The 72,089-nt window shown below is 34.0% G+C and overlaps 1 protein-coding gene and 1 long non-coding RNA gene across 2 annotated transcripts; both read left to right on the top strand.

Moving 5' to 3' along the window:
- The first annotated feature begins 38,629 nt into the window (after positions 1–38,629).
- Positions 38,630–43,351, top strand: LOC128171343 (uncharacterized). The gene is made up of 4 exons (XR_008242065.1): positions 38,630–38,717; positions 39,074–39,212; positions 41,713–41,841; positions 43,242–43,351. It is a non-coding gene; the product is annotated as an uncharacterized LOC128171343 (long non-coding RNA).
- Positions 43,352–68,687: 25,336 nt separating this feature from the next.
- LOC128171336 (uncharacterized) lies at positions 68,688–71,417 on the top strand. Its single transcript, XM_052837106.1, has 3 exons — positions 68,688–69,945; positions 70,348–70,624; positions 70,790–71,417. The coding sequence occupies exons 1-3, from the start codon at positions 69,906–69,908 to the stop codon at positions 71,166–71,168; spliced, it is 696 nt and encodes a 231-aa protein (XP_052693066.1). The 5' UTR covers positions 68,688–69,905; the 3' UTR covers positions 71,169–71,417.
- The last annotated feature ends 672 nt before the right edge of the window (positions 71,418–72,089 follow it).

Here is a 72,089-nt window from a genome sequence, read left to right as displayed (position 1 = left end):
TGCATATCAAGTCTTAATATAGCATTTAAAAATTTCCTTAGGCATAGACACATATCAAATTAAGAGAGAGAGAGAGAGAAAGAGAGAGAGAGAGAGATTTAATTTGAATTACCGGTAAATAGTCTGTAGAACACAAGAAATATGCATGTGGGTAGAGGTGACAGGTTAACTTCAACAGCTGAAAAGAATCAACAGGCTAAAACCATGTAGCCACAAATAGCTGAAATAAAAAAAATAATCAATAAGCTGTGTTAACATACGTGTACTAATAATAGCTGTGTTTACAATAACATAAAAATAGTATTTTTGGAAAAAATACACTGACCATGCAGTGTAATTAGTATGACACATCCCGATACATGACATTAACATTTAGTCACTACAAAAACAAAAATGTGCATATCAAGTCTTAATATAGCATTTAAAAATTTTCTTAGGCATAGACACATATCAAATGAAGAGAGAGAAAGAGAGAGAGAGAGAGAGAGAGAGAGAGAGAGAGAGAGAGATTGTTTTTCTCATAGTGCAACAGTCAATATTTCAGTTGTAAACTACATGTACAAAGGAATACTGTAAATCTGGCAAATAATCACGATGGGTTCAATTTCACTATATTCGCTATTTAATATTTTCTTGCGAAATTAAACCCATCGTGAATACTATCATTAGTTTTAAAAAACATTTGAATGCTTATATTCTGATCAGTTGAATTTTTAAGCACATGAAATTAAAACCATTCCAATTGGTACTTTAGTAGAAACCGTGAAATTTTAACACTGTGGAATTAAAACGACTTACAGTATTTCATGAGAACAGCGTCAAAGTATAATTTTCTGCTATACCATTTCTTATTAAATGAATTCTACTGGGGGTTTTTTTGCAAATGAATTTAGCAAGTTTTTTTTTTCTCTTTTCTTATTAATTACATGTTTTAAAAACAATACTATGTTTAGTGTGCATAAAATTCCATGAACAATTTTACAAAGCTTTGGATTTTGGTTGCACGTTGAAAAATGAGGGATTGCGCGATAATACCTGCTCATTTTGAAATTCAAACCATTGTAGATATCTTTTACTAGAAAGAGATATGCACAAAATGATGTTGCTCTGTGAGGCTTTGCGAAGATTAAAAGCATGAGAGAGAGAGAGAGAGAGAGAGAGAGAGAGAGAGAGAGAGATCTAAGGCATGTGCAGTGAAAGTTATTACATACATTTGTCTTACTGTAAAAATTGTTTACAATGTAGATGTGTTATGCATGTAAAGTTTACCTAAAGTGAATCAATAAAATTCAATATATATAAAAGATAAACTAATCTCAAAAAAATTACAATGGTTCTGTAATCAAATCTTGAGAAGAATGTTTTATAGATATCAGGGAACATTAACCTAAAATCTGAACTTGAAGTTCTTTTTCTCTTGCACTCTGTTTTACATGTACATGCTCTTTCACATGTGATAACCATATATAACGGGGAGCCAGACGAAAGGTCAATTTTAATTAGATAGAATATTTACAATGTCAAATATATTTATCTAATTAAGCACAACCCTGTCTGAGTTTTTAAATTCATTAATTAAGTGAAGGCGATACGGTAAAGATATGCTATATTCAAATATTTAGGGTAAAGTTATCACCATACAAACATGCACTCTAATTACAATATCCTTATTTTGTGTACCTTAGGACCCCCACCCCTTTTAATTGCACTGTTTTACATGTGGTGTGTTGTTCAATACAAAATAAGACATACATATACATTATAATAAATAGAAATTCAAAAGAGTGGTGTGCAAAACATACACGTGAAAATACACTAGACAGACCCAATGACTCTAGCGCCCGCTTTTAAATTGTGACGTAAATCGTGAAAAGCGGAGGTTAAAGTCAGAGGAATCTCGGATTAGATTGAAAAGTGCAAATACTTTGAAAAAAAAGCCAATACGACATTTCCTGCATTGAAACATACCTTTTTAATCTGTCATACGTTAGTTGAGCTGAAATTTCCACTATCGACGTCTTGCAGGCCATGCTTCTTTTAAAAATGTTGACACACCGCTATCAGCTGTTGTTCGCAGTCAAAACATGGCGAGTTGACATGGGGAATCGTACGATAATTATTTCGATTAAAACTAATAAGACTAATAAAAACTAACAATGTAATTATCGATCGATTTAACGAAATCGTTTCGATGAACACTTTGATTAACATTTTAAAAAAAAGGAGTTTGGTTTTATGACCTGTACGAAATCTTTTCAGCAGGAGTTACTTTCAGTGTGAATTTTACACTATTTTTTAAACCAATAACGCGGAATCAAAATTTCCGGAAAAATCAATATTTAAACCCCGATATCTCTGCAATGCATCATCCGATTTTAAAACGGATTTCAGTTTTAAGTTAAGCTTAATAAAAGCTTCTTTGTTGCTTTCTGATTAATATCAAATCATTGGTCAGAAAAGAGTAATTATAAAAAGACTTAGTAGCCCTTCTGTCCCCTAATTTGAGGGGTCAGCCCCTTTTTCTTGATATCAAATAAAAGGTCTTGCTAATATAAACATATTTTGTTCTACAAGTGTTCAGAAATTGTTAACCGTTCTCCAGATATCTGTAGAAATGTGTTTTAGGGGCCGACCCTTAAACCCCCTACCGGGGCCACTAACAACAACACTTTTGGTATCATATTGTTAAGAACATTATTTTGAACAATTTTTGTTCTACATTGCTTTTCAAAAAAGTTCTCCTTTTTCAGATATTAATGATCAGAGTTTTGAACTTCTTGCCCCTTTTAACCCCTAATTACGTAATATATGACTTAGGTATGGTACTGTATAGTTGAACAGCTGTACATTGAACATTTTTGCTTCTATAATTAATGACAAAATATTGTTCAGTAAAGAGTTATTGTAAAAAAAACATAAGAGCCATCTCAGCCCCTAATTTGAGGGGTCAGCCCCTTTTTCTTCACATCAAATTAAATGTTTTATAAATATAAACATATTTTGTTTTACAAGTGTTCACAAAATGTTTACCGTTCTTGGGATATCAGTAAAAATGTGTTTTAGGGGCCGACCCTTTAACTCCTAAATGGGTTCATAAACAAAAACATTTAAGGTAGCATATTGTACAGAACAATATTTTGAACAACTTTTGTTCTACATTGCTTTTCAAAATATTTCTCCTTTTTCAGATACGAATGATCAAAGTTTTGAACTTCTGGCCCCTTGAAACCCCTAATTACGTAATATATGACTTAAGCATGGTACTGTATAGATAAACAGCTGTACAATGAACATTTTCTCTTCATATTTGATTACAAATTATTGTTCACTAAAAAGTTATTGCAAATAGACTTTAGAGCCCTTTTGGCCCCTAATTTCAGGGGTCAGCGCCTTTCTCTTGATATCAAATAAAAGCCCGTGCAAATTAAAACAACTATTGCATTACATGTTTTAACAAAATATTTATACGTCAAAAGATATTACAGAAAATAGGGGAAAATTTTCTGAACAAATTTGGTGCTAATTTTCAGGTTCAGGCGAGCTTCTAGGCCTTGCGCATTTTTCACAATTGGAAGCATGGAGGGAAATCTACGGACGTTCATCTACATTCCCTGCAAATTTCAAGCTTCTATCATGATTAGTTTCAGAGGAGATGCGTGGACAAAATGACCCTTAAAAATTTACAAAATCGTCTGTATTTGAAACCGGAAGTGACGTCACAATTTGAAATTTTAAAAATCTGTAGCGACATTGATTCTTTATAACTTTTGAAAATTTGGTGTAAATCGGTTGAATAGTTTCTGAGAAATAACGCTCCAAAAAAGTCAGAAAAAGAAAAAAACGTATAATAATAAAGAACTAGAGCAAAGCTCGTTGCAAAGCAACGAGTGGGTCTTCCGTTAATGTCGGAAGTAAAGCTGGAAGTTCCTGTAAGAAGCAGAGCTCTTAAACCAATAACAAGAGTAACTAAAATATAAAAGATGGAAAAAATGGAATTATTCCTGGTTCGACTTAACAAAATACGAATGATTTTAAGTACAACTTAACAAACACCTTTCCGATTTCAATAACGACTTCACAAAAAAAATCCGAATGTGTTTAAGTTTGACTTAACAATTATTTTTGGTACGAGTTAATTTTACTTTAAATATTACGCTTTTTTTTAAACCAAGGACGCGGAATCAAAATTTCCGGAAAAATAATTTTTAAACCCAGATATCTCTGTAATGCATCGTCCGATTTTAAAACGGGTTTCGGTTTTAAATTAATCTTAATAAAAGCGTTTTTGCTGCTTTATGATTAATATCAAATTATTGGTCAGAAAAGAGTTATTATGAAAAGACTTAGTAGCCCTTCTGGCCCCTAATTTGAGGGGTCAGCCCCTTTTTCTTGATATCAAATAAAAGGTCTTGCTAATATAAACATATTTTGTTCTACAAGTGTTCATGAATTGTAAACCGTTCTCGAGATATCTGTCCAAATGCGTTTTAGGGGCCGACCCTTTAAGCCCTTACCGGGGCCACTAACAACAAAATTTTTGGTATCATATTGTTAAGAACATTATTTTGAACAACTTTTGTTCTACATTACTTTTCAAAATATTTCTCCTTTTTCAGATATTAATGATCAAAGTTTTGAACTTCTGGCCCCTTGAAACCCCTAATTACGTAATATATGACTTAAGTATGGTATTGTATAGATAAACAGCTGTACACTGAACATTTTTGCTTCTATAATTGATAACAAATTATAGTTCACTAAAAAGTGATTGCAAATAGACTTTAGAGCCCTCTTGGCCCCTAATATGAGGGGCCAGTCCCTTTTTCTTGATATCAAATAAAAGCCCGTGCAAATTGAAAACTCTTTTGCATTACATGTTTGAACAAAATATTTATACGTCAAAAGATATTACGGAAAATGTGAGAAAATTTTGTGAAAAAATTTGGTGCTAATTTTCAGGTTCAGGCGAGCTTTTAGGCCTTGCGCATTTTTCGCAATTGGAAGCATGGAGGGAAATCTACAGACATTCATCTACAATCCCTGCAAATTTCAAGCTTTTATCATAATTAGTTTCAGAGGAGATGCGTGGACAAAATGACCCTTAAAAATTTACAAAATCGTCCATATCTGAAACCGGAAGTGACGTAATCATTTGAAATTTTTATAATCAGTAGCGACATTGATGCTTTATAACTCCTAAAAATTTGGTGTAAATCGGTTGAATAGTTTCTGAGAGATAACGCTCCAAAAAAGTCAGAAAAAGAAAAAAAAGTATAATAACTAGAGCAAAGCTCGTTGCAAAGCAACGAGTGGGTCTTCCGTAAATGTCAGAAGTAAAGCTGGAAGTTTCTGTAAGAAGCAGAGCTCATAAACCAATAACAAGAGTAAGTAAAATAAAAAGATAAAAAAAAATCGAATTATTCCTGGTACGACTTAACAAAATCCGAATGATTTAAAGTACGAATTAACAAAAACCTTTTTGATTTCAAGAACGACTTAACAAAAAAAATCGAATTATTCCTGGTACGACTTAACAATTATTTTTGGTACGAGTTAACTTTACTTTGAACATTATGCTATTTTTAAAACCAAGGACGCGGAATCAAAATTTCCGGGAAAATCAATTTTTAAACCCCGATATCTCTGTAATGCATCGTCCGATTTTAAAACAATTTTCAGTGTTAGATTCAGCTAAATAAGCTCTACAAAACAAATATTCATTTTTGATTTGATCAGAAACTTCATTTTTTCGAAAAATTTGTTTCACTTCCGGTTTCGACCGGAAGTGACAGATTTTCATTTCGAGCCTTATTACAGAGGTAAATCGACCAAATCATAACCATTGAAAATTTCAAGCCTCTATCTTAAAGCGTTTTTGAGAAACGCCGCGGACAAAATGACTTTTTGAAAATTTTAAAAATGACGTTACGTCAAAACGGAAGTGACGTTGTCAAGTAAACTTTAACATCTTTGAGCTATAATAGTTTCATATTATCTCTGAAAGTTTCATCAAAATCGGTTGGAAACTTTTTGAGTTATAAAGCCGAGAAGGAGTCAGAAAAAAAAAGAAAAAGTATAATAATAAAAAGAAACCGAAGAATAACAAGAGGGTCTTCCGTTGAAAACGGAAGACCCTAATAAAGAAAAAGAAACCGTAGAATAACAGAAGGGTTTTCCGTTGAAAACGGAAAACCCTAAAAAGAAACCGTAGAATAACAAGAGGGTCTTCCGTTGGAAACGGAAGACCCTAATAATAATAAGAATAGGGAAAAAGAAACCGAAGAATAACAAGAAGGTCTTCCGTTGGAAACGGAAGACCTTAATAATAATAATGATAGGGAAAAAGAAACCGAACGAAAACAATAAGGTCTTCCGTTTGAAACGGAAGACCTTAATAACAATAAGAAAAGTGAAAAAGAAACAATAGAATAATAGAAGGGTCTTCCGCTGAAGACGGAAGACCCTGATAATTAAAGAATGTTTTTGTCTAAATCTTAATGTACGAGTGTTTTTAAGTTGTTCTACAGTCCAACAACCCCTTTATGTTGAATATTTTAGGTAGAAAATAAAACACAAAAAAATGGAGAGAAAGAAATAGAGAGAAAGAAGAAATCTTGGCTCCGGCATAACAGTCATTTCAGCAAAGGTTCACGTCAAAACATGGCTGACGCGAAATACTTCCGGAATTTCTCTTTGAATTTGGGGCGTTTCCGCCCGGGAGAGGAGCTGAATTTTTGTATGAGATGAGGAACGATGTGTGAGATGTCTGACTACACAGGTTTGGTAATGAAACTTATTGAATTAATGACGAGGATGCAAACCCAGTTAGATAATTTGGAAAAACAGGTCCAAGATCAGAATTTTCGGAGGAGACGAACATTACAGTTGCCAGTCAGAAACACAAATGATGGGGTGACTTGCTATTACTGCAAGGAAAAGGGACACATTCGTAGAAATTGTGCGAAACTTAAAGATAAAGAAACAAACAGAAACAGTAATGCATCAGCGAAGAAAGGTGGCAATGCGCGGCGGATTCGTAGTGAGCGCAGGAGGAAGCAGCGCTATGCGCAAGGACATGTTGGTGGAAACACCATGATCAACGAATCTGGTATTTTTGTTGAAGCTGATAAACATGGAGTACGGTCAAAAATGTTGATTGATACAGGTGCATCATTGACGTTGATCTCAAAAAGGGTGCATGATATAATTTCAGCAGAAAACGCCCAGCACTAGAGGAGAGTGGACAGAAAGTTTTGAACGCAAGTGGAAACCCACTTTCTCTATATGGAAAAGCAGAATATCATATCAAAATTGGGAAGACTGAAGCATTTATCCCAGCGATGGTTACAGATGTTACGGTCGATGGAATCCTTGGTCTAGATTTTCTGAAGAAAGGCAAGAGTATTATAGATCTTAACTCTAATACAATACGACTTAACAATGAGGAATATCGCATTTCTTGTGAGGGGACCCTGGGTTGTTTTCGTGTTGATGCGGCCGACGATATTTGCATCCCTCCTAGGAGTGAAATGATTGTAGAGGCTAAAGTACATTTGGAGCCTCAGACTATATTGTCGAGCCAGAAGAGAGATTTCTTGAGAAGGGGCGTGCTTTCGTAGGTAGGACATTGGTTAAGGGCAGTGAAACGGTGCCTGTATGTCTGATGAATGTTACAGACGTTGCTCAGCAAATCTACAAGGGGACTTTGCTGGCAAAGATGACTGCTGCTGATGAAGAGAATCCGCAATAAACAGCGGTAGTAAATAGTTCAAAACTACGACCTGATTTGCGAGAATTGCTTGATCGATGTAAGGAAAATCTATCTAATGCACAAGCTATGCAAGCCGATAAATTCCTTCAAAGGTATCAGCACTTGTTTGCTTCTTCGAACTTTGATTTAGGTCGAACCTCAGTAGTTAAACACAAAATCAACACTGGGCCTATAGAGAAACCAATTAAACAAGGGGCACGAAGAATTCCTTTGCATCTAATGCAAGAAGTTGATAAACAGGTGAACGAAATGTTGGAGAAAGGGGTAATTGAACCCTCTAATAGCCCCTGGGCTTCACCTGTGGTTCTTGTGCGCAAGAAAGATGGGTCGATGCGCTTCTGCATAGATTATAGACGACTCAATGAAGTCACAGTTAAAGACGCGTATCCCCTTCCAAACATAGAAGAAGCATTTGATCATCTGTCAGGACATGCTTTATTCTCTACGCTTGACCTCAACAGCGGCTACTGGCAGGTTGCAATGGAAGAGGATGACAAGAGTAAAACAGCCTTTGTAACGCGCAAAGGTTTATTCCAGTTCAAGGTAATGCCTTTTGGTCTTACCTGTGCGCCTGCGACATTTGAACGCTTAATGGAGACGGTCCTTGCAGGTCTACAATGGGACAAATGTCTTGTATATCTCGATGATATTATAGTTATTGGTAAGTCATTCGACGATATGCTTTGCAACCTTGAAAGGGTATTTGATAGACTGCTGAGAGCGGGGCTTAAATTAAAAGCAAGAAAGTGCAATCTGTTTGCCACTAAAGTCTCGTATCTAGGGCATATCATTTCACAAGAGGGCATTGCAACAGACCCGGAAAAAATCAAAGCAGTTGCGGAATGGCCAGTTCCGTCTTCTGTGTCTGAGGTCCGCTCCTTTCTAGGATTGTGTAGCTACTATAGGCGATTTATCAGGGACTTTGCTTCAGAAGCAAAACCGTTTCACCGCTTGACAGAGATGAGAGAAACACATGATGCTTTTGAAACACTTCGAAACAGGCTGATTTCTGCACCAATATTATCACTGCCAGACATATCTAAACCATTTATACTTGACACAGACGCAAGCAATTGGTCTATAGGCGCAGTGCTTTCTCAAGAAATAAATGGAAAGGAGCGCGTGATAGCTTATGCAAGTCGCACACTGACAAAAGCCGAAAAACGATATTGTGTGACTCGAAAAGAGTTATTGGCTGTAGTGCACTTTATTAAACACTACCGCCATTATCTGTACGGCAGACGGTTCCTACTAAGAACAGACCATGGATCGCTTAGGTGGTTGCTTAAATTCAAGAATCCAGAGGGCCAGTTGGCAAGATGGCTCGAGGTCATTAGCACGTATGACATGACGATTGAGCACCGCCCAGGTAAGAAACATGGAAATGCGGACGCGCTTAGTAGGATACCCTGCAATCAATGTGGATATGTCCCTACTTTGGAAGATTCGCCTCTTCCATCAGTGAAAACTTTGCAAGCGTTTCCAAAACTCGATAAAGAGTACTCTGAAGCAGAAAATGGAAATCTACTGGAAGCGCAAGGAGGTAACAAAGATATTCAGCTAGTGCGCCAGTGGGTCGAAAATGGCAGACGACCAGCATTTTCTGATGTGACACAATATGGTTATGTAGTGAAGTCACTATGGAACCAATTTGAGAGACTGAGCATTCAAAATGGATTCTTAGTACGGCGATGGATTTTGCTTCCTTCAAACCGAGAGACATTTCAAGTCATAATACCTGACTCAGAGAGGAGGAATGTACTAAAGATGTGCCATGATAATAAAACATCAGGTCATCTTGGTGTTACGAAAACATTGGCCAGAATTAGACAGAGGTATTATTGGCCGGGATTACAACAGGACGTCCATCAGTACATAGCAGGCTGTGATGCTTGTAGTAGACGAAAGAATCCAATCCCTAAGCGTCGGGCACCAATGCAGATTCTAGCATCTGGTGTGCCAATGGAAAGATTGGCCTGTGATATTTTGTGCGAATTACCCGAAACAGACAGGGGGAATCGTCATATTCTCGTCGTCGCAGATTATTTCACGAAATGGACGGAGGCGTTTGCTCTACCGAATATGGAGGCAGAAACTATCGCCCGCACAATCATGGAGCAAGTGATAGTAAGGTTTGGCGTACCCACTGTTATCCATTCAGATCAGGGGCGCCAGTATGAAAGCAAGCTATTTATGGAGATGTGTCGGTTGTTGGGAATAACAAAAACCAGGACTACCCCATATCATCCTAAATCGGATGGGATGGTTGAGCGCTTCAACCGAACGCTGATATCAATGTTGAGCATTTATGTTCAAGAAAATCAAAAGGATTGGGACTTGCATCGTCCCTATATCCTTATGGCGTACCGCTCAACAGTACATGAGAGTACCAACTTTTCTCCAAATATGCTAATGCTTGAAAGAGAGGCAACAACACCTTTAGATTTAATGTTTGAAATGCCAACAGAGATGAAAGACATTCCAGCGCATCAATGGGTCTGGGTTTTGCGCGAGCGCTTAGAAAAAGCGCATGCAGTTGTGAGAGAACATATGCCAGGTGAGATGCTTCGACAGAAAAAGGATCATGATACTAAGGTGTCTTGGTCTTCATTCGAGACAGGAGATATGGTTTATGTATACTTTCCGGTAAGGAAGAGTGGATGCTCTCCAAAGTTAACATCTTTTTGGAGAGGGCCTTTCGAAGTACAGAATAAACTGTCTGATGTTCTTTACACGGTTGCATGCGGGTCTCGCGGGAAGAACACAGTAATACATTATGATAGAATGAGAAGATGTCAACCTCAGATCCTTCAGGGAGAAACTGAGAAAGGTCTGGTTGAGAAAGAGGAGGATCAGATTGTTGAAGAGCAATCTCAAGACAATGTTATTGTTGTTGAGGGACCTTGCGCATTAAAAGAAGAAATTGGCGCATGCGAAAATAGTAGACCGCGGCGTACTAAAAACTTACCTAAATGGCTGCAGGACTATGAAGTCGATTACAGCGCTTAGAGCTTTAAAATTTCATAGTAGATATGTGTAAATGCTGTGTTCATTTGAGTTTTTGAAATTAGAGTAATTGTAGCATGTTTGTTTTCTTTTCGTAATAGATAATGGTGAATACAAAAACAACACCCAGGATGGAAGGCCATCGATGTCCAATGTGTAATGTCAGGATTGCAAATGAGAGCGAGTGGGAAAAGCATGTGGTGGAATGTGGAAGAAAGCGAAGGCAGAAGAAATTTGAATGCGCGCGCCGATTGTGACTATGCCACGAATAAGAAAAGTGACATGGGGAGACATCGCCGCACTCGACATAATGAAATTGTTTCAGTTACGGCTGATAGCGGCACTGATGATTGGGAGCAACTGGACCCAGGGAATATGTCGGATGTAGTTGGAAGTACACCACAGCAGCCCCTGGTTGAAGAAGTTGTCCAAAGAAAGCCGACAAGACCGACTCCTGTTTGCGCGCCAGCAACAAAGTCGAAGGTTTCTCAGGATCTTCTGACGCCACGCGCTCCTTCCCCGTTTCGACACCCGATGACCACTCCAAGAAAACGCTCATCCATTAATGCAGATTTATCTCCAGTGCCTGTATTGTCGTCTCATGATGCAAATACACAGACACAGCATCAACTTGTCGATGCCAGTACCCAGACCAATGGGCAGTTTGAAGATGTGGGTACGCAGACTGAAGGACACAAACGGCGGAAACTGGATCGAGTGCAGGAGACGTATCAAAGAGACGGAAAAACAGTTTTTGAAATTCACGAGGACGAGAATTGGTTTTAAAGAAAGCGTTTTGGCAATTGTTGACTGAAATCTTTTGAAATCATAACATTTGTTTGTGATCATAAAACAGCGGCGCTTGCGCCATTTATAAATCACTGGCTGATTTGTATTATGGTGGTTTTCTTTTTATGACAATCACTCTTTTTGCTGATTTTATTTGTTCATACAGCATACTCTATTAATCATTTGTTGATTTATCAGAATAAGTGAAAGTCGTAAATTTAAGATTTTGTTCTTATTATTATTGTTTTCATGTCCCTTGCGTGATAGTTAGACCAGGTTGATGATTTAAATGCGAGACGCATTTCCTGGAGACGTGGGTAATGAAACAAATGTCGGAATCAAGATCATTTATCCCATTCTGTTTACTGGAGCTGAGTAATAAGCGCTTCCGGTTTATCACTCCCTTTCGATCCTCGTTGATCACGTGGGTTGTGATAGTATATAAGCGGCTACAACGGAGGTTGTAAGGCAGTTGCAGTCTGAAGCTGAAAGCGTTCACTTCGTAATAGGTGAGAACAAACCCTTGATATTAGGATAAGTCTTATGTGCCTGAATAAGGCTTTCGAGACTTGAGTTGTTATTATATTAGATTGTGATAGCTGTTAGGGTTAATAGAAAGCTCGCGCGCTCCATAATAGAGTGGGATATTGTAAATATTATTGATTAAAATATTTGATTGAGAAAGTTATAGTTTACTTACATATTTCTTAAATTGCTCAGGCAGAGCAGCCGAATACCTGAACCCAGAAACGTTACAGTAACAGTGCGATGTCATTTGAAATATTGATGCGTGTTTTTGTCTGGAAGGGGGTGAAAAGACACGAGCTTGATTTTCGTCGTAAATAAATCGAAAGTAGAATTTTGAGGTGTGGATCTCGGATTCAGTTAACGATAATTAGGGGAAGTAAAGTCCTAAAGCAATGACTGGTGCATTTTACACATGTATTTCAGTGTTGAGATTTTTTTTTCGTGTCATTTACTATTGTGTTTGTCTGTTTTATTTCAACAGGATTGATAAAATCATTATAAATGTAGAAATAACGAAATCAGTAACACGTAAATTTATTCGGTTAAAATTTGATGACAGTAATTTCCACAGTTTTAACATTAAAAAGTAGTTCACACGCTATCGTAGATACAGACTAAATGGAAAACAAGAAATATACATGCAACAGAAATATTACGCGGCTGCTTACATCCCTTGTACTGTGTAAATTTGAAGTCCCCGTACAGACTATAAACGCCGCTTGATCTCAGGAATTTCTTCTGAATTGTTCAATCCGCTGCATATTTGGCAGACAATAAGAATGGGGTCCGAGGTACATTTACACAAAATTTCATTAGGATTGATTGAAGGGCTCGGGAGTTATAATTTTTTTCTACAGTACATGTCAAGCACGCCAATCGAAACTCAAATGTCCAAAAATTAATAACTCTCTTAAAAGTTAACGAATTGGTCTGGTAATTAGTACAGTTATCTAGAATGGTACAAGGTTGAAAATAAAGATTCAAGATGAAAGATTCAGTAAAATCAGTCCAGAAAAACTTAATGATTTTGTGAATGGGGGGGGGGGGGTCGGTGCGTGTAGTGTGTAAATTTTATTTCCGCGTATAGGCTATAAGCGCCGTTTGATTATTCTTAATAGTTCAATCCGCTGCATATTTGACAGACAATAAGACTGGGGTCCGAGGTTTATTTTCACGAATTTTCATTAGAATTGAGTGAAGGGCTCGGGAGTTAGAATTTTTTTGTACAGTACATGTCAAACACGACGATTGAAACTCAAATGCCAAAAAGTTCATAACTCTGTTAATAATGAACGAATCAGTCTGGTAATTAGTACAGTAATCTAGAATGGTACTAGTTTGAAATTGAAGGTCCAAGATCAAAGATCGAGTAAAATCAGGCCAGAACAACTTAATGATTTGATGAATGGAAGGGGGGGGGGGCGGTCGGTCGGTGACTTCTATATTTAAAGGAGAATATTAAATTCTAAATATGACATATTACACAATTTCTAAATAATAGGTTAGAACAATGTATAAATGTTGTTTTAAAGAGTTAACTATTGATATTTTTCAATTTGTTAACTTTATTTCAGTATGAATACATAGCTATGGATCTCAATACGCAAATACGGGGAAAAGCGCTATTATTGTAACTTCTTTTACAAACTCAAAACGGAAAAGAACAGAATCCATCATTTTAAAGATAAAAAATCGGATCTGAACACAAAAGGAGGGGGAAAAAAATTCGGCACTCAGGGCTCGAACCCGGGTCGCCTGGGCCATGTCCACGACTTTATCGACTGAGCTACTCGGACTCTCGCTTCAGAACTTTGACGCTTAATTTCTCGAGAATGCCTTGATCGATTTTAAAACAAATTACATATTCTGAATCAGGAAAACGGTCACTATAAGGTGTAAAAATTAAAATATTAAAAAATAAAAGAGTCAAAAATTCAATTTTTTCAAATTTCCTTCCGGTGACGACCGGAAGTGACGGCGGACATTTCTCTTGACCGAGGTGCACCAGAAAAACGCTAGATCTATCATCTCTGAAAATTTCAGCTCAATATCTTTACTCGTTTTTGAGAAACCCGATAAACAAAATTGACTTTTTAAAATCGTAAACGGACGATAACTTCTGACCGGAAGTGTTTTTTCAAAAATGAAAAAAAATGTATCAGCTTTAGATAAAAACACGTTTATATTGAAAATTTGAGCGTAATCGACCCAGCCATCTCCGAGAAATCGTCTGCACAAAATCGGTAAGAAAAAAAAAGAATAATAATAACTAGATTCGATCTCGTTGCGAGCAACGAGTGGGTCTTCCGTCCGATTTTTGAATAGATAAGATTAAACTTATCAATTCAAAGATAAAATCGTAGATCTAAGCGAAAAAAAGAAAAAAAAATTTGCGGCACTTGAGGCTTGAACCCGGGTCGCCTGGGCCATGTCCACGACTATAACGACTGAGCTACTCGGACTCCGCTTCAGAACTTTGATGCTTAATTTCTCGAGAATGCCTTGATCGATTTTAAAACTAATTACATATTCTTAATCAGTAAAAGGGTCACTATAAGGTGTAAAAATTTCAAAAAAAAATATTAAAAAATAAAAAAGTCGAAAAATTCAATTTTTAAAATTTCCTTCCGGTGACGACCGGAAGTGACGGCAGACATTCTCTTGACCGAGATACATTAGAAAAACGGTAAATCTGTCATCTCTGAAATTTTCAGCCTTTTATCTTTACTCGTTTTTGAGAAACCCGACAGACAAAATTGAGTTTTTAAAATCGTAAACGGACGATAACTTCTGACCGGAAGTGTTTTTTCACAAATAAAAAAAAATGTATCAGCTTTAGATAAAAACACGTTTATATTGAAAATTTGAGCGAAATCGACCCAGCCATCTCCGAGAAATCGTCTGCACAAAATCGGTAAGAAAAAAAAAGAATAATAACTAGATTCGATCTCGTTGCGATCAACGAGTGGGTCTTCCTTCCGATTTTTGAATAGATAAGATTAAACTTATCAATTCAAAGATAAAATGGTAGATCTAAGCGAAAAAAAGAGAAAAAAATTTCGCGGCACTCGAGGCTTGAACCCGGGTCGCCTGGGCGATGTCCACGACTATAACGACTGAGCTACTCGGACTCCGCTTCAGAACTTTGACGCTTAATTTCTCGAGAATGCCTTGATCGATTTTAAAACATATTACATATTCTTAATCAGTAAAAGGGTCACTATAAGGTGTATAAATTTCAAAAAAAACTATTAAAAAATAAAAAAGTCGAAAAATTCAGTTTTTGAAATTTCCTTCCGGTGACGACCGGAAGTGACGGCGGACATTCTCTTGACCCAGGTACATTAGAAAAACGGTAGATCTATCATCTCTGAAATTTTCAGCCTTTTATCTTTACTCATTTTTGAGAAACTCGACAGATAAAATTGACTTTTTAAAATCGTAAACGGACGATTACTTCTGACCGGAAGTGTTTTTCCAAAAAATAAAAATTATATATCAGCTTTAGATAAAAACACGTTTATATTGAAAATTTATGCGTAATCGAGTCACAACTCTCCGAGAAATCGTCTGCACAAAATCGGTAAGAAAAAAAAGAATAATAAGAATAAGAAAAGTGAAAAAGAAACAATAGAATAATAGAAGGGTCTTCCGCTGAAGACGTAAGACCCTAATAACTAGATTCGATCTCGTTGCGAGCAACGAGTGGGTCTTCCGTGGGATTTTTGAGTAGAGAAGACGACTTTTAACACGAAATTGTTATTCTATCCAAAAAAATAGGAAAAAAAATTTTCGGCACTCGGGGCTTGAACCCGGGTCGCCTGGGCTATGTCCACGACTATATCAACTGATCTACTCGGGCTCTCGCTTTAGGACTTTGACGCTTAATTTCTCGAGAACGCGTTGATCGATTTTAAAACAAATTACATATTCTGAATCAGTAAGAGGGTAACTATGAACTATTAAAATATAAAAAAGAAATATTAAAAAAAAAAAAAAGTCGAAAAATTTAATTTTTTAAAATTTTTTCCTATGACAAAAAGAAGTGACGGCGGACACTTTCTTGAGTGTGTTGCGCCAGAAAAACAGTAGGTCTATCATCTCTGAAAATTTCAGCCTTATATCTTTACTCATTTTTGAAAAACCTGTGAGACAAAATTGACTTTTAAAAATCGTAAAATGACGATAACTTCCGAACGGAAGTGAATTTCTAAAAAATATTCCGGCGGTACAAACTTCAGACGGCAAAGCATCTTTAAAATGTGTAAGGAAAAAAAGAATAATAATAATAATAATAATAATAATAGAATTGAAAAAGAAACCGAAGAAATAACAATAAGAAAAGTGAAAAAGAAACAATAGAATAATAGAAGGGTCTTCCGCTGAAGACGGAAGACCCTAATAATAACAATCAGAAAAGTGAAAAAGAAACAATAGAATAATAGAAGGGTCTTCCGCTGAAGAAGAAAAAAAAAGGATAATAATAATAATAACAACTAGATACGATCTCGTTACGAGTAACGAGAAGGTCTTCGGTTCAATTTTTTAACGATACCATTAAACTGTCATTGAAATTTAAGAATTTCCTCTCAACTACTCCCTTTCAGATAATGTAAACGATTGTCGATATCCTTTAAAATGATTAACAAAGTGTTTTGCATTTTCACATACAGCACATTGAAGATTTAAGATTTAAGTCCCCTAAAATCCCAAATTGCGTCATCAATCGGTGTGGCAATGAGTTTTACAAACTGATATTGTTACGATCAATAACTTTGTTTCTATAATACATTACAAAATTTTGATCGCTTTTTAAGGTATGTGTAAAAGACTTTACGAGTGTCTTGGCCCCAAATTTAAGGGGCCAGCCCCTTTTTCTTGAGTTCATTCACAAGGTCTTACGAATTCAAACTTTTTTGTTCTTACACCCATCTAAAATTGTTGTTCATTTTTTAGATACAAGTGATTGAAGAATTTAGGGGCCAGCCCTCTAGATCCTTAATGGGGACTGTCATTGGTGTTTTGGTCAGTGGAATCGATTCGAATTATCAATACAGACATTTGCTGTTCTACAATGCTTCACAAAATATGTCCCCTTCTTTAGATATATTGCATCAAAGTTTAAGTACTTTGGCCCCTTAAAATCCCTAATTCCGTCATAAATGGGTGTAGAAATGATTTTACCTGATAAATATTGTTACGGTCAACAACTTTGCTTCTATAATGCATAACAAAATCTTTATTGTTTTTAAGTTATCTGTAATATAGTTTACGAGTGTCTTGGCCCCTAATTTAAGGGGCCAGCCCCTTTTTCTTGAGTTCAATCGAAAGGTCTAACGAATACAAACATTTTTTGTGCTTACACCCATCTTAAATTGTTGTTCATTTTTGAGATACAAATGAGTGAATATTTTATGGGGCCAGCCCTCTATATCCTTAATGGGGACAGACTTTAGAGTTTTGATTAGTGGAATCGATTAGAATCATCAATGCAAACATTTTCTTCTCTACATTGCCTAACAAAATATGTCTCCTTCTCTAGATATATTGCGTCAAAGTTTAAGTACTTTGGCCCCTTACAATCCCTAATTACGTCATAAATGGGTGTGAAAATGATTTTACCTGATAAATATTGCTACAATCAACAACTTTGCTTCTATATTGCATTACAAAATTTTGATCGTTTTTAAGTTATTTTTAATAGAGTTTACGAGTGTCTTGGCCCCTAATTTAAGGGGCCAGCCCCTTTTTCTTGATTTTGTTAGAAAGAACGTTTAATTATCTACTACTTTTGTTATATATGTCTTAACAAAATATCAGCTGATAAAAAGATACAGATCAAAACGTATGAAAATTTTGAATGAAAATTCGTACTCAATTTTCGTGCCCAGGCGAGTTCCAAGAAATGGCGCCACTGGCGTAAAACAACATAATAGTGAACAACTTCAAACTATAGACTACATATCCTGAAAATTTCATAGTCATATCTCTGATAGTTTCTGAGATCAGCTCTGCACAAAATAGGTCGTGAAAATGTGCAAAATGGCCGATAAATCGGTACCGGAAGTGACAACAGAAAAAATCTCAAAAATGTATGAAGTTTGCATCAAGTCCCATCTTCTGTGAAAAAATGATTGAAATCGGTCGAATAGTTTTCGAGAAATCTCGTGCACAAAATTTGTGGAAAAAATAAGAATAACTAGATACGATCTCATTACGAGTAACGAGTAGGTTTTCCGTTCAATTTTTTAAAGATACGATTAAAATATCATTGAAATTTCAGAATTTCCTCTCAACTACTCCCTTTCAGATAATGTATACGATTGTCAATATCCTTTAAAATGATTATCAAAGTGTTTTGCATTTTCACATACAGCACATTGAAGATTTAAGACTTAAGTCCCCTAAAATCCCTAATTGCGTCATCAATCGGTGTGGCAATGAGTTTTACAAACTGATATTGTTACGATCAATAACTTTGTTTCTTTAATACATTACAAAATTTTGATCGTTTTTAAGGTATGTGTAAAAGACTTTACGAGTGTCTTGGCCCCTAATTTAAGTGGCCAGCCCCCTTTTTTTAGAGTTCATTCACAAGGTCTTACGAATACAAATTTTATTGTTCTTACACCCATCTAAAATTGTTGTTCATTTTTTAGATACAAGTAATTGAAGAATTTAGGGGCCAGCCCTCTAGATCCTTAATGGGGACTGTCATTGGTGTGTTGGTCAGTGGAATCGATTAGAATTATCAATACAGACATTTGCTGTTTTACAATGCTTCACAAAATATGTCTCCTTCTTTAGATATATTGCATCAAAGTTTGAATACTTTGGCCCCTAAAAATCCCTTATTCCGTCATAAATGGGTGTGGAAATGATTTTACCTGATAAATATTGTTACGGTCAACAACTTTGCTTCTATAATGCATAACAAAATCTTTATTGTTTTTAAGTTATTTGTAATATAGTTTACGAGTATCTTGGCCCCTAATTTAAGGGGCCAGCCCCTTTTTCTTGAGTTCAATCGATAGGTCTCACGAATAGTAACATTTTTTGTTCTTACACCCATCTAAAATTGTTGTTCATTTTTTAGATACAAATGATTGAATATTTTAGGGGCCAGTCCTCTAGATCCTTAATGGGGACAGACTTTAGAGTTTTGATTAGTGGAATCGATTAGAATCATCAATGCAACCATTTTCTTTTCTACATTGCCTAACAAAATATGTCTCCTTCTCTAGATATATTGCGTCAAAGTTTCGGTACTTTGACCCCTTAAAATCCCTAATTACGTCATAAATGGATGTGAAAATGATTTTACCTGATAAATATTGCAAAAATCAACAACTTTGCTTCTATGTTGCATTACAAAATTTTGATCGTTTTTAAGGTATTTGTAATAGAGTTTACGAGTGTCTTGGCCCCTAATTTAAGGGGCCAGTCCCTTTTTCTTGATTTTGTTGGAAAGAACGTTCAATTATCAACTACTTTTGCTATATATGTTTTAACAAAATATCAACTGATAAAAAGATACAGATCAAAACGTATGAAAATTTTGAATGAAAATTCGTACCCAATTTTCGAGCCCAGGCGAGCTCCAAGAAATGGCGCCACTTGCGTAAAACAACATAATAGTGCACAACTTTAAACTATAGACTACATATCCTGAAAATTTCATAGTCATATCTCTGATAGTTTCTGAGATCAGCTCTGCACAAAATAGGTCGTGAAAATGTGCAAAATGGCCGATAAATCGGTACCGGAAGTGATGACAGAAAAAAATCTCAAAAATATATGAAGTTTACATCAAGTCCAATCTTCTGTGAAATAAAGATTGAAATCGGTCGAATAGTTTTCGAGAAATCTCGTGCACAAAATTTGTGGAAAAAAATAATAATAACTAGACACGATCTCGTTGCGAGCAACGAGGAGGTCTTCCGTCCGGTTTTTAGAAGGAAATTTAACATCATCGACTTTGATTTTCGAAAAAAAACATGATATGGAAAAAAGAGTGGAGAACTAATGCTGTATTGTATCACATTTTATAACTTATCTTATATTGCCTTTTTAAAGATTTGCATTTCTTCAAATTAAGGTAGAAAAGATTAAACTTGTTTACCTCTGGCTCCTAAAGAACCCTTAATACGAAACGCAAGAGAAAATTATGATATTGTTAGGATATATAAACGTATTATACCTAATTTAGCTTAAATAACTTTTCACAAAATAGCTCTTATTAAAGGGCTATAGATTAAAGAATTTAGAGCCCTTTGATCCCCTAATATAAGGGGCCAGCCCCTTTTTCTTGAAATCAAATGGAAGGTCATTTCATTCTGAACACATATTGTCAACAAATGTTTAGAAATTCGTTACCGTTCTTAAGATAAATGGGAAAGAAGGTATTAGGGGCCGATCCCTTATCTCCATAAAGGGACCGTTAACGAAATTTTGAAGGTTGCGTATTGTTAAAAACATCATTTTGAATAACTTTTCTTCTGTGCTGCATTTCAAAATATTTTTCCTTTCTGAGATATGGGTGATCAAATTTTGGACTTTTGACCCCTAAAACCCCTAATTACATAACACATGATAAAATTAATACATTTCTTAGATACACAACTATGAGATAAACATATTTGCTTCTATAACATTTTACAAAATATCCCTCAGTAAGAGGCTATAGATTAAAAACTTTAGAGCCCTTTGATCCCCTAATTTAAGGGGCCAGCCCCTTTTTCTTGATATCAAATAAAAGGTCACTTAATTCTAAACACATTTTGTTCTACAAGTGTTTAGCAATTTGTTACCTTTCTGGAGATATATAAGAAAAAGGGTTTTAGGGGCCGATCCCCTATCTCCTTATAGGGGTCGTTTAACGAAATTTTGAGGATTGCATATTGTTAAGAACATCAGTTTGAACAACTGTTCTTCTGTACTGCATTTCAATATATTTTTCCTTTCTGAGATATGGGTGATCAGAAATTTTGACTTTTGGCCCCTAAAAACCCCTAATTACATAACACATGATAGAATCATTACATTGCATAGATACATAACTGTGAGATAAACATATTTGCTTCTATAACATTTTACAAAATATCCCTCAGTAAGAGGCTATAGATTAAAGACTTTAGAGCCCTTTGTTCCCCTAATTAAAGGGGCCGGCCCCTTTTTCTTGATATCAAATAAAAGGTCACATAATTCTGAACACATTTTGTTCAACAAGTGTTTAGAAATTTGTTACCGTTCTGAAGATATATAAGAAAAAAGGTTTTAGGGGCCGATCCCTTATTTCCTTATAGGGGCCGTTTAACGAAATTTTGAGGGTTGCATATTGTTAAGAACATCGGTTTGAACAACTTTTCTTCTGTACTGCATTTCAAAATATTTTTCCTTTCTGAGATATGGGTGATCAAATTTTTTGACTTTTGGCCCCTAAAAACCCTTAATTACGTAACACATGATAGAATCATTACATTGCGTAGATACATAACTGTGAGATAAACATATTTGCTTCTATAACATTTCACAAAATATCGTTCAGTAAAGGGCTACAGATTAAAGACTTTAGAGCCCTTTGGTTCCCTAATTTGAGGGGCCAGCCCCTTTTTCTTGATTTTAAAAGGAAGGTCTTGTAAATAAAAACTATTTTTACATTACATGTCTTAACAAAATATTTTTCAGAAAAGAGATAAATAAAGAAAACCACAAAAAATTACGACTTTTTTTTATCCCAATTCTCGGGTCCATGCGAGCTTCGACACTTTTTGCGATCGAAATGATTTTAAACCTTCATGCACAATTTCAGTCTTCCGTCTACCATCGCTGAAAATTTCAAGTTTATATCTGCTATAGTTTAAGAGGAGTACTGCCGACAAATGTATTAATGTATTCGATTAGAATCATCAATGCAAACATTTTCTCTTCTACAATGCTTAACAAAATATGTCTCCTTTTCTAAATATATTGCGTCAAAGATTAAGTACTTTGGCCCCTAAAAATCCCTAATTACGTAATAAATGGTCGTGGCAATGATTTTACATGATAGATATTGTAACGATCAACAACTTTGCTTCTATAATGCATTACAAAATCTATATCGTTTTTAAGTTATCTGTAATAGGGTTTACGAGTGTCTTGGCCCCTTATAAAAGGGGCCAGCCCCTATTTCTTGATTTCTTTGAAAATGTCTTAAGAATTTTTTGTTCTTACACCCATCTAAAATTGTTGATCATTTTTGACATACAAATGATTGAATATCTTAGGGGCCAGCCCTCTAGATCCTTAATGGGGACATACATTGTTATTATGATTAATGGAATCGATTAGAATTATCAATGCAAACATTTTCTCTTCTACAATGTTTAACAAAATATGTCTACTTCTCTAGATATATTGCGTCAAAGTTTAAGTACTTTGGCCCCGAAAAATCCCTAATTACGTAGTAAATGGGCATGGCAAGAATTTTACCTGATAGATATTGTTACGATTAACAACTTTGCTTCTATAATACATTACAAAATCTTTATCGTTTTTAAGTTATCTGTAATAGAGTTTACGAGTGGCTTTGCCCCTAATTTAAGGGGCCAGCCCCATTTGTTTGATTTTGTTGGAAACCACTTTTGATTATCTACCACTTTTATTATATATGTTTTAATAAAATATCAACTCATAAAAAGATACAGATCAAAACGTATGAACATTTTGATTCGAAATTCGTACCCAATTTTCGAGCCTAGGCGAGCTCAAAGAATTGGCGCTACTGGCGTAAAAAAATTGCATTGTGCACAACTTCAAACTATGGTCTACCTATCCTGAAAATTTCATATTCATATCTCTGATAGTCTCTGAGTTTATGTCTACACAAAGTTGGTCGTGAAAACTTACAAAATCGGCCGTAAATCGGAACCGGAAGTGGCGATTTCAAAATTTCGAAAAACTTCTAGAATTATGACCACTGGCAATCATCTGTGAAAAAATGGTTGAAATCGGCCGAATAGTTTTTGAGAAATCGCGTGCACAAAATTTGTGGAAAAAAATAATAATAACTAGATACGATCTCGTTACGAGTAACGAGTAGGTCTTCCTTGCGATTTTTTTTGTAAACCATACCATGAATAATCGATATTATTTCAGAATTATCCCCCCCCCCCACACTTTCAGATAATGTATACAAATCCCTTATTACGTAATAAATGGCTGTGGCAATGAGTTTTCCAGATGAATATTGCTACAATCAACAACTTTGCTACTATAATGCATTACAAAATCTTAATCGTTTTTATGTAATTTGTAATAGACTTTACGAGTCTCTCCCCCCCCCCCCCCCAAAAAAAAAGGGCAAGTCCCTTTTTCTCGATATCTTTGAAATGGTCATAAGAATACTAACAATTTTTGTTCTTACACCCATCCAAAATTGTTGATGATTTTGAGATACAAATGTTTGAATATTTTAGGGGTCAGCCCTCTAGATCCTTAATGGGGACAGATATTCGTGTTTTGATAATAGGAATCGATTTAAATCATAAATTCAAATACTTTCTCTTCTAAGATGTCTAACAAAATATGTCTACTTCTCTAGTTATATTGCGTCAAAGTTTAAGTACTTTGGCCCTTAAAAATCCCTAATTACGTAAAAAATGGGCGTGGCAATAATTTTTTCTAATAGATATTGGTACGATCAACAACTTTGCTTCTATAATGCATTACAAAATTTTTATCGTTTTTAAGTTATTTGTAATAGAGTTAATGACTGCCTTGGCCCCTAATTTAAGGGGCCATCCCCTTTTTCTTGATTTCTTTGAAAAGGTCTTAAGAATACTTACATTTTTTGTTCTTACACCCATTCAAAATTGTTGATCATTTTTGAGATACAAATGTTTGAATATTTTAGGGGTCAGCCCTCTAGATCCTTAATTGGGACGGAAATTCGTGTTTTGATAAGTGGAATCGATTTAAATCATAAATTCAAACATTTTCTCTTCTATGATGTCTAACAAAATATTTCTACTTTTTTAGTTATATTGCGTCAAAGTTTAAGTACTCTGGCCCCTAAAAATCCCTAATTACGTAATAAATGGGCGTGGCAATAATTTTTTCTAATAGATATTGGTACGATCAACAACTTTGCTTCTATAATGCATTACAAAATTTTTATCGTTTTTAAGTTATTTGTAATAGAGTTTAAGAGTGCCTTGGCCCCTAATTTTTTGGGCCAGCCCCTTTTTCTTGATTTCGTTGGAAAGAACTTATGATTATCTACCACTTTTGTTATATATGTGTTTACAAAATATCAGCTGATAAAAAGATATAGTTCAAAACGTATGAAATTTTTGGATAAAAATTCGTACCCAATTTTCGTGCCTAGGCGAGCTCCAAGAAATGGCGCCACTGGAGTAAAACAAAATAATAGTGCACAACTTCAGACTTTAGACTATCTATCCTGAAAATTTCATAGTCATATCTCTGATACTTTCTGAGATCAGCTCTGCACAAAATAGGTCCTAAAAAACTACAAAATGGCCGATAAATCGATACCGGAAGTGACGACAACAAAAATTTCAAAAACATATAAAACTCTGATCATGACTCATAATCTGTGAAAAAATTGCTGAAATCGGCTGAATAGTTTTCGAGAAATCGCGTGCACAAAATTTGGAAAAAATAATAATAATAACTAGATACGACCTCGTTACGAGTAACGAGTAGGTCTTCCGTCCGATTTTTTTTTTTAGATAAAATGATACCATGAGATATCGATACAATTTCAAAATTATCCCCCCCCCCAAAAAAAAAAATTTGAATATAAAGAATAAATACCCTAATTACGTCAGACATGGGCCTGACGATGACTCTTTCAAACCGATAATGTAGAGATAAACAACTTTGATTTTTATAATGCATAACAAAATATTTATCGTTTTCAAGTTATTCATAATAGAATTTACGAGTCTCTTTGTCCCTAATTAAAGGGGCCAGCCCCTTTTTCTTGATTTTATTGGATAGAACTTTTGATTTTCTACTACTTTTGTTCTATATGTCTTGTCAAAATATCAACTGATAAAAAGATACTGATCAAAACATATGGAAATTTGGATTCGAAATCTGTACCCCATTTTTGTGCCTAAGCGAGCTCCAAGAATAGCGCCACTGGTGCAAAACAACTAAATAGTGCACAACTTCAAACCATGCTCTACCTATCCTGAAAATTTCAAAGTCATATCTCTTATAGTTTCTGAGATCAACTCTGCACAAAATTATTCGTAAAACATTACAAAATCGACCGTAAATCCGGACCGGAAGTGACGACGACAAAAAATTCAAAAACATATAAAATTCAGATAATTTCCCATCATCTGTGAAAAAATTGTTCAGATCGGTTGAGTAGTTTTCGAGAAATCGCGTGCACAAAATTTGGAAAAAAAAAATAATAATAAACAGTACGAAAACAATAAGGTCTTCCGTTGGAAACGGAAGACCTTAATAAGAAACAGTACGAAAACTATAAGGTCTTCCGTTTGAAACGGAAGACCTTAACTAGATACGATCTCGTTACGAGTAACGAGTAGGTCTTCCTTGCGATTTCTGTTTTTAATCATACCATGAATAATCGATATAAATTTAGAATTACCCCCCCCCCCCACACACACACACACACACTTTCAGATAATGTATACAAATCCCTAATTACGTAATAAATGGGTGTTGCAATGAGTTTTCCAGATAGATATTGCTACAATTAACAATTTTGCTTTTATAAAGCATTACGAAATTTTAATCGTTTTTAAGTTATTTGTAATAGATTTTACGAGTTTCTTGCCCCCCCCCCCCCCCAAAAAAAGGGGCAAGCCCCTTTTTCTTAATTTCTTTGAAAAGGTCTTAAGAATACTAACAATTTTTGTTCTTACACCCATGTAAAATTGTTGATCATTTTTGAGATACAAATGATTGAATATTTTAGGGGCCAGCCCTTTAGATCCTTAATGGGGACAGAAATTCGTATTTTGAAAAGTGGAATCAATTTAAATCATTTATTCAAACATTTTCTCTTCTATGATGTCTAACAAAATATGTATACTTCTCTAGTTATTTTTCGTCAAAGTTTAAGTACTTTGGCCCCTAAAAATCCCTAATTACGTAATAAATGGGCGTGGCAATAATTTTTTCTAATAGATATTGGTACGATCAACAACTTTGTTTCTATAATGCATTACAAAATCTTTATCGTTTTTAAGTTATTTGTAATAGAGTTTAAGAGTGCCTTGGCCCCTAATTTAAGGGGCCAGTCCCTTTTTCTTGATTTCTTTGAAAAGGTCATAAGAATACTTACATGTTTTGTTCTTACACCTATTTAAAATTGTTGATCATTTTTGAGAAACAAACGTTTTACTATTTTAGGGGCCAGCCCTCTAGATCCTTAATGGGGACGGAAATTCGTGTTTTGATAAATGGAATCGATTTAAATCAAAAATTCAAACATTTTCTCTTCTATGGTGTCTAACAAAATATTTCTACTTTTCTAGTTATATTGCGTCAAAGTTTAAGTACTCTGGCCCCTAAAAATCCCTAATTACGTAATAAATGGGTGTGGCAATAATTTTTTCTAGTAGATATTGGTACGATCAACAACTTTGCCTCTATAATGCATTACAAAATCTTTATCGTTTTTAAGGTATTTGTAATAGAGTTTAAGAGTGCCTTGGCCCCTAAATAAAAGGGCCAGCCCCTTTTTCTTGATTTTGTTGGAAAAATTTTTTGATTTTCTACCACTTTTGTTATATATGTTTTAACAAAATATCAACTGATAAAAAGATATAAATCAAAACGTGTGAAAATTTTGAATAAAAATTCGTACCCAATTTCCGTGCCCAGGCGAGCTCCAAGAAATGGCCCAACAGGCATTAAACAACTACATGCTGCACAACTCCAAGCTATGGTCTACCTATCCTGAAAATTTCATATTCATATCTCTTATGGTTTTCGAGTTCATAGCTGCACAAAAAGGGTCGTCAAAAATTACAAAATGGCCGACACTTCGGTACCGGAAGTGACTACGAAAAAATTAAGAAAAATGTATGAAGTTTATATCACACCCTAACATCTGTAAAAATATGGTTGAGATCGGTCGAATAGATTCTGAGAAATCTCGTGCACAAAATTTGGAAAAAATAATAATAACTAGATACGATCTCGTTACGAGTAACGAGGAGGTCTTCCGTTCAATTTTTCAAACGATACCATTAAAATATCAATGAAATTTCAGAATTTCCACTCACATTTCACATACAGCACATTAAAGATTTAATGTTTTAATCCCCTAAAAATTCCTAATTACGTCATCAATTGGTGTGGCTATGAGTTTTACAAACTGATATTGTTACGATCAACAACTTTGCTTCTATAATGCATTACAAAATCTTTATTGTTTTTAAGTTATTTTTAATAGAGTTTACGAGTGTCTTGGCCCCTTATTTAGGGGTCAGCCCCTTTGTCTTGATTTATTCGAATAGGTCTTAAGAATACTAACATTTATTGTTCTTACACCCATCTAAAATTGTTGATCATTTTGAGACACAAATGATTGAATATTTTAGGGGCCAGCCCTATAGATCCTTAATGGGGACAGAAATTCGTGTTTTGATATGTGGAATCGATTTAAATAATTTATTTAAACATTTTCTCTTCTATGATGTCTTACAAAATATTTCTACTTCTCTAGTTATATTGCGTCAAAGTTTAAGTTCTTTGGCCCTTAAAAATCCCTAATTACGTAATAAATGGGCGTGGCTATTTTTTTCTAATAGATATTGGTACGATCAACAACTTTGCTTCTATAATGCATTACAAAATCTTTATCGTTTTCAAGGTATTTGTAATAGAGTTTAAGAGTGCCCTGGCCCCTTATTTAAGGGGCCAGTCCCTTTTTCTTGATTTCTTTGTAAAGGTCTTAAGAATACTAACAATGTTTGTTCTTACACCTATGTAAAATTGTTGATCATTTTTGAGATACAAATGTTTGAATATTTTAGGGGCCAGCCCTCTAGATCCTTAATGGGGACAGAAATTCATGTTTTGATAAGTGGAATCGATTTAAATCATTAATTCAAAAATTTTCTATTCTATGATGTCTAAAAAATATTTCTACTTCTCTAGTTATATTGCGTCAAAGTTAAAGATCTTTGGCCCTTAAAAATCCCTAATTACGTAATAAATGGGTGTGGCAATATATTTTTCTAATAGATATTGGTACGATCAACAACTTTGCTTCTATAAAGCATTACAAAATCGTTATCGTTTTTAAGTTATTTGTAATAGAGTTTAAGAGTGCCTTGGCCCCTGATTAAAGGGGCCAGCCCCTTTTTCTTGATTTTTTTGAAAAGGTCTTAAGAATACTAACAATTTTTGTTCTCACACATATGTAAAATTGTTGATTATTTTTGAGATACAAATGTTTGAATATTTTAGGGGCCAACCCTCTAGATCCTTAATGGGGACAGAAATTCGTGTTTTGATAAGTGGAATCAATTCAAATTATTAATTCAAACATTTTTTCATCTATGATGTCTAACAAAATATTTCTACTTCCCTAGTTATATTGCGTCAAAGTTTAAGTATTTTGGCCCCTAAAAATCCCTAATTACGTAATAAATGGGCGTGATAATATTTTTTTCTATTAGATATTGGTACGATCAACAACTTTGCTTCTATAATACATTACAAAATCGTTATCGTTTTTAAGTTATTTGTAATAGAGTTTACGAGTGTTTTGGCCCCTAAAAAAAGGGGCCAGCCCCTTATTTTTGATTTTGTTGGAAAGAACTTTTGATTCTCTACCTCTTTTGTTATATATGTCTTAACAAAATATCAACTGATAAAAAGATATAAATCAAAACGTGTGAAAATTTTGAATGAAAATTCGTATCCAATTTTCGTGCCCAGGCGAGCTCCAAGAAATGGCCCAACAGGCAATAAACAACTACATGCTGCACAACTCCAAACTATCGTCTACCTATCCTGAAAATTTGATATTCATATCTCTTATGGTTTTCGAGTTTATAGCTGCACAAAATGGGTCGTCAAAAATAACAAAATGGCCGACAATTCGGTACCGGAAGTGACTACGAAAAAATTAAGAAAAATGTTTTAAGTTTAGATCACGCCCTAACATCTGTGAAAAAATGGTTGAGATCGGTCGAATAGATTCCGAGAAATCGCGTGGACAAAATTTGGAAAAAAATAATAATAATAACTAGATACGATCTCGTTACGAGTAACGAGTAGGTCTTCCGTTCAATTTTTAAATGATACGATTAAAATATCAATGAAATTTCCCCTCAACCACTCCCTTTCAAATAATGTAAACGATTGTCAATAGCCTTTAAAATGCTTAACAAAGTGTTCTGCTGTGGCAATGATGTTTTCAAACTGCTATTGTTACGATCAACAATTTTGTTTCTATAATGCATCACAAAATCTTGATCGTTTTTAAGATATGGTTAATGACTTTACGAGTGTCTTGTCCCCTAATTTCAGGGGCCAACCCTTTTTTCTTGAGTTCATTTGAAAAGTCTCACAAATACTAACATTTTGTGTTCTTACACCTATCTATACTTGTTGATCATTTTTGAGATACAAATGATTATATATTTTTTGGGCAAGCCCTCTAGATCCTTAATGGGGATAGACAGCGGTGTTTTGATAATACTAAGTAAGTGATCAGGTACTACACCTGATTTCAAAATTTACTTAAATTCCAGGATTTATAATTATTCCAAGTTCAAATAATTCCCTGTTTAAATAAAAGGGCCAGCCCCTTTTTCTTGAATTTGTTGGAAAGAACTTATGATTATCTACCACTTTTGTTTTATGTGTCTTAACAAAATATTAACTGATAAAAAGATACAAATCAAAACGTATGAAAATTTTGATTAATATTCGCATCCAATTTTCGAGCCCAGACGAGCTCCTAAACTTTGCGCCACTGGCATAAAAAACTGCATTGTGCACAACTTCAAACTATAGTCTACATATCCTGAAAATTTTATATTCATATCTCTGATAGTCTTTGAGTTTATGTCTGCACAAAATTTGTCGTAAAAAATTACAAAATCGGCCGTAAATCGGAACCGGAAGTGACGATTTAAAATTTAAAAAAAACTTATAGAATTATGACCACTGGCAATCATCTGTGAAAAAATTGTCAAAATCGGCCGAATAGTTATCGAGATATCGCGTGCACAAAATTTGTGGAAAAAAATAATAAGAAGAAGAAACAGTACGAAAACTATAAGGTCTTCCGTTGGAAACGGAAGGCCTTAATAAATAACTAGATACGATCTCGTTACGAGTAACGAGTAGGTCTTCCGTTCAATTTTTTAACGATACGATTAAAATATCATTGTAATTTCAGAATTTCCCCTCAACCACTCCCTTTCAGAAAATGTATACGATTGTCAATATCCTTTAAAATGATTAACAAAGTGTTTTGCATTTTCACATACAGCACATTGAAGATTTAAGATTTAAGTCCCCTAAAATCCCTAATTGCGTCATCAATCGGTGTGGCAATGAGTTTTACAAACTGATATTGTTACGATCAATAACTTTGTTTCTATGATACATTACAAAATTTTGATCGTTTTTAAGGTATGTGTAAAATACTTTACGAGTGTCTTGGCCCCTAATTTAAGGGGCAAGCCCCTTTTTCTTGAGTTCATTCACAAGGTCTTACGAATACAAACATTTTTTGTTCTTACACTCATCTAAAATTGTTGTTCATTTTTAGATACAAGTGATTGAAGAATTTAGGGGCCAGCCCTCTAGATTCCTTAATGGGGACTGGCATTGGTGTTTTGGTCAGTGGAATCGATTAGAATTATCAATACAGACATTTGCTGTTCACAATGTTTCACAAGATATGTCTCCTTCTTTAGATATATTGCATCAAAGTTTAAGTACTTTGGCCCCTTAAAATCCCTAATTCCGTCATAAATGGGCGTGGAAATGATTTTACCTGATAAATATTGTTACGGTCAACAACTTTGCTTCTATAATGCATAACAAAATCTTGATTGTTTTCAAGTTATCTGTAATATAGTTTACGAGTGTCCTAGCCCCTCATTGAAGGGGCCAGCCCCTTTTTCTTGAGTTTAATCGAAAGGTCTCACAAATACTATCATTTTTTGTTCTTACACCCATATAAAATTGTTGTTCATTTTTGAGATACAAATGATTGAATATTTAAGGGGCCAGCCCTCTAGATCCTTAATGGGGACAGACTTTAGAGTTTTAATTAGTGGAATCGATTAGAATCATCAATGCAGACATTTTCTTTTCTACATTGCCGAACAAAATATGTCTCCTTCTCTAGATATATTGCATCAAAGTTTAAGTACTTTGGCCCCTTAAAATCCCTAATTACGTCAAAAATGGGTGTGAAAATGATTTTACCTGATAAATATTGCTACAATCAACAACTTTGCTTCTATATTGCATTACAAAATTTTGATCGTTTTTAAGTTATTTGTAATAGAGTTTACGAGTGTCTTGGCCCCTAATTTAAGGGACCAGCCCCTGTTTCCTGATTTTGTTGGAAAGAACGTTCAATTATCTACTATTTTTGTTATATATGTCTTAACAAAATATCAACTGATAAAAAGATACAGATGAAAACGTATGAAAATTTTGAATGAAAATTCGTACTCAATTTTCGAGCTCAGGCGAGCTCCAAGAAATGGTGCCCCTGGCGTTAAACAACAAAATAGTGCACAACTTCAAACTATAGACTACCTATCCTGAAAATTTCATAGTCATATCTCTGATTGTTTCTGAGATCAACTCTGCACAAAATAGGTCGTGAAAATGTGCAAAATGGCCGATTAATCGGTACCGGAAGTGACGACAGAAAAAATCTCAAAAACGTATGAAGTTTTCATTAAGTCCCATCTTCTGTTAAAAAATGATTGAAATCGGTCGAATAGTTTTCGAGAAATCTCGTGCACAAAATTTGTGGAAAAAAATAATAATAATAACTAGATACGATCTCGTTACGAGTAACGAGGAGGTCTTCCGTTCAATTTTTCAAACAATAACATTAAAATATCAATGAAATTTCAGAATTTCCACTCACATTTCACATACAGCACATTAAAGATTTAATTTTCAAATCCCCTAAAAATTCCTTATTACGTCACCAATGGGTGTGGCTATGAATTTTACAAACTGATATTGGTACGATCAACAACTTTGCTTCTATAATGCATTACAAAATCTTTATCGTTTTTTAGGTATTTGTAATAGAGTTTAAGAGTGCCCTGGCCCCTAATTAAAGGGGCCAGTCCATTTTTCTTGATTTCTTTGAAAAGGTCTTAAGAATACTAACAATTTTTGTTCTTACACGTATTTAAAATTGTTGATCATTTTTGAGATACAAATGTTTGAATATTTTAGGGGCCAGCCCTCTAAATCCTTAATAGGGACAGAAATTCGTGTTTTGATAAGAGGAATCGATTTAAATCATTGATTCAAACATTTTTTTTCTATGGTGTCTAACAAAATATTTCTACTTCTCTAGTTATATTGCGTCAACGTTTAAGTGCTTTGGCCCTTAAAAATCCCTAATTATGTAATAAATGGGCGTGGCAATAGTTTTTTCTAATAGATATTGGTACGATCAACAACTTTGCTTATATAAAGCATTACAAAATCTTAATCGTTTTTAAGTTATTTGTGATAGAGTTTAAGAGTGCCCTGGCCCCTGATTGAAGGGGCCAGTCCCTTTTTCTTGATTTCTTTGAAAAGGTCTTAAGAATACTAACAGTTTTTGTTCTTACACCTATTTAAAATTGTTGATCATTTTTGAGATAAAAATGTTTGAATATTTTAGGGGCCAGCCCTCTAGATCCTTAATGGGGACAGAAATTCGTGTTTTGATAAGGGGAATCAATTTAAATCTTTAATTCAAACATTTTCTCTTCTATGATGTCTAACAAAATATTTCTACTTCTCTAGTTATATTGCGTCAAAGTTTAAGTACTTTGGCCCCTAAAAATCCCTAATTACGTAATAAATGGGCGTGGCAATAATTTTTTCTAATAGATATTGGTGTGATCAACAACTTTGCTTCTATAAAGCATTACAAAATCTTAATCGTTTTTAAGTTATTTGTAATAGAGTTTAAGAGTACCCTGGCCCCTGATTTAAGGGGCCAGCCCCTTTTTCTTGATATCTTTGAAAAGGTCTTAACAATACAAACCGTTTTTGTTCTCACACGTATTTAAAATTGTTCATCATTTTTGAGATACAAATGTTTGAATATTTTAGGGGCCAGCCCTCTAGATCCTTAATGGGGACAGAAATTCGTGTTTTGATAAGTGAAATCAATTTAAATCCTTTATTTAAACATTTTCTCTTCTATGATGTGTAACAAAATATTTCTACTTCTCTAGTTATATTGCGTCAAAGTTTAAGTACTTTGGCCCCTAAAAATCCCTAATTACGTAATAAATGGGCGTGGCAATAATTTTTTCTAATAGATATTGGTGTGATCAACAACTTTGCTTCTATAAAGCATTACAAAATCTTAATCGTTTTTAAGTTATTTGTAATAGAGTTTAAGAGTACCCTGGCCCCTGATTTAAGGGACCAGCCCCTTTTTCTTGATTTCTTTGAAAAGGTCTTAACAATACTAACCGTTTTTGTTCTCACACGTATTTAAAATTGTTCATCATTTTTGAGATACAAATGTTTGAATATTTTAGGGGCCAGCCCTCTAGATCCTTAATGGGGACAGAAGTTCGTGTTTTGATAAGTAAAATCAATTTAAATCCTTTATTTAAACATTTTCTCTTCTATGATGTCTAACAAAATATTTCTACTTCTCTAGTTATATTGCGTCAAAATTTAAGTACTTTGGCCCCTAAAAATCCCTAATTACGTAATAAATGGGCGTTGCAATAATTTTTTCTAATAGATATTGGTATGATCAACAACTTTGCTTCTTTAATGCATTACAAAATCTTTATCGTTTTTAAGTTATTTGTAATAGATTTTACGAGTGTTTTGGCCCCTAAATAAAGCCCCTTTTTATTGATTTTGTTGGAAAGAACTTTTGATTCTCTACCACTTTTGTTATATATGTCTAAACAAAATATCAACTGATAAAAAGATATAAATCAAAACGTGTGCAAATTTTGAATGAAAATTCGTACCCAATTTTCGTGCCCAGGCGAGCTCCAAGAAATGGCGCAACAGGCATTAAACAACTACATACTGCATAACTCTAAACTATCGTCTACCTATCCTGAAAATTTGATATTCATATCTCTTATGGTTTCCGAGTTTATAGCTGCACAAAATGGGTCGTCAAAAATTACAAAATGGCCGACAATTCGGTACCGGAAGTGACTACGAAAAAATTAAGAAAAATGTATGAAGTTTAGATCACTCCCTAACATCTGTGAAAAAATGGTTGATATCGGTCGAATAGATATCGAGAAATCGCGTGCACAAAATTTGGAAAATAATAATAATAACTAGAGCAAAGCTCGTTGCAAAGCAACAAGTGGGTCTTCCGTTAATGCCAAAAGTAAAGCTGGAAGTTCCTGTAAGAAGCAGAGCTCTTAAACCAATAACAAGAGTAACTAAAATAAAAAGATGAAAAAATCGAATATTCTTGGTACGACTTAACAAAATCCGAATGATTTTAAGTACGACTTAACAAAAACCTTTCCGATTTCAAGAACGACTTAACAAAAAATGTCCGAATGTGTTCAAGTACGACTTAGCAATTATTTTTGGTACGAGTTAATTTTACTTTGAATATTACGCTATTTTTTAAACCAAGGACGCAGAAGCAAAATTTCCGGAAAAATCAATTTTTAAACCCCGATATCTCTGTAATGCATCGTCCGATTTTCAAACGGATTTCAGTGTTAGATTCAGCTTAATAAGCTATACAAAACACATTTTCATTATTGATTCGATCAGAAAATTTATTTTTTCGAAAAATTTGTTTCACTTCCGGTTTCGACCGGAAGTGACAAAATACATTTTTTTTGTCAAATGCCATAAGTTAATCCGCATATTTACAATCACAGAAAATTTCAAGTCTTTATAAACAACCGTTTACGAGAAAAGTCATGGACAAAATCACTTTTTGAAAATTTTTAAAATGACGTAACTAGAAAACGGAAGTGAATAATGACTGAAACTTCCGAAGCTTCAAGGGACAAGAATTTAACATAATCCCTGAAAATTTCTTGCAAATCGGTTGAATAGTTTTTGAGATATAAAGCAAAAAAGAAGTCAGAAGGAAAAACAAGAATAATAATAATAATAAAAAAAAACAATAGAATAACAAGAGGGTCTTCCGTTGAAAACGGAAGACCCTAATAACTAGATCTCAATACGAGTAACGATTAGGTCTTCCGCCCGATTTTGTTTTTATATGATACGATGAAATATCGATATTCTCTGCCAAATCTGCGATCTTGGTGAATCTAGGTTTTTTGTCTCGAGACCAAAAACGAACGAACAAAAGAGGTTTATGAAAATAAAAGCTAGGTTTTTTTATACATTTGTTTAGTGTACACCACTGTTAATCATGGAAGATGAAACACCAAAGATAATCAGTTAAACTTGTGAAAAAAATAAATTGTTTGAACTCTTCTGGTGAGTACCGGAAGTGACGGTTGACAAAAGAAAACCCGTTAAATATATCTTCAATCGATTGTCTATCATTTATAAAAGTTTGTGTCTCAATCACTTACAGTGACTAAAATCTCGCTGGTATCAATTTTGTAAAAATGCTAGGTACCAAAGATATTTGAAATCTTGATTGTTTTCAAGTTATCTGTATTACAGTTTACGAGTGTCTTGGCCCCTCATTTAAGGGGCCAGTCCCTTTTTCTTGAGTTCAATCGAAAGGTCTCACGAATACTAACATTTTTTGTTCTTACACCCATCTAAAATTGTTGTTCATTTTTGAGATACAAATGATTGAATATTTAAGGGGCCAGCCCTCTAGATCCTTAATGGGGACAGACTTTAGAGTTTTGATTAGTGGAATCGATTAGAATCATCAATGCAAACATTTTCTTTTCTACATTGCCTAACAAAATATGTCTCCTTCTCAAGATATATTGCATCAAAGTTTAAGTACTTTGGTCCCTTAAAATCCCTAATTACGTCATAAATGGGTGTGAACATGATTTTACCTGATAAATATTGCTACAATCAACAACTTTGCTTCTATCTTGCAAAATTTTGATCGTTTTTAAGTTATTTGTAATAGAGTTTACGAGTGTCTTGGCCCCTAATTCAAGGGGCCAGCCCCTTTTTCTTGATTTTGTTGGAAAGAACGTTTAATTATCTACTACTTTTGTTATATATGTCTTAACAAAATATCAACTGATAAAAAGATACAGATGAAAACGTATGAAAATTTTGAATGAAAATTCGTACTCAATTTTCGAGCCCAGGCGAGCTCCAAGAAATGGCGCCACTGGCGTAAAACAACATAATAATGCACAACTTCAAACTATAGACTACCTATCCTGAAAATTTCATAGTCATATCTCTGATAGTTTCTGAGATCAGCTCTGCACAAAATAGGTCGTGAAAATGTGCAAAATGGCCGATAAATCGGTACCGGAAGTGACGACAGAAAAAATCTCAAAAATGTATGAAGTTTACATCAAGTCCCATCTTCTGTGAAAAAATGATTGAAATCGGTCGAATAGTTTTCGAGAAATCGCGTGCACAAAATTTGTGGAAAAAAATAATAATAAGAAGAAATCGTACGAAAACTATAAGGTCTTCCGTTGGAAACGGAAGACCTTTACTAGATACGATCTCGTTACGAGTAACGAGTAGGTCTTCCTTGCGATTTCTGTTTTAAATCATACCATGAATAATCGATACAATTTTATAATTATTCCCCACCCCCACTTTTAGATAATGTATACAAATCCATTATTACGTAATAAATGGGTGTGGCAATGAGTTTTCCAGATAGATATTGCTACAATTAACAACTTTGCTTTTATAATGCATTACGAAATCTTAATCGTTTTTATATAATTTGTAATAGACTTCACGAGTTTCTTGCCCCCCCCCCCCCAAAAAAAAAATAGGGGCCAGCCCCTTTTTCTTGATTTCTTTGAAAAGGTCTTAAGAATACTAACAATTTTTGTTCTTACACCCATCTAAAATTGTTGATCATTTTTTAGATACAGATGTATGAATATTTTAGGGGCCAGCCCTCTAGATCCTAAATGGGGACAGAAATTCGTGTTTTGATAAATGGAATCGATTTAAATCATAACTTCAAACATTTTCTCTTCTATGATGTCTAACAAAATATGTCTACTTCTCTAGTTATATTGCGTCAAAGTTTAAGTACTTTGGCCCCTAAAAATCCCTTATTACGTAATAAATGGGCGTGGCAATAATTTTTTCTAATAGATATTGCTACGATCAACAACTTTGCTTCTATATTGCATTACAAAATCCTTATCGTTTTTAAGTTATTTGTAATGGAGTTTAAGAGTGCCTTGGCCCCTTAATAAAGGGGCCAGCCCCTTTTTATTGATTTTGTTGGAAAGAACTTTTAATTCTCTACCACTTTTGTTATATATGTCTAAACAAAATATCAACTGATAAAAAGATATAAATCAAAACGTGTGAAAATTTTGAATGAAAATTCGTGCCCAATTTTCGTGCCCAGGCGAGCTCCAAGAAATGGCGCAACAGGCATTAAACAACTACATGCTGCACAACTTCAAACTATAGTCTACCTATCCTGAAAATTTCATATTCATATCTCTTATGGTTTTCGAGTTTATAGCTGCACAAAATGGGTCGTCAAAAATTACAAAATGGCCGACAATTCGGTACCGGAAGTGACTACGAAAAAATTAAGAAAAATGTATGAAGTTTTGATCACGCTCAACCATCTGTGAAAAAATGGTTGAGATCGGTCGAATAGATTTCGAGAAATCTCGTGCACAAAATTTGGAAAAAAAAAATAATAATAAGAAACAGTACGAAAACAATAAGGTCTTCCGCTGGGAACGGAAGACCTTAATAAGAAATCGTACGAAAACTATAAGGTCTTCCGTTGGAAACGGAAGACCTTAATAATAATAAGAAACAGTACGAAAACAATAAGGTCTTCCGTTGGAAACGGAAGACCTTAATAATAATAATAAGAAACAGTACGAAAACAATAAGGTCTTCTGTTGGAAACGGAAGACCTTAATAATAAAAAATCGTACGAAAACTATTAGGTCTTCCGTTGGAAACGGAAGACCTTAATAAGAAACAGTACGAAAACTATAAGGTCTTCCGTTTGAAACGGAAGACCTTAATAATAAGAATAAGAAAAGTGAAAAAGAAACAATAGAATAATAGAAGGGTCTTCCGCTGAAGACGGAAGACCCTAATAAGCATAAATTGCATTTAACTCTGATTCAATGGGAACAATGCTTCATGTCAAAAGATTGTAAATGATTATTGACCTTAACTACTTTTCACTGGGAACAATGCATCATGTCTAGATTCAGTGAAGGAGCCAGATCTCAAATACTGTAATGACTATTCCCAAGTCTGCAAACAAGGGGTAAGTTGTTATTACAAAGACATTCTCTTGACTGCCAACAAGAGGTAAGTTTGTTATTACAATGATTTCTCTGGTCTGCCAACAAGGGGTAAGTTTGTTATTGAAATGACATTCTCTGGTCTGCCAACAAAGGGTAAGTTTGTTATTACAATTATTTCTCTGGTCTGCCAACAAGGGGTAAGTCTGTTATTGCAATGATTTCTCCAACAGCAAGTTTCGAAGTACAATTTTACAGAATTTGTGTGTAAAATCACAACAAGCAATCATCAAGGCTGTTATTTTTCAGAAGTCGTTAGCTGTAAGTTATTGCAGTCAAATAAAAGGAAGCTGCAATAATATGAATGGTTTCTTTTCAGTTTTGCACAGGCTCCTTGTGTCTAAAGGTTGGAACACCAGAAAATGGGACATCTCCAGGTGTTTGGGAGGAATGCTTTGTTACACTGCCTGGTGACCTGACAGTACAACAAAAGGAGCAGCTGTGTTATTTAGCCTGTAGTAAGTATTGTTGTCTAATATATAGTATTATAGACAAATTGTCTGACAGAACATCAAAAGGAACAGCTGTGTTACTTAGCCTGTAGTAAGTATTGTTGTCTAATCTAAAGTATTATAGACAAGTTGTCTAATCTGTAGTATTATAGACAAATTGTCAAGTCTGTAGTATATACATTGTCTAATGTGTAGTTAGTATTATAGACAAATTGTCTAATCTGTAGTAAGTATTGTAGATAAGTTGTCTAATCTGTAGTAAGTATTATAGACAAGTTGTCTAATGTGTAGTTAGTATTATAGACAAATCGTCTGACAGTACAACAGAAGGAACAGCTGTGTTACTAAGTCTGTAGTAAGTATTATAGACAAGTTGTCTAATCTGTAGTATTATAGACAAGTCGTCTAATGTGTAGTAAGTGTTATTGTCTAATCTATAGTATTATAGACAAATTGTCTGACAGTAGATCAGAAGGAACAGCTGTGTTACTTAGCCTGTAGTAAGTATTATAGACAAGTTGTCTAATCTGTGGTATTATAGACAAGTTGTCTAATGTGTAGTGAGTGTTATTGTCTAATCTATAGTAGTATAGACAAATTGTTTGACAGTACATCAGAAGGAACAGCTGTGTTACTTAGTATGTAGTAAGTATTGTTGTCTAATCTATAGTATTATAGACAAATTGTCTGACAGTACAACAAAAGGAACAGCTGTGTTACTTCGCCTGTAGTAAGTATTGTTGTCTAATCTATAGTATTATAGACAAATTGTCTGACAGTACAACAGAAGGAGCAGCTGTGTTACATAGCCTGTAGTAAGTATTGTTGTCTAATCTATAGTATTATAGACAAATTGTCTGACTGTACAACATAAGGAGCAGCTGTGTTACTTCGCCTGTAGTAAGTATTGTTGTCTAATCTATAGTATTATAGACAAATTGTCTGACAGTACAACAAAAGGAACAGCTGTGTTACTTCGCCTGTAGTAAGTATTGTTGTCTAATCTATAGTATTATAGACAAATTGTCTGACAGTACAACATAAGGAGCAGCTGTGTTACATAGCCTGTAGTAAGTATTGTTATCTTATCTAAAGTAAACCCTATAGACAGATGTGAGCTAATGGTTAGTATTATAAACAAGTTGTCTAATGTGTAATATTGTAGACAATTTGTCAAGAATGTAGTAAATAAGTTGTATAAGTATTATAGACAAGTTGTCTAGGCTGTAGTATTGTAGACAAGTTGTCTAATATGTAGTAAGCATTATAAACAAGTTGTCTAATTTGTAGTAAGCATTATAAACAAGTTGTCTAATTTGTAGTAAGCATTATAAAGAAGTCTAATTTGTAGTAAGCATTATAAACAAGTTGTCTAATTTTTAGTTAGCATTTTAGACAAGTTGTCTAAAATTTGTACAGTCATTTCATGCATATCTTTTACAATTTATTGCTATGCTATGGTATGCGATTTTAATGATATGCTATGAGATTTGTATGCTATGCTATAAGATTTGTATGCTATGCTATGAGAAATTGAAATGAAGGACTTAATGATATGGTATGCTATGCTATGCTATGGTATGCTATGAGATTTGAACAAAAACGCATTCATACACAGAAGAGTTCCACACATTTCGAAGTAAAATAGTAAGAAGCCAAAGTTTACCACAAATCTATCGTGTAAACATTTATTTTTTCAAATAAAAACATTTAAAACCGAGTTAAAATAATGTTGTATGCTATGCTATGGTATGCTATGGTATGATATGACGAATGCGATTCTATGAGATTGTATGCTATGGTATGAGATTCCAATGCTATGCTATGAGATGTCAATGCTATGCTATGAGATTTCAATGCTATGCTATGATATGGTATATGTTGTAAAAGATATGCTTGAACTGACTGTAGTGGGCAGTATCGACAAGTTATAGTTCATGCTGTAGATATAAAATCAATCTTTCTAAGGCCTAACAAAAAAATAGTTTGTTTCCGCTTTCATGCTAAAAAAAGGTAGGGTCGGTCGGAATTTTTTTTTTATTTTTTCAAATATTTTTTTCCCTTTAATATTGCAGTATCCATACATGCCGATTAGATACTGACACTGCTGAATGGTATAATATGAGAAATACTTTTAATATCATTCCTGACTATTAAGCTGGTCTTAAGAAAACACAAAAATGATATTATATATCAGATACTTTCTCTGCCAACGATGAGAGCATTATTAAAATCTACAACACATGGAAACATACAGCCATTTTGAAACAAAACGTTTGAGTTACACTGATTTGAGAAGAGTAACTTCTTCAAGCATTTTTGTGACCAAAATTTTGAGTAATTTTGAATAAACGATTTTCCATCAAAAATCCTAAAAAAAATATTTTTGCGTCGGGGGGTAAAATCTAGGGTCGGTCGGGAAAGCGGAAACAAACAATTATTTTCTTATGCCTAATTTTTGTCTGTTTTGCCAAAGTGTGATTTATATGTTTGAATCTTTCAACAGAGAAGAATGACTCTGATGCTGTATGCTATGCCACAAACCAGAACCTGGACAGTTCTAATGCCCTGTATGCTCTCCTACAAGATGTCAACCAGCGGAAACAGTCCAGCGGCGGAATCAAACTAACAGCCGGTAAGAAATTTGTCTGAAACCCCAGGTGAAATATATATTGTATCCCTGTAAGAAATTCTGTGGAATCATTAGACTTCCCTGTGGTTCAGTTTTGGTGGTATTCGTTAATAGCTGTCACCCACGAATCAGAATTTACATCCTCGACGAAAACTTATTATAAAAGATTTAGTTTCTGAAACTAAAAACTGACGCATCCACAATACTACATCCCCACAAATAAAACAAACCCACAGTCCCTGAAAATTGGCCCTCACAAAATTAAATGATTCAATAGTATGACACATGTATGCAGAAATAAGTTTCCTGTCTGGTTGTTACTTTTAACACGAGTAAAAACATTACCTGCTTCTCTTTAGAAGGAGGGATTCAAGTAAATGATTAGACCTGTCAACACTTTTATATCGTGCTGCTCTCAGGAAAGTAAACAAACCATACCTACATGTACCCAATCAAAATCCTAGCCTTAATCTTCGGTCCTGCATTAAAAAAACTCCTGTAGGATTCATCCATAGTTGGAAAATATTTGATAGACAATTTAAGATTTGAAAATGAAATTAAATACTATTAAATTTATGATACAGGTTCACCCTGTTATAATTTTAAGCTCATCTAAATCGTGGGTTCGGGTGAGCTCTTCTTATCACAGCCATCCATCTGTATGTCAGTCTGTCCGTTCGTCTCTAAGATTTTCTCATTTTTGACTTCTTCTCAAGAACCACTAGGCCAAATTATACCAAACTTAGTACAAAGCATCCTTATGGAAAGAGAATTTCAAATTGTTTAAAGAAAGAGCAAATAATTTTTTTTCAAAAAGGAGATGCATGTAATTGCTTTAAAAAGCTTCTGCTTAAGAACCACTGCAACAGAAATGCCAATATTTACAAAGAAACTTGTACATACTAGTATAGTGAAGACTCTACAATGTAAAATCCTGACCCCCGAACAAATAATGGGGCCCTAAGAGGGGTTCAAAGTTTGACATATAAATATAAAAGGAAATTGTTTTAAAATCTTCTTCTCAAGAACTATGATGCTACAATTGAATAGATTACTATGCAAGCATCCTGATATGATAAAGGTTCTAAATTGTTCAAATCGTGGGGTCCCAATAAAAATTTAAAGTGTAACTTAGAAATATATAGAGAAATTGTTGAAAAACTGATATAGAATGATACATCCTCAAATAATGTAGATTCTTAATTGTTCAAATCGAGACCCTAAACCAATACTGGAGTCCCAATAAGGGTTTAAAATTTAACTTAGAAATATATAGGCTTAGAAAAGATGTCGAAGAACAGATATAGAACTATACAAAAACTGTTGGTCTGTTGAGATATGTAGCCCATGGGCCTCTTTATCCCACAGTTTTACAACTTATGTGTTGATTTTCTATGATCTAGGTTCCCCCTGTAACAATTACCAAGGTTACTGTGATGTGTTTTCTCGTTGCCGTGGCTTTGTTAATGAAGGACCACTTCACCGACTGAAGAACTTGATATTTAACGAAAAAACACTTGCCAATATAAAGAACTGGATTATTGTAAGTCATGCTGAATTATTGTAAGTCATGATGGATTATTGTAAGTCATGCTAGATTATTGTAGGTCATGCTGGATTATTTGTAAGTCATGCTGGATTATTGTAAGTCATACTTGATTATGTTAAGTCATGGTGGATTATTGTAAGTCATGGTGGATTATTGTAAGACATGCTGGGTTATTGTAAGTCATACTGGGTTATTGTAAGTCATGGTGGATTATTGTAAGTCACGCTGGATTATTGTAAGTCATGCTGGATTATTGTAAGTCATGCTTGATTATTGTAAGTCATGCTGGATTATTGTAAGTTATGTTGGATTAATGTATGGCTTGCTAGGTTATTTTAAGTCATACTGGGTTATTGTAAGTTATACTTGATTATTGTAAGTCATGGTGGATTATTGTAAGTCATGGTGGGTTATTGAAAGTCATGCTTGATTATTGTAAGTGAGGGTAGATTATTGTAAGTCATGATGGATTACTATAAGTCATACTGAGTTATTGTAGGTCATGCTGGGTTATTGTAAGTCATGCTGGGTTATTGTAAGTCAGACTGGATTATTGTAAGTCATACTGACTTATTGAAAGGTAACACTAAAAATAATTGTTTTCCCTTTGACTGAAATGTCACACTTTCATTGGTTTAAATATAGCATGCGATTGCCTAATATATCTTTATGTTTCTTTGATCAGAATTAATATTTGGCAATATAGATGTTATTGACTGACATTTTGCCTTGTCATTTCAACATTTCATATTATTATTAAATATTGATAATTTTGAAAAAGTTTACATGTAAGAAACTAAATTGGACAAGATGTTAGGCAACTTGTATCCATGGGTTTGCGTCAAACATCACATTTTGAGAATAAATGTGTCACTTGATTGTCCTCGGGGAAAACAAGACACTTATTAGCTTCGCCTCACCACCTATGACATTGATCAACCCGATATATTTCTGTAGTCAGTCAGTAACAATACTAATAAGTAAAAATGTCTGGCCAATATGAACAAGATCTTGACGATGGTAGGTAACAGTAAAATAAAATTATGTCTAATATCAAAAACTGAGTTATTGTAAGATAAAAGGTTTATCTTCTGTGTCATATGCAATATAGTGAGAATGATGATGGCTAATCTACTGATAGCAGTGTGATATATGAATATATAAATGTAATGTTGTAGGAATATCGGTGGGCTGTCTTACTGATGGCTATAGGTCTTATCCTGTTAATGGGATTCTGTGCTGTATCTAACATGTAATACTGTAAATAACTTGTGTTATACAGTACAGCTCACGAGTATCCCGACACCCACCGTGTAAAAAACACGGTGGAAAACGGTCTGTGTCGCACTGTGTACACGGTGTGACACCGTGTATGTGTATTGGAAAATACAAGAAAAAGCACCGTGTCGCACCGTGGCCGCCAGTGTAACTCCGTGGCCACTGTGTTACTCCGTGGATATCGTTACCTGAGACGTTGATAGAAATAGCGTATGTTTAGAAATAAAGAAATTATGGCTAAACAAGGGTTGAAACATATATATCCTTTTCATATTTAAAAAAAAAGAATGTTGACTTAAGTTGCACGGACCAAGAAAATTGTCGAGGCTATCAACGTGAAGTTAATTTTTTGTGATCTGAAAACTCGACGTAAATGGATACCTTTTAATTCATTTGTTCTTAAATAAATTGAAATAAATTCACAAAAAATATCTAAAAATCAATTAATATATAATCAAAATTCAAATCAATTTAATTCATCTTGTTTTTTTTTCTAAACACACGGGATGTTGTAACTGACGATCCTATTAAAATGTCGGGAGCTTAAACGTCTTATTTCTGTTATCTGTAAACACTTTCTGATTTATTAATTAATTTACAGCCTTACTTTTAACCAATTAAAATTGAGAAATGAAAACATTTCAGATCATGTTTTTCTAAAAACATGTGTTGTTGATGTGCTGTAGTAAATAACAACCCCATATTACCGGTGACTCGAATAATTTGGACTTCAGCTATTTATGTAGCAATAAATAAGCAAAAAATCACTTTTATATTATAGATTATAGATAAATACACGTACAAACTCTTTTTAAATTATATTCAAGCATTGTACATGCATTAAAAATATACCCGCATTTCATAAAATAATTTTCAACTTTATTTCCGTATAGCTCGTAATGGCCTTGTGATTTCACATGAAAAAATCACTCACGCGATGTACGGAAGCTGATCAGATACACAGCATTGTCTTTCATCTTGGGTTCTATACACAACAGGTGTTATTGTCTGTCTTGTTAGGTGTCATTGGAATTTACAACTAACTGTGTGTATATTTGGACGTCTGAACAGGTGTACTCGAGATGCCGTTATTCACACCTTTCCGCGAACACCTGTTTTGTAACTCATCACAACCCGTCGTGTGTATGGTCTGAATATATCTTACTTCTACTTTGTTAGTTCAATGATTTTTCCTCATCTCTAATAAACAAAAAAATTGTCTGTAGATATGTACACAAACAACTACACGTAAGACTATCGGCGCGTGGATCCGGGGAACAATTCAGCAACTCTATAAATGCGGGAATTTCACAAAGTATTAACTTGCGATAAGAGATTATTTACCGGGTACACATACATGTATGTACAAAAAACCTGATTGATTAAAAAGATGAATGAGATAATACCGGTAACTTTTTGCAAGCATTTGTAATAAACACAACTTTATTGATATGAAATAGCGTCGAAATTTTAACAAAAAATCTTATTACATCGTGAACTTTACAAACTTTTAGTCATTGTGTTGAAATCGTTATTAAAACCATGGATCTAAAATAAATGAATTAAATTCATACAAATAGAACTCTTATAATTCAAAAAAAGTTGCACAAAAGTACAGAGAGAGAGAGAGAGAGAGAGAGAGAGAGAGAGAGAGAGAGAGAGAGAGAGAGAGAGAGAGAGAGAGAGAGAGAGAGAGAGAGGGGGGGGAGAGATTTTACAACGTAATATTCCAACCCTCATGCATGCAGTATAAGAATGAAGAAACTAAACATTTCAAACACTGAAAACGTCATTGTTAAACATTTTTCTATTTTGTGGACTTAAAAAAACAATAGAACGACATTTTTTCCATATCATGGAAGGAGCACGTGGTCTATCTCGCGGGCTGATTTGATTGACAGGGATAGCACGTGGACCCTGACTGCCATATATCCTATCGCAATATTAGGGAAAAGGGTTCAATATAATGGAAACTATAAATCTAACTTATTTCACTGAATTACAAGTAAAATGTACTTAAATTAAACTCATACTGGTGTTCTCTCTCTCTCTCTCTCTCTTCTCTCTCTCTCTCTCTCTCTCTCTCTCTCTCTCTCTCTCTCTCTCTCTCTCTCTCTCTCTCTCTCTCTCTCTCTCTCTCTCTCTCATATGACGATCATTAAATAATCAAACAGTAATTATTGCAATACTGAGTAGTTTCTTTGAACACAAATAATTTCTAAACTCAAGTTGCTATAAAGAGAAAATAAAAAATTTTCAAGAACCGATCCACGGATTCTTAGCGCTATCAATATGTACCGTGCGGTACTACATGAAAGAAAGAAAATTTGAAAATATATTAGATGTAAAGCTGTATAATTATATTATTTAGAGAAAGTGCAGTTGTTTTCAACAACCCGTTAGATTTGTTATCGTTGAATAGAGTATAAGTGAGAAAAGATCATAGTTATGGTTCTATGCACTATTGAAACTGCCAAACTACAGTAACTACGATTACTACTGCGTTTAAAAACGGACTGAAACAAAAACTTATAGAACCGTTCATTTGAAATTTAAAAAGGAAAAGAAAGTGTTAGTGTTTTAATTGATCAAACCTTTATGTGGGCGATATCGATTTTTGATATTAACAAAAATCAACCGTGTCAATCGCATACGTCTGAAAATTGCGTGCATAAAAAAATTATTTATTTCTATTTCTTTGTCTTTTTCTTTGATTCTCTTACCTAAATCAATAAATATTTTATTCTTTATAAGTTTTATTCCTAAATCCTCCTTTTTTCACAGGTAAATACCGCGTGTAACACCGTGTTATTGTCCGTGTTGCATCGCGTTGCACCGTGTCGCACCGTGTTTTTTCTCGTTTTGTGGCCGTAACAGAGAACAATAGATCAAAGGTACCGACACTTCCATGCTCAGCGTGGTCTTTCAAACACGGTGGTCGGTGTTTTTGTCGGGATACTCGTGAGCTGTACTGTATATATAATGTAATGTTGTAGGAATATTAGTGGGCCGTCTTACTGATGGCTATAGGCCTTATCCTGTTTATGGGATTGTTCATCATGTTCTATGCTGTATCTAACATGTTATACTGTAAATAACTTGTGTTATATATATAATGTACTGTTGTAAGAATATTGGTGTGCCGTTTTACTGATGGCTATAGGCCTTATCCTGTTTATGGGATTGTTCATCATGTTCTATGCTGTATCTAACATGTTATACTGTAAATAACTTGTGTTATATATATAATGTACTGTTGTAAGAATATTGGTGTGCCGTTTTACTGATGGCTATAGGCCTTATCCTGTTTATGGGATTCTGTGCTGTATCTAACATGTTATACTGTAAATAACTTGTGTTATATATATAATGTAATGTTGTAGGAATATTGGTGTGCCGTTTTACTGATGGCTATAGGCCTTATCCTGTTTATGGGATTCTGTGCTGTATCTAACATGTTATACTGTAAATAACTTGTGTTATATATATAATGTAATGTTGTAGGAATATTGGTGTGCCGTTTTACTGATGGCTATAGGCCTTATCCTGTTTATGGGATTGTTCATCATGTTCTATGCTGTATCTAACATGTTATACTGTAAATAACTTGTGTTATATATATAATGTACTGTTGTAAGAATATTGGTGGGCCGTCTTATTGATGGCTATAGGACTTATCCTGTTTATGGGATTGTTCATCAAGTTTTGTGCCGTGCACACACCCAGCTCAAACCCTAACGCCAAACCAGCCTTGAAATTGACGGACACACTGAGGCGACGACGTCGTCAGCCAGAGCAACAGTACCGGGCATAGGTAGGGTGGTCAATGACCTTGACATAGTTATTTGAGGATAATTAAGGACAAACAGGAGTGGAGTGGTTAATGTCCAAGGTTGTACTTATATTACAGATAAAATCAGATTTTATTATCAAATATAGTGTATCTGGGCTAACGAAATTTGTGCAGTACAACGAATGGTAAAACTATAGTTGTGATCAACCACTGATTAGATTGACAGAGTAATGATGATAGACTGATAATGTCGGACTGTAGGTGTTGTGTTAATGAAGTGAGTGGCTACATCATTGGCAGAGTCACGACTAGTCACAAGTTTAACTGTTGGTGTACAACACTGTCTTGTATACATGGAAGTAGTCAGGTTTTACTAAACTAATTACAGATTATGCATTTTAATGGCACGTTGTATTCAAAGATTTTTTTTTTTTGGTTTCGGTATTTGAATTTGAGAGACAAGTTTTTTGTCATAGTCTTTGTATATATCAGTGTAATGTCATTATTCATTGTGTGTAAAGGTGCTTACATGGATGTGATTGACAGTTATCAACTTGTAATATAAAAGAATTATTAATTTTAAGTACATTGTTTAGTACACACACCTTGTTTAGTACATACTCCTTGTTTAGGGTGATAAAGATATTTAAGTCCTTGTGTAAGTTTGTTATGACATAAATCCTTATGTAGGTTGTGAAAAACATGCATCCATGTGAAAGAGTGTTAGGTCATTCTTTGGGATTTAAAAAAAAAACAGTCTTTATATAGATTAGAAGATTGTGCTATAAAAAGGATGTTTAGGACCATACTCCTAGTGTGGGATGTAAAGGACCTTTGTCCTAGTGTAGGATGTTAAGGACCTTAGTCCTAGCAAAAGATGTTTAGGACATTAGTCCTAACGTAGGATGTTTTGAAACTTAGTGCTAGTGTAGGATGTTTAGGACCCTAATCCTAGTGTAGGAAGTAAAGGACCTTAGTCCTAGTGTAGGATGTTTAGGTTGGTGTACAACACTTTCTTGTATACATGGAAGATGTCAGGTTTTACTAAACTAATTACAGATTATGCATTTAAATGGCACATTGTATTCAAAGATCTTTTTTTTTTTGGGTTTCGGTATTTGAATTTGAGAGACAAGTGTTTGTCATAGTCTTTGTATATATCAGGGTAATGTCACTATTCATTGTGTGTAAAGGTGCTTACATGGATGTGATTGACAGATATCAACTTGTAATATAAAAGAATTATTACTTTTAAGTACATTGTTTAGTACACACACCTTGTTTAGTACACACACCTTGTTTAGTACACACACCTTGTTTAGTACAAACTCCTTGTTTAGGGTGATAAAGATATTTAAGTCCTTGTGTAAGTTTGTTATGACATAAATCCTTATGTAGGTTGTGAAAAACATGCATCCATATGAAAGGATGTTAGGTTATTTTTCGGGATTTAAAAAAAAAATCAGTCTTTATATAGATTAGAAGATTGTGCTTTAAAAAGGATGTTTAGGACCATACTCTTAGTGTAGGATGTTAAGGACCTTAGTCCTAGTGTAGGATGTTAAGGACCTTCCTCCAAGCAAAGGATGTTTAGGACAGTAGTCCTAATGTAGGATGTTTACGACCTAAGTCCTTGTGTGGGATGTTTATGACCATAGACCTAGCAAAGGATGTTAAATACCTGATTCCTAGTGTAGGATGCTTAGGATCTTATTCCTAGTGTAGGACCATAGTCCTAGTGTAGGAAGTAAAGGACCTTAGTCCTAGTGTAATATTTTTAGGAGCTTAGTTTTAGTGTAGGATGTTAAGGACTTTAGTCTTAGTGTAGGATGTTAAGGACCTTAGTCCTAGTGTAGAATGTTTAGAACCTTAGTGCTAGTGTAGGATGTTTAGGACCCTAATCCTAGTGTAGGAAGTAAAGGACCTTAGTCCTAGTGTAGGATGTTTAGGACCTTAGTTCTAGTGTAGGATGTTTAGGACATTGGTTCTAGTGTAGGATGTTAAGGTCCTAAGTCTAAGTGTAGGATTTTTAGGAAATAGGGTGTTTAGGAACCTATTCCTATTGTAGGATGTTTAGGACCTTAGTCCAATTGTAGGATGTTTGGGACCCTAGTCATAATGTAGGAAGTAAAGGACCTTAGTCCTAGTGTAGGATGTTTAGGACCTTTGTTTTAGTGTAGGATGTTCTGTAGTAATGAGAGATATATTTGCAGACTGAAGGGTAAGATGGGAGATGATTATTTATCGCATTAATTTTCTTAATGGTCATAAATGGGTAATGAGGTTGCTTTGCCTTAAAGTCTCTGTTTCATAAAATGTTATCTTTCTTATATGCTTAACTAACTGTGTAATGCAATAACAATGGTGTTTTTTCACTCATAAACTGCTAACACTGTTGTGGATCATACTGCTACTCAACTACTAACAGTCAATTTCAAATTAAAACCTTTCTCCTCAATCAGACATCTTGTTCCAGTCTTCATTTAGACTCAAGTTATGGTTTTTGAAGATTTATTAAATAAAATCTTAAATAAATGATGATAAAAATGATAACTATGTAAACTAAGTGCTATTAGAGTTACATGTATTTGCAACTTTAATATACTGTACTAGTGGCATAATAAGCTATTTTTTTAAATAGTATATTTGTACATATACTTTGCCTGTTTAAGATTCTAATAAGGGATTATATTTTAAACTCTTCATACTTTTATGAACTTTTATAATCTTAACTTTTTTTCATAGCTCTTGCTGCCGTTGTTGGCGGCATTATCCTTAAACATTTAACTGTTCCCCAGCATAACTGTTTTCACCAAATCAGCCACGGAATACCTATTCATAGATTTAATGTAGGGAGGCTGTGTTGTCATCAAGTCAACCATTAGATTTTCTTAAAATATTTCAGTATTAAGACAGGCTATCTATTCAGATATTTAATGTCTTTTATCGAGGCTATGTGGTAATCAAGTCAACCATCAATATATTTTTTTTTTCTCCAAATTATTTGTTAATAAATGTATAACTTTTTATACAGTGAGGAAAAAGTTCATAAATTTTAACCTTGAAATTATTATTTGTGTTAGTTTCTATATCTTTATAGTACTTGTTCTAAAATAGATTTAAAAAATATAATAGTCTGCTTAAAAGAAGCCACAACAATCCAACAGTCTCGGACCAAGTGTTTTATGTAAACCAAACATTTCTATCATTATTTAAGTAATAAGGAATCTTTCGTTGAATATTATGGAGTGATAATTTTGGTCAAGGCGTGATCAAATCCAATAAAGCCGGAAGGGCTTTATGATAGATTTGATCACGCCCCAACCGAAATTATCACCCCATGATATTCAAAGAATGATTCCGTATTACTTATATTAACATAATTTTAAGCCAATATTTGAATATAAATAAGCAAATCCCGCTGGCGCCTCAATTTGGCGTCATTTGAAGTAATGGGTTATATAGTTCAAAATCGATACCTAGTGTTATCACAGGCAAGACACTGTAAAATGTATATATAAAAAAATAAAATATATCTTTAAAATCAAAGAAGAATTCTATTGCAAAATAATACTGTTTTTTTAACTTAGCATCAAATAAATTGTTGAAGGAACCCTAAAGAGCATTAATGTAAATGAAATTCAAAGTTATTGATATGGTTGTAATGTTTTGGCAAAAATAGATTGTAATATCAAATTTTCGTTTTTTACATTAAATGAGACCGATTTGGTTGCGGTTGTTTTTGTGTAATCACCACAATTTCAAATCTCTTCATTTTTTTAACCATAAGTTATTTACACCAACTCTAGTTAATTTCAAAGTTTCAAGAAAATCTACAATCTTCTGATTCTTTTTATGAATCAGAAAATAAAGGTGCATTTAATTAAAGCAAAAAAGAAAATTGTCAATTTCAGCACTACGAAGAAGATTAAGAAAACACTAGATAATGTAAATTTTGATATGTGATTAGTAATATCATTTTCTACCTTACTGTAAAATCTACTAAATTCTAACGTCTGGTTTTTAGTGGTGGTCATCTATAATTAAGAATATCAAAACACACCAAAGTGTACATGTGTACTCATTTCATGTTAATTTTTCGTGAAAAGTTTTCATGTGAAAGTCATGCGAAGCTACATTCAATAAAATCATTTTTAAATTAACCTTTATAAAATTTCATTGTCTATGAACAAAAAAAAAAAAAAAAAACACCAGAGCAAACAATAGACAGAATGTATAAAGGATTACTAGTATTTTCGCCCAGTGATTTTTAATTTTATTTGCCCTTCTACACTAGTTTCACCCCGTCTGTAATTCGTCCAATCATCACACTGTCTGTAATTCGTCCAATCATCACGCCGTCTGTAATTCGTCCAATCATCACGCTGTCTGTAATTCGCCCAATCATCACGTCGTCTGTAATTCGTCCAATCATCATGCCGTCTGTAATTTGTCCAATCACCACCCAGTCTGTAAATTCTCAAATCATCATGCCGTCTGTAATTCGTCCAATCACCAACCCGTCTGTAATTCGTCCAATCATCATGCCGTCTGTAATTCGTCCAATCACCATCCCGTCTGTGATTTGTCCAATCATCATGCCGTCTGTAATTCGTCCAATCCCAACCCCGTCTGTAATTCGTCCAATCATCATGCCTTCTGTAATTCGTCCAATCACCACCCCGTCTGTAATTCGTCCAATCATCACGTCGTCTGTAATTCGTCCAATCATCACGCTGTCTGTAATTCGTCCAATCATCACGTCGTCTGTAATTTGTCCAATCATCACGTCGTCTGTAATTCGTCCAATCATCACGTCGTCTGTAATTCGTCCAATCATCACGCCGTCTGTAATTCGTCCAATCATCACGCCGTCTGTAATTCGTCCAATCATCACGTCGTCTGTAATTCGTCCAATCATCATGCCGTCTGTAATTCGTCCAGACATCACGCCGTCTGTAATTCGTCCAATCATCATGCCGTCTGTAATTCGCCCAATCATCACGTCGTTTGTAATTCGCCCAATCATCATGCCGTCTGTAATTCGTCCAATCATCATGCCGTCTGTAATTCGTCCAATCATCACGCCGTCTCTAAATTGTCCAATCATCAAGCCGTCTGTAATTCGCCCAATCATCACGTCGTTTGTAATTCGCCCAATCATCATGCCGTCTGTAATTCGTCCAATCATCATGCCGTCTGTAATTCGTCCAATCATCACGTCGTCTGTAATTTGTCCAATCATCACACCGTCTGTAATTCGTCCAAACATCACGTCGTCTGTAATTCGCCCAATCATCACGCCGTCTGTAATTCGTCCAATCATCATGCCGTCTGTAATTCGCCCAATCATCACGTCGTTTGTAATTCGCCCAATCATCATGCCGTCTGTAATTCGTCCAATCAACACGCCGTCTCTAAATTGTCCAATCATCACCCCGTCTGTAATTCGCCCAATCATCACGTCGTCTGTAATTCGTCCAATCATCATGCCGTCTGTAATTCGTCCAATCATCACGTCGTCTGTAATTTGTCCAATCATCACGTCGTCTGTAATTCGCCCAATCATCACGTCGTCTGTAATTCGTCCAATCATCACGTCGTCTGTAATTTGTCCAATCATCATGCCGTCTGTAATTCGTCCAATCATCATGCCGTCTGTAATTCGTCCAATCATCACGTCGTCTGTAATTCGTCCAATCATCATGCCGTCTGTAATTCGTCCAATCCCAACCCCGTCTGTAATTCGTCCAATCATCATGCCGTCTGTAATTCGTCCAATCATCATGCCGTCTGTTGTTCGTCCAATCATCACGTCGTCTGTAATTCGTCCAATCATCACGTCGTCTGTAATTCCTCCTATCATCAGGTCGTCTGTAATTCGTCCTATCATCAGGTCGTCTGTAATTCGTCCAATCATCACGTCGTCTGTAATTCGTCCAATCAGAGTTGTGTGATATATACTCTTTCTTATTAATACAGTTATTCGAAAGATGTTTTGAATTTGCCCAGTCTTAAATTCACTCATTGGCAACGAGGATAAAAAGGACGAACACAAAACTGAAGCGTTTATTTCACTTAATACTAGAAACTGAATTTTTAGCAATGAAACACATGATGTGACGCTGTCTGTCTGTGTTTTGTAGAACAACGACACTCAATATCCTTTGATAGTTGTAAGTATTTATATTCTGTCTAAGGCAAATCTGTGTGTGAAAAAACCTGCATATATCCTAGAGCTGCACATCAGCGAAATCTCACAGCCAGTCTAAAAACAACACTCCAGACTGGAACCAACTTACATAGCCCATGTCCATAACATCAGAACCATATTTCCCCTGCTTTCTTTTACATGTACTTTAATAGCAAGATGACATCTGAAAAAAGTTCCAACTTATATATGTTCTCACATTCATTTATTACCAATTTATGTAAGCAAATAAGCGTTTTGGTATGAAGTGAAATTAGGCAACTAGCCGTGAGATTTGGTTGATGTCGGCCATTATCTATACAGAAACCTTACCAATTTTGTGTGCTTACAACTGATGTCGTAGTTTGCACTAGTTAGATAACTTTTTAATGTCTAGTCTAATTATACTTACTTATTATCTTTTGTAATGAAGAAGTCAGACTTGGTTATGATAAAAGAACACATGATTTAGGATGAGTATATCATGAGTTGCACCTCAGTAATATGCTCAGGTACACAACAAATAAAGGCAAAAAAACCCAAAATATTAATTAAAACAAATGCAACGCAAAAAGTTCTAAATGATTAGTTTAACATATAGATATGTGATAAATAGGAATCGTTTTATCCATGTTACATTTATGTCTCCTTTCCTAGCAACACTCACTAGCAGCTGGCTAACAGCTCCAAAATGTTTGCACATACCTGCTTTTTTAATTCATATAACGCTTTCTTACACCTTCATAAACTGAATTGGTTTAGAATCATTTCCTAATAAGGAAGGTACACTCATTCACACATAACATTCAAATTTTTCAAACGTGCTTGGCGTTCTTTTATTTTGTTTTCAATGAAAACCTGATGTAGATAGTAAAAGTTGTGCCATTGAAGATGTTGAACAAGAAAATGATAGATTCCATCATGTTTTGATATAGTACCAATCGGTTCTATATACTTTAGATGGATCTCTAACTTCATTGGTTGTATCTCCTGATCACTCGGTTCTCTATACTCTAGATGGATCTCTTACTTCATTGGTTGTATCGCCTGATGGTTTGTGGCAAATTGTACGTGTTCAGATATTGATGTGGTTACTCCAGATGAGATGGGTTTATATATAAAACTTGTAAAGTTATATCTGGTTATGACCAATCATTTAGGGATAGAAAGAAGATAAGTGGAAAGAAACTGTATTCCACATGCTATCATGGAACTACACAGACATGGTCATTAAGTAGAATGTTGTTTTCAGTTGGGAAATGTCTTCAAAGGGAACATTCACAGGCAGTGTGTAAGTTCCTGTCATTTGGTTGCATGTTAGAGATGAGCTGTTTACGTAATACACTTATTTCAGTAAACCCAATGACCAAGTTACATAAAGTTGTATATATTGAAAACAACCCTAAACGTTACCCTAATATTATAACCAGTGTTTGTACTTAAAGGCATTACTTGATTATAAGATTTGTACACGTCTTCTGTAATTTTGTAATGAACTTCTGTATCAGACGAATTTTACGCTTAGAATTAGACGTAAACTTCAAAACTGAAGCTTCTACAGTTACATATAGTAGAAAAACTTATTGTTAAAAACTGAATCAGATGCAGAGCCTTTTTTTTATAAGGGGAATTTTGCGACATAGTAATGTGTTTGTCCTTTATTTACAAGCAACCAAGAGCAACATCAAAGATTTAGGGTAAACGTTTCCACACGCACGCTGCCGCTTCCATACTTTCTTCTTTACCCTTTTCGCCTCTTATACTACGGCATTTATAGTAATGGTGGTGGGTGCAAGATGCATTATGGGTATAACTAGATAACATCACGTGTTGTAGTGGGTTTTGTTTCCAACCAAGTATTTAAGAATAAAGAATATAGGGGAATATTGAATTAAATATGAACAATCTGGGTTTTTTTTAGATTTTTTGTTTTTGAAAAGTATGTGCGAGTAAACATTAGGAAAATATGTTCGGTTTATTTTTAATTTATAATTGAAAAGATAAATGTCAGTGATTATTTGAATCTTATATTTTGAATAAATATTAAAGAATTAGTTCGTAATGTAATTTATATTTTAATAAGTGTGTGCGAGAGGGAAATTAGAAGTTGTAATTTATAGCATAACCAATCTACTCTTTCCTTGAAAATAAAACGAACATTGTGATGCAGTTAGTTTAGTGTACTGTGGTTTCATCAATATTCGTTGAATACCAATTTTCGTGGATTTCGTTTTTAAGTTTATCCATGAAATTAAATGTTCATTGAAGTGCAGTTTCTCCTATGAATTTGTATTGAAAGGATCATTGGCCACGAATTTACGTATCCTTGAACATATGACTTTCACTTTATCCACGAAAATTGATACAATGTACCCTTGAATATTAATGAAACCACAGTATTATACCGTTTCTAAAGATAAGATTCTAAGTTCTGTTTTATTGTATGAAGATAAGATTTTAAGTTGTGTTTTATTCTATAGTATGGTCAATAAATCTGCTTTAAAGCTGATAGTAATTAATAATAATCTTTTTTTTTGGGTTAAACAGTGTTATAAATAAATGTTGGTCAACAAATGGTACATGTGAATGGGCACAGTTTGTCTTTTTAACAGATGTTTAACATCTTGTGGTAATTGCAATTCATAATGAAAACTTGCGTTGCACAAAAAGATCAATGTCATATGCCGAAAAATATTTCTAGAAGTGACGCTTTTGAAATTCGAATGATAATATTATGTGTTTGTACAATAGAAACAGTTTTGTAATCATAACTAAGCAATTTAATTGCATGCATCTACTAACATTTTTTCTTCATTTTATAAAGACTAGTACAATTTGTCACGTTATATGTTTTTACGAATTGTATCTATACTGAGCCTTGTTTTTATTTCTTATTGTAGGGCCCATCGGGACCCCCGCCGCCATACTCAGCACACGGGGGCCCACCACAAGGGCACAGGAAGGGAGCAGGGGCTAAAGGCGGGAGATACAATAATTTAGAAATGCGCAAAGTTTGAACCAAATATCATCTAAATTCAATTCATCGTATTTATTGATTTTTTTTAACGAATGTACACTAGAAGAACAACATTTCCATATGTGTTTTGAATGATGTAGTCCTTTGGTTTTTTTGATAATATTACATTTGTGTTAAAGATACAGAATCTATGTTCATTTCTTTATAAATCATTATGCAAACATAATTCCTATTTTCGAGAACAATATGAAGGGGTATAGAGGTTTCAATTGCCAATTGTTTTTATGTTAAATTAATTTTCTTCTGTGTTTCTGTATTTTGGTAGAATGATATTACATTAAGGCATTTTTTATCGTTAATTTTTGGGAGTTTTAGTGCTCATGCATACAGTGTTAGTTATTGTTTACTTTAGTTTTAATCCAATCATGTTATAAAATAAAAGGCTATACTATGGATTGTAATGAAAGCAAATGTACGTTAAAAATGTGATCAATTGTTTCAATCGAGTTAAATATTTTCGTTATTAATTGCGGTAATAGTATAACTATGTTGAGATGATGGCCATATCGAGTGATTGTAAATCATTTATGCCCTTTTCTTGTGGATTAAAAATATCACTTTTTTCCATTGTGTGCTATTGAACTGACTGGAGCAGAATTACCGCATCTTGGAATGTGACGTAACAATGGTATCTGTATTCTATTGGTCGTTCTATTTCCTAGCATAATTTGTGTGAAAAGATTCCAGCTTTTCGTGGACTTTCTTAAATCATTCATTTTCCTTTATTAACACATATCTTTGAAAGTGGCTTTTTGCCACTTAAATTGTAAACGTTTGTTCATTATTTTAACTCTGACTGTAAACCATTTTAAGTTTTTATCAGTTCCTCAAATATTTCTTACGTCTGTTTGTGTCTTTACTGAGTACAGTATACGTACATTTAAAGAACGTGACAAGTCCCTTACAGAATGCGAGCCACGTTATCATATCCTTGTCAACTTTCAGGATAGCAGCACTGTAGGAGCACCACGAACCGACACAAGTAGAAACTGCAATATATCCTTTATTTTAATTGTATGCTATTCAGAAATGCATTTAACCAGTGCTGATGATATACAGGCGATTTGGAACTACTTTTTTTAACAATTGTTTTCACTTTATTTCTCCTTTTCTATTTATTTTATTTCATTGCAACTGTAGCCTAAAGAAAAGTGCTGGATGATTTGTAGGGTTTTTTTCTCGGGTCTTCAAATAAATCTTCAATCACCGTAAAAAAAACATGTTTGACCTCCTCTCCCAGAGTTTTATTTGTCTCATATTTCCCTATGCTGAAAGTCCCAGGACATCTACTTAGTGACTTAATGGTTTACCACATGTTGTCATCTAGCCACCTACAATACCAAGCACCTGCTAATGATGCTAGTTATTTATTTTGCTTAGTGCCATTCACAGGACGACTTACCAATATATAAATATTTATTGTGACATGGGAAGTTGTCTATGTTAAAACCATAAATTATCTGTGTGTTTTAAAAGTCAATGAGATCAGTTATTTTGGATATAAATATGGGTCAGCTTAATTATTCAACAGAGTGGAAACAAAAGGAGAGATTGTAACTTTATGATTCTTAGAAATTTAGTTTAGATCCAAGATTGGGAGTCAATAGATCGCTTTAAAATAGTTAGCTATTTTCATCAGTTTAGGTTCCCCTCCTGTTAATTTTTTTTTGCATTGTGAGAATCTCGTGCATTGATTAAATCGCTTTATTCAATCTTCTATAGATTTTGATTGATCATGGAATGTTACGATTCTTCTCTTTTGCTTAAGGTGGTATGAGGCACCTCCATATTGTGACGTACTATAGAAAGAAATGTAAAGGTTCGTACTTTTATCAACAGTAATATCGACAGATCTTCCATACCACCTTAACATGTTTGTACTTTTATTTTCTCTTTGGTTGGTGCTGATGATGTTTTGTTCATTTACAACGTAATTAACGTAACAAATGTGTATCACCTCCTCCATTTATTAAATCCTGTGAATTGACCCAGTGTTTTGTAAAGAAAAGGTTGAGATGCATTCTGTTTTCAATGTAACGCATAATTGTAAATATTATTATGAAACTTTCCTTGAGAGCTGTTGAACATAAAAAAAAAAATTACTAAAATGACACTCATTTGCTGTTAAACATTGTGTTATTTTTTTAACTTTAAAGTTTGTTTCGCCATGTTTAATTTTCGCTGTCAGACATTTATTTTACTGGAAACAATAAAACAAAATCATATGAAAAGGGTTTCTTTTTATTGATTGTCTAAAAAAAGGGTATTAAAAAATTACCAAAAAATAGTTATATTGTAAAGTAACATAGGTAACACAGAGTAAAGAATTAATAAACGCGGGAAAATTCGAACGGAATAAATGCAAATAGCAAATATTTGAAAACATTCTTGATTTTTATGATTCATAAGTGGTGTTTATGTTTGCACATCAATGAAATATCTAATATATTTATTGGTATATTTTTGTTACAGTATTACGTAAATAGTTAAGGACAAAATGGTTTATATATGTATTAATGTTTTTTCTTAATACTGTATTACGTAAATAGTTTGGCTGGTCGTGATCTGGACAATGGATTTACGTCAGACCGTGGACGATGGTCATCTACAAAAGTCGTTCACTTACTTTTACTTCCAATTACTTTGAATGTAGAGTTATAATTATAGTTTTGTTATTTTTCTTTTATGAATTGTGTATTTGTTAGAAAAACGATTGATTAAACAGACATATCAAAAACCATAGCTACATTGACGGGATTCTTTTTAATATATCAATTGATTCGTTTAATAACTTGAGTTCTGTTTCTTGTATGAGAATGACGAGTTATAACCTAAGTATAACATTGGGGGTCTTTTCAAATCAGAAATTGACTCTTTTAATAATTAGGTATTACAAATTATTAATGTCATTCGTGCTAGACAACACTTTTTTTAGACAAACTAAATCATAGCTCAATAAACAAAGAAAACAATGCAATAAAGACAAGTGCATGATCGAGGCATGGATTTTAAATGGGTTGAGCTTATTCCAATTTAATTTTGAAGTATTCAAATAATAAAGACAAGTTGAGAGTTAGTTAGATAAGTTTAAAATGAATTTACCACCATTTATTAACATTTCACCCAGTGACGAAAATCGGGGTTGCATGGGATACCCACACTCAACATGTACATTTGAATATATACATGTACAACCACGTGTATCTTATTGAATACACTTCACCATCATTGGTCCATAGCGCAATAGGTGAACACATGCAGGCCATGAATTCGGAACCCGTTTACTATTGTATAGTTTCTATGATTTTTATATTTCCAAGATATAATAAAAATGTATTCTCGAGGAAATATTGTAAACATTTTCAAATTTAAAGGGATTAATTAATGTACCACCCATATATCAATACTTCCAGGTGTCTATATAATGTTGTGTGCGAACAAACATTACCACACCTTCCTGCAGTAATGATGGTAGACTTCTTCTAGTCTTCCTTACTTTTTTTCACCTCACCTCATCAGTTTAAGCGCTTCAAGTCCTGTAAACAAGTTCATTTAAATTTCATATTAGCCTTGACACATAAAGGAAGTCCAGCCTCAAACGCATTTAATGTAAAAATGGTATACAAAATTTATTCTGATTTATATTCAGTTTGATCTAATGCTAATTTTATCAGCTTCAACTATAATTTATGAAATTAGTGAAGAATTTCATATCTTTTGGTACAGAGTATTCTCATCCTGAGACAATGTGCGACAAACAACTTGAAAACGCCATCTGATAATAAATTGAAGAAAAAAATGATATAGAGCTTCTAAGCAGATTTGCCCAAAGCATAATAATTAGTCATGAACAAATTACATAGAGCAACTGTTTTCCAATCGCAGTTTTAATATTGCCTCATGTATTGCCGGGTTTAAAATAATCTAACATTACATTTTGAAAAAAAAACAACTTTCTTTTTGATTTTTAAATATGAACGTTTTAAAACATGATATAATTTATTACCTTCCCGGGGATTCTGTCTACATCGGCACAAAAAAGAAACAAAACACAAAAAACAAAAACAAACAACCCCCCCCCCCCCCAAAAAAAAGAACATAAACAAAAACAAAAAACTAAATCGACCAAAAAATCAAATCAATTCAATATGTATATCATTCTTGCAAAAACATAACCGAGTAGGCTTGTCACGACGGCCATCGTGACTGTTCAGTCAAACACAACAGGATTCGATTTATATTTACAATTTGTATATAAAATAAAACCAAACAAATATACATAATTTATACATAACAAGAACAATAAAATGTTTAAGTTTTCTGTTGTCCAAAGTCTCCATCACGGGCATGTTGAATAGGAGCGGGCAGATATGGCATGGCGTGAGACAGTGGCGGACAGGTATAACCACGGCGATGGACTGTCAGAAACTGGATAGGGACCTTATTAAATTAAACAAATTAACATATTTTGAGTAACATGATTAATATACCTTACATAAACATAGGCTAAGTCGCACGGACTTAAATATAACATTATGGCAACAACAGCACGCCATACAATAGTACGAAACCACAGCGAATACGATCACTGCATAACGTTAAGAGTATCACACTACTTAACAAAGAAAAACCACGTCAAAACGATTTACACATTTCCCACCCCTAAACCATATATATATATATATATATATATATATATATATATATATATATATATATATATATATATATATATATATATATATATATATATATATATATATGTGTGTGTGTGTGGTTTAGGGGTGGGAAGATCAACCGTATTTAAGATATTTGGGCACTTTCTGTTTGTGGGGGGTCAGGACCACCCATGAACTACTTATCATTTGTTGGCCCTTAAGGTGGTATGGGACATCTGTCGATATAAATGTGGATTAAAGTACTATGTAATTGAAAAACTTTAACCGGTTTAGAATTTTGAAATTTTACAGTATTTAACCCAAAAATTAGCTTTTAAAAATATTTTAAAAGGTAAAAATTGTAAAACCCCCAGCGGGATTCGAACTCATGACTTACAGGTTTGTAGTAAACCCCCTAACCCACTGCGCTACGGAGTTAGGTGACCATTTTGGGAAAGAAACTACTTATATAATTAATGTATATAATTACACATTATTTTATTGTTTATTTCAATAAACAATACGTCACAACATGGAAGTGTCCCATACCACCTTAATACAATGAACAAGAATATATATAGATTGAGGGTGGGGATCTCAATGGATTTTGAGATATGAGGGAACTTCCTGTTTCTGGAGGAAGAAATCACCCCATATGGCCATAAACTATATACCATGTGATTTCCCTTTACACAAGGAGAAAGAGTATATATTGTTAAGGGGTGGGGATGTCAAAAGTTTTTGAGCTACAGGCATTTTCCCAAACCTGACTGTTATGGGAATAACCCCACGGACCATATCTAATGTACCATACATGTATATGTAAGACTGCCATGGACAAAGAATCAAATCGTTGATGTTAATGTTTCAATTGTTTGCATTGATATAAAACAATACAATTCTTTTGAGGTCTGCACATGAAATAAATGCAACATCTCATACTACTCTCATTAAACTTTCAGTTTAAGGATAAATCTTTTCGTGACGTTCGAGAAACAGAGACAGCAGTTTTTATATCAGGGCCCAGGGTCTATAGAATTGTCAAAATTGAATTGTAAATTGTTTAAATTACAATTCCTCTCTAAAATGCCCAGGTTAATACGAGATATTCCTCAAGAATATATAGGGAGATGTTTTAGAGTTATAGAAAGATTCATTTCTCTGATATGTCACAAAAAATTTACTTTTAAATTCTCATCCCCGCCCACCCCTCTGAAAATGGCTGACCCCGATGCATTTTATTTTGGAACAAGAGACATCACACTAAAACAATTTTAAAGAATCAGCTATATATATGTCAAAAGCTTGCATATAAGTAAACCATACATTTTGTGAATAATTAAAGCTATACACGCTATAATTTGCGTCAATTTTGAATGACAGTGAAAACGCATGTGTTTGTCTAGTTATAAAAGTTATCCTTAATCTGTAAATTACAATGGTGAATTCCATCTCGTTACAAAGATATAGATTTTTAATTGTTTATTTTCCTGCCAGGAAAATATACCTTTTCATGAATATTGATGAAGGAAGAGCGAAACCGACCTCATTACGCATGTCCGCGGAGAACTAGGTGGTCGTTATTGTTTGCCTAATTAAATATCCAACTTGATTTTTAATATGCTTAACAGTTGTTAGTTTGAAATACATACATGTATAATGAGTAAAATACGTTTGTCATTCACGATACCCTTGCTTCTGCATTAACACTTATAGGATCTATAAATAGCACATAGGGGAAAAACACAGGTGTTCGTCATTTTTTTAAAGGAAGTATTCATATCTACTCACAGGCTTGTATTTTTTTCTTTTTTTGTACTCGTATATCGGAGAAATGTATGCTTTACTGAAAATACCCTTTCCTTTTTGAAACTATCACAATTATGAAGATGTTGACCCTTCACCAGTTGTGGTATGATAGACTAAATTTAGCTGTCGATATCACGTGATAGATTGATATTCACGAGGAGGCATTACTTTCCTGGCAGGAAAATAAATATTTTTTATTGTTTAATATTTGATATATTTGTTACGTGATCGAATTGAGCATTATAATTAACAGCATAAAGGTAACTTTCATTAGTAATCAAACACATACAGTTTCCCCTTTATTCAAAATTGACGCAAACTATAGCGTGTATAGCTTTAAAATGACTTCCTTTGTACAACTAGATCCCCAATGTGGCCCCACCCTACCCCTCAAAATGACTTCCTTTGTACAACTAGATCCCCAATGTGGCCCCACCCTACCACTCAAAATTTTGATTCAATCCACACTATCTAAAGTTGCTTTCACCCAAGTTACAGCTTTTCTAGGCAATGATTTTTTAGAAGATTTTAAGATTTTACTTTATATATTCCTACGTAAAAATGTGTTCACCCAACCCCTGTTGTGACCCAATCCTACCCCCGGGGACCATGATTTGAACAAATTAGAATCTACACAAACTGACCATGCTTCCACACAAGTATCAGCTTTCCTGGTTGATTAGTTTCTGAGAATAAGATTTTAACAGACTGTTCACTATTTACTTCTATGTAAAAATTTGACCCCCCCCCCCCCATTGTGGCCCCGTCCTACCCCGGGAGTCATGATTATCACAACTTTGAATCTACACTACTTAAAGATGCTTCCACATAAATTTCAGCTTTTCTCGCTGTTTGGTTTTTGAAAAAAAGATTTTTAAAAATTTACTTTATATATCCCTATGTAAAATTTCCAAACCCCTCTATTGTGGAACCGCCCTACCCCCTGGAGTCATGATTTTCACAACTTTGAATCTACACTACTTAGGGATTTCTCAATTTAATTAAGTTTAAGCTTTCCTGGCTGATTGCTTTTTGAAAAGAAGATTTTTATGGATTTACTCTATATATTCCTTCGTAAAATTTGATCCCCCATTTTGGGCCAACCCTACCCCTGGGAGTCATGATTTTCACAACTTTGAATCTACACCACATGTACCTGAGGATGTCTTCACACACGTTTCAGCTTTCCTGGCTAATTGGTTTCTGAGAAATAGATATTCAAGGATTTAATCTATATATAGATATACTCCTATGTAAAAATTCAACCCCCCAACCCCCATTTTGGCCACATCCCACCCCCAGGGATCATGATTTTTACAACTTAACACTACCTGAGGATGCCTCCACACAAATTTCAGTTTCCCTGATCAAAGGTTCTTGAGAAGAAGATTTCTATAGATTTACTCTTTATATTCCTATGTAAAATTTGACCCCCAATTACTATTATTTGACTAAATTTATCTTCTCAATAATTTTGCGTCAAATCCTTAGAATATAAAATGTGAACGCTAAATTTTGTTCAAAAAATAGTTTCATTTAGATTACATCTGAGAAATAGAAGCAAGATTAAAAAATATGAGATGTGCTTCTTACAATTTTATGCAGATATCAATTCGTCTCTGTAATTAGTGATTTACATTAAACTGTCACAGTATTTAAACTTAATTTCAAATCAGCAGTGTTCTAGACATAAAAATATATAAACACAACTTTGCACACAAAAATGATATCAATGCTAAATATTTACATCTACCAAGTATTACTCCCTTTATATCTTATAGTTAATTCATAGCTCTATAGAAACAGCCAGATTGAAATCTACACGCCCCGTTTATTGATTGGTCGAAATCTACAGCGGCTGAAACTGACAGGACCAAACTTGACACGCCCAGTTTATCGATTGGTCGAGACCTACGACTACCTTGGAAAAATCACGGACCGCACGAAATAATCATGGCGACGTCAGACTCAAAGTCTCACAGGAGACGATTTGGCTGTTTCTTTTAGTTAACGTACTTACGTACATTAACATTAATTTAGTGAATTTTACTTACCTTTCATAATCAATTTATCAATTGGCTAAATGCTTTCTTTGATGATTCATTTGGGTAATGAAGGTAGCGATCAGTGCAGCAAAAATTTACATAACCCGCGTTAGCGGGTTACATATTTTTTCTTCAATGTTGCTACCTTCATATCCCAAATGAATCACCAAAGAAAGCATTTTATTGTTTAAATAATTGCTTAAAGTTCTGTAATTTGTAAATGTTCATAGTGATACATTTTATAAACCTAAATTATATAAAACATGCAATAAAATTATTCTTTGTTGAAAAATAGCAATTACCTTCTGAATTTTAGAGTACATGTAATAGTTCTGCCCTTTGACCCAATTACAACTGTCATGCAGGGTATTTGCTTTATTTTGTAGATAACAAAAGTCTTGACTGTGGTTTGTGATAATTTTAACATTAATATGGCACAGTAACTTAATATATGTTATCAGCCAACTTCAATATTAGCACTGAAATTTACAACAACAAAAACCTTCACATACTCCATATTCTCCCAATCAAGATGATTGACAATAATAGACATAATGAATTGCAGCGTACCAATTTAATACAAAAAAATAACAAATAAGGGGTATAACTCCTGCTAAATCAACATACCAAAACTTCATGCTGATTGCAAATATGCCTATCTATATTTCTGTCTTAACAACAAATATTTACATTTGATGTATACTTCCCCTTATGTAAGAATTAGAAACCTGAGACATGCAATTTTCAAGATCATACATCATGTATGATCACAAATAGATGTGACATCAATTTTGAATAATTTGTTATTGCCATATAATTGGAAAATTAAGGTCAGACACGACTATCTTTCATATTTTCTATTTTTTCCTATCACCACAATCTGAAGATTTCCACTTAGTAATTTTATAATTATATTTTTATGTTATATGATTCTTTTTTACTATTTAGATAAAAAGTGTTCAATTGAAATAGTATAGTATAACTTTATTTACAAGCATTCAAATGCACTTTGCATGCTATTTTAAGGAAAATTTGAAATATTCTAGCTCCGAAAAGAGCCGCGTAATATACCCTGAATTTTTTGGAAATTAACAGGTTTAAATGTTAATAAATAAGGAATAAAATATGAAGGAAAATTATATAAAATTGAGAAATGTCTCGTGTGTCTTCAAATGAAACTTAAAATAAAGCTAATTCTTTTGAAAAATAATCATTAAATTATATTTTTTCGATCTCAAAAAGAAGTGTTTTCCCAGCATAATTTATGGCACTGTATTTTTAGTTGCAGAAGCTCACTAAATACCGGTAACATGTTTTATGGCTTTTCCATCAACTATTTATATCCCAGACAAAGACTAGAGCATATGTTTCATGGCTTTAAAGCAATGATACAAAAATATTTCACACAAATATATCATTATGAATATAAATATAAACGTAAATATATGCATTGAATGGTTATTTTTAAATATTGCCAGTTAGTCCTATAACCCATCAGGTCATGCAGACATTAAATCATCAAGACGCCGGGTATGAATCATGTTATAGGACCGACAATATTTAAAACTAAGCATGCTTAACAAAGCAGGGCAGTATTTCCTTTAAAAAAGTAAAAAAACAATGTCAGATTTAATGCACATAGTGTCCTAAATAGCTACGAAGTTGCACAAAACTTTGTGGTGCAGTTTTATAGGAGTTATACTTACAAACAGTACAAAGCTGTATTCTAAATATGATCAAAATTTAACTTCAAAGTTAACCTGCTAAAGGACATTTCATTTAACTTAATATCATTTTTTTAGACAACCTGGATGCCTACATATTATTTTTTCTATATACATATATACAAAAATATTACATATAATATTTGTCAATCAACTGAACTCTAGCTCATATTTTAGCAGATAATATCAGGGTTGTCTCTATGACCCGGGCGGCGGGGAATTCCCCCACCTATAATGCCTTAATTAGTAATTACCTGGCTATTGGACATTTTCGGATGGATGAACACTTACTAAATAGCGACAACGATTTGTCAGTATGGAACGCATTTCTCACTAAAAGTGTATAGTGTCATGCTGTAAATTTTGGATTTGCCGGGTGGTAGTAAATATAACATTCCCAACATGACAACTTGTAAATTTTAATTGTATTCACTAACACCCGATGAATTTATAATTTACAACATGACTATAGTTTTACGAAATGCATGGCGTTTACATCTCACCTTGCGCTCGTTTTTATGACCGAAAAAAAAGCGTATAAATTATTATCTTTCCCTAGGTATATATGGGTATACATGGTTCATTTAGATTTTATGACAGCTTAATATACTAGTACCGTAAGTATTTTGCACACATATAAAAAGAAACCGCCCCCCCCCATTCCTCCCCAACAAATAAAACAAATGAAAAAGGACAATATACACTGTACATGTATTGTTTTATTCATGATATAACTAATACTGCTCTTTTCTATTAACAAGTCCTGCTGTTATTTCCACAACAGTAGACAGCATGGATCTGGGATGTCGCCAAACACTGTTAAGAGTTTTATAGACTTTCAGTTTTGCGATTGATCTTTCTACAATTGATCTGTGTGATGATATAATTCTGTTGTATTTTCTGTATTTTCGTCTAACCTGTGGTGTTTCTCTATTTATTTGCTGCGAAGTGAACGGAGTTACAATGGGGTAACGGTTTGGGTATATTTTATCGGCAAGTAAAACGCACTCCTCGGGAAAGGGAAGTTCTCTTCCTGCAATATTTGGTAGAAGGGCGTACTGCTGGGCATCATTTTGATGACCTGGAAATCCACATTTAATATACCGTATTTTACCCAAATTGTCAACTATAATCTGTGCATGAAATGCATGAAAATGTCTATAACCTGAATAATAAAGTTCTTGGGGCTCTGTCTTCGGCCTGTATATTTCAAAAGATGTTCCATCTATTGCACCTACTGCAGATGGCAATTTTTGCCAAACATTCAGCATTTGTCTCCATTCGTTTACAGTTGGCCAAGATACAAATTGATAACAATATACATGAAATAGCTCGATAAGAGATGATAGCTCCTCTTTCACCGTTGTTACGCTAATGTTAAATAAAGATGATAGCATATGATATGTAGGGTAACATCTCAACCAAATCAAAAAGAGCAGTGCTCTGTTGTTTGGCGTAAGCAGGTGACGTGCTGGGATTGCATCTCCCTGAAATTCAAATACATTACGAACAATATCAACGAACGAATCAGGACTTTCGCCAGTTATTTCATAAAATGAATACACGTGTGTACAAAACAATTTAAAAACATCTCTTCCACTCCAAAGCACAGGTTCCGATGCACACAGACGGTGACGCGCATCTAGAAGCGGATCAGGTGGTGGGATCAACATTGAAATTAGTATGGGGATAAATTTCTTCAGTAGTCTAGCAATATCAGGCGGGGGCAATGTAAGCGCCGGAACGGCAGCCATGACAGTTTCCCTTGTCTCTTCCATGACTTCTATTAAAATAGAAGAAAACACTTTATTAAAAAGAAATAAAATTAAAATTTGATTAACCGAGGCAGATATTCATAAAGAGAGATTTAACACATCGAAACATGATCGTTATTTGGAAAATTTGTCCACCATACTCTCGACCCAATGAATTGTGACGAACCCTCACATGGCCATTTTCATTGTCATTCTAAAGCGTGTAGAGCATGGCAACAGACATGGACAGTTTACCAGATATATCGGATGGTAAGTTCTTTATAGCATTCAATAATAAAGCTAACATATACTTTTTTCCAAAATATTATTAATACATTTACAAAATTTCAAAATCAACCTTCTCATTTACCTGTTGAATTGCTGGAGCGCTTCGAATAACAACACGCGTGTTCTATTCACAGTGCGTTTCTTCGAATGGATTTTAAGGGGGGGTGTCAATAAACAATTCTCACAATGCTGAAACTTTATTAAATTGAATATGTTAAATAAGTTTCTAAGTACATTACAGCGGTATTTCCTTTGATACTGATGCCTTTGATTTTTTTAAATTGAAAATTCTATTCTATTGTTGTGAAATTACCAATTTATGACATTTGATATTTATTTACCGGTGAAGCGTTATGAGATATTAAAACATTCTGTATATTTCAGATGAAGACCAACAAACGATTGTTTGGAAATTAAATTCAAGAAAACGAGTTTTCATTTCTAATCAAGAAGTTTTGATGATGTTGAGGCTATACCAACTTCACCCCTGCTCATGGAAAAACATAATCGGAAATATAAAAGAAAATGTACACCAGCTTCCATCTGATGCACAAAAAATTTATGAAACAAACACATTAAAACAACTAAAAGATCGACTTTGTAATAAGCTATCGAAGCTTATATCAACTCCAGAAAAAAATATTCTGAATACTGAAATCAGGTAAAATATTTATTTTTATTGTACATTTTCAATACTAAAATTAAAGATGTTATTTCAGTTTGATAAATGTGAATTTTTTTTACATTTACGGTTTTATTATAAACTCAAACAAAATAAGCCTCTAATATAATTATCATGCAATTAAAAATGCCTACTTTCATTTAGGACAGAAGTTAAGAAAATCAAAGAAATTGAAAAGGGGAAATCAAAACCAGACAAAAGAAAGCAAGAGCGTGATTTTCGCGAAGAAATTGTGGCAGCGATATCATCTGATGATGATCAAACACCAAATTTAACAAAAGTAAAGGATAAAAATGTACAGATTGATAAGCAAGTGCGAAAAGATAAAGAAACATCGTCACCGCAATGCTCCGTACAAGAGGAGAATGGCAAAGGTGAAAAATCAGCACCCCCGAAAAGCAAGAAGAGGCCTCTGTTGGAACTCGTTAGGGAAAACCACTTGGCTTACAACAGCTTTATAACTAAAAAAGTTCCGAAGTTATTAAGAGCATTGGGAGTTAGTTCCGACGAAGATAGCAGTTAGCTTTGCTACGTGTTACATGCAGCTTTCAATAGAATAAAATGTAAAATCATTTTGTGTTGTAATTTATATCTAAATTTAATGGGCTTTTAGTGTATGATTGTAAACTTGGACATAACATATTTATTTGCCAGATTAAAAAAGTACAGCATTTCAAAAATAAATACTAGTGTACGGAATGTCGAATTTTAGTGCTTTGATGGTTCCGTACAATTTAACGATAATAGCAAGTCGTAGTAAATGTTCACCCAACCGAAAATGTCCAATATTACTGCATCTCAAACAATATAGCTATAAGCAAGACACCCTACTACTTTTTTATTCCATCCTTCTAATTCAATTTTTAGAGACAACCCTGTAATAAATATATGTATATATTGCTTTGTATATATGAAGAGATTGAGAGAGAGAGAGAGAGAGAGAGAGAGAGAGAGAGAGAGAGAGAGAGAGAGAGAGAGAGAGAGAGAGAGCAGCTTTGATTACTTTCTGCTTGTTAAAATGGTCAGGGATGTTGGGAAACTGGCAATCTATCATTACCAGCTGATTACAACATCTATTGAAAAGCATAGTATTTATGGTGAAGCCTGCAAAGACAACTAACGGGTTTGTAATATGTTCCATTTTTTTTCACTTAATGCAAAATAAATCGATTTAATTCATATTAATCAAAAAACGAAATCCCGAACCCACCCGCGTTTCGTTAACCTCTGGATGAGTTCATGATAGATGGGGGGTGAAGGTTGGAACAACACTTTCATATCCTTTTAGCGATACAACACCATAACAAGAATATAAAGAAGTTAACTCATACAATACTGTTTGAAAATCCATGTTCAACCTTCATACAAAAGCATCAAGATCGCATACGTTGTCATATAAAACAACGGGAGGGAGGGGGGAGGGGGGGGGGGTGTATGTAAACCA

This window comes from Crassostrea angulata, chromosome 2 (assembly GCF_025612915.1).
Source record: "Crassostrea angulata isolate pt1a10 chromosome 2, ASM2561291v2, whole genome shotgun sequence".
Lineage (NCBI taxonomy): Eukaryota > Metazoa > Mollusca > Bivalvia > Ostreida > Ostreidae > Magallana > Magallana angulata.
Note: the sequence above shows the minus strand (reverse complement) of the source record. Positions and strands in the feature narration are given on the sequence as shown.

What these genes read in the sequence shown, in the direction of transcription:
- LOC128171336 (XM_052837106.1), top strand. Translation starts at nt 69,906, where the DNA reads ATGGCAACAGACATGGACAGTTTACCAGATATATCGGATG. An exon ending in TTTACCAGATATATCGGATG is followed by an intron (nt 69,946 to 70,347) that starts GTAAGTTCTTTA and finishes TGTATATTTCAG; the next exon opens with ATGAAGACCAACAAACGATT. An exon ending in ATTCTGAATACTGAAATCAG is followed by an intron (nt 70,625 to 70,789) that starts GTAAAATATTTA and finishes ACTTTCATTTAG; the next exon opens with GACAGAAGTTAAGAAAATCA.